General features: G+C 38.3%; 3 protein-coding genes across 3 annotated transcripts; all 3 read right to left on the reverse strand.

Annotated features, from left to right (window-relative positions):
* Positions 1-4,744: 4,744 nt before the first annotated feature.
* Positions 4,745-20,678, reverse strand: LOC106069617 (collagen alpha-6(VI) chain-like). The gene is made up of 11 exons (XM_056023680.1): positions 20,541-20,678; positions 17,103-17,318; positions 15,707-15,936; positions 13,622-13,964; positions 12,373-12,605; positions 11,003-11,165; positions 9,336-9,518; positions 8,546-8,569; positions 7,301-7,549; positions 6,259-6,507; positions 4,745-5,614 (listed from the first exon to the last, which is right to left on the reverse strand). The coding sequence occupies exons 1-11, from the start codon at positions 20,602-20,604 to the stop codon at positions 5,394-5,396; spliced, it is 2,175 nt and encodes a 724-aa protein (XP_055879655.1). The 5' UTR covers positions 20,605-20,678; the 3' UTR covers positions 4,745-5,393.
* Positions 20,679-23,025: 2,347 nt separating this feature from the next.
* On the reverse strand, positions 23,026-31,586 carry LOC106069618 (peritrophin-1-like). Its single transcript, XM_056023704.1, has 3 exons — positions 31,462-31,586; positions 28,243-28,458; positions 23,026-23,347 (listed from the first exon to the last, which is right to left on the reverse strand). Exons 1-3 carry the CDS (start codon positions 31,523-31,525, stop codon positions 23,130-23,132), a joined length of 498 nt encoding a protein of 165 aa, XP_055879679.1. The 5' UTR covers positions 31,526-31,586; the 3' UTR covers positions 23,026-23,129.
* Positions 31,587-34,693: 3,107 nt separating this feature from the next.
* LOC106050268 (collagen alpha-1(XII) chain-like) lies at positions 34,694-71,652 on the reverse strand. The gene is made up of 12 exons (XM_056023678.1): positions 71,507-71,652; positions 52,251-52,475; positions 46,480-46,686; positions 45,422-45,648; positions 42,630-42,975; positions 41,746-41,978; positions 40,355-40,517; positions 40,066-40,248; positions 39,084-39,107; positions 38,712-38,960; positions 36,620-36,859; positions 34,694-35,099 (listed from the first exon to the last, which is right to left on the reverse strand). The coding sequence occupies exons 1-12, from the start codon at positions 71,598-71,600 to the stop codon at positions 34,882-34,884; spliced, it is 2,409 nt and encodes an 802-aa protein (XP_055879653.1). The 5' UTR covers positions 71,601-71,652; the 3' UTR covers positions 34,694-34,881.
* Between the last annotated feature and the right edge of the window lie 437 nt (positions 71,653-72,089).

Raw genomic sequence — 72,089 nt, forward strand, 5'->3', positions numbered from 1 at the left:
TGTAGTGTATCCCTTCACGTCAGTAAATGGAGTGTATCCCTTCACGTCAGTAAATGGAGTGTATCCCTTCACGTCAGTAAATGTAGTGTATCTCTTCACGTCAGTAAATGGAGTGTATCCCTTCACGTCAGTAAATGGAGTGTATCCCTTCACGTCAGTAAATGTAGTGTATCCCTTCACGTCAGTAAATGTAGTGTATCCCTTCACGTCAGTAAATGTAGTGTATCCCTTCACGTCAGTAAATGTAGTGTATCCCTTTACGTCAGTAAATGTAGTGTATCCCTTCACGTCAGTAAATGTAGTGTATCCCTTCACGTCAGTAAATGTAGTGTATCCCTTCACGTCAGTAAATGTAGTGTATCTCTTCACGTCAGTAAATGTAGTGTATCCCTTCACGTCAGTAAATGTAGTGTATCCCTTCACGTCAGTAAATGTAGTGTATCTCTTCACGTCAGTAAATGTAGTGTATCTCTTCACGTCAGTAAATGTAGTGTATCTCTTCACGTCAGTAAATGTAGTGTATCTCTTCACGTCAGTAAATGTAGTGTATCCCTTCACGTCAGTAAATGTAGTGAATCCCTTCACGTCAGTAAATGGAGTGTATCCCTTCACGTCAGTAAATGGAGTGTATCCCTTCACGTCAGTAAATGGAGTGTATCCCTTCACGTCAGTAAATGTAGTGTATCTCTTCACGTCAGTAAATGTAGTGTATCCCTTCACGTCAGTAAATGTAGTGTATCCCTTCACGTCAGTAAATGTAGTGTATCCCTTCACGTCAGTAAATGTAGTGTATCCCTTCACGTCAGTAAATGGAGTGTATCCCTTCACGTCAGTAAATGGAGTGTATCCCTTCACGTCAGTAAATGTAGTGTATCTCTTCACGTCAGTAAATGGAGTGTATCCCTTCACGTCAGTAAATGGAGTGTATCCCTTCACGTCAGTAAATGTAGTGTATCCCTTCACGTAAGTAAATGTAGTGTATCCCTTCACGTCAGTAAATGTAGTGTATCCCTTCACGTCAGTAAATGTAGTGTATCCCTTTACGTCAGTAAATGTAGTGTATCCCTTCACGTCAGTAAATGTAGTGTATCCCTTCACGTCAGTAAATGTAGTGTATCCCTTCACGTCAGTAAATGTAGTGTATCTCTTCACGTCAGTAAATGTAGTGTATCCCTTCACGTCAGTAAATGTAGTGTATCCCTTCACGTCAGTAAATGTAGTGTATCTCTTCACGTCAGTAAATGTAGTGTATCTCTTCACGTCAGTAAATGTAGTGTATCTCTTCACGTCAGTAAATGTAGTGTATCTCTTCACGTCAGTAAATGTAGTGTATCTCTTCACGTCAGTAAATGTAGTGTATCCCTTCACGTCAGTAAATGTAGTGTATCCCTTCACGTCAGTAAATGTAGTGTATCCCTTCACGTCAGTAAATGTAGTGTATCCCTTCACGTCAGTAAATGTAGTGTATCCCTTCACGTCAGTAAATGTAGTGTATCCCTTCACGTCAGTAAATGTAGTGTATCCCTTCACGTCAGTAAATGTAGTGTATCCCTTCACGTCAGTAAATGTAGTGTATCCCTTCACGTCAGTGAATGTAGTGTATCCCTTCACGTCAGTAAATGTAGTGTATCCCTTCACGTCAGTAAATGTAGTGTATCTCTTCACGTCAGTAAATGTAGTGTATCCCTTCACGTCAGTAAATGTAGTGTATCCCTTCACGTCAGTAAATGGAGTGTATCCCTTCACGTCAGTAAATGTAGTGTATCCCTTCACGTCAGTAAATGTAGTGTATCCCTTCACGTCAGTAGATGTAGTGTATCCCTTCACGTCAGTAAATGTAGTGTATCCCTTCACGTCAGTAAATATAGTGTATCCCTTCACGTCAGTAAATGGAGTGTATCCCTTCACGTCAGTAAATGTAGTGTATCCCTTCACGTCAGTAAATGTAGTGTATCTCTTCACGTCAGTAAATGTAGTGTATCCCTTCACGTCAGTAAATGTAGTGTATCCCTTCACGTCAGTAAATGGAGTGTATCCCCTCACGTCAGTAAATGTAGTGTATCCCTTCACGTCAGTAAATGTAGTGTATCCCTTCACGTCAGTAAATGGAGTGTATCCCTTGAAAATCCCTTCACGTCAGTAAATGGAGTGTATCCCTTGAAAATCCCTTCACGTCAGTAAATGGAGTGTATCCCTTGAAAATCCCTTCACGTCAGTAAATGGAGTGTATCCCTTGAAAATCCCTTCACGTCAGTAAATGGAGTGTATCCCTTGAAAATCCCTTCACGTCAGTAAATGGAGTGTATCCCTTGAAAATCCCTTCACGTCAGTAAATGGAGTGTATCCCTTGAAAATCCCTTCACGTCAGTAAATGGAGTGTATCCCTTGAAAATCCCTTCACGTCAGTAAATGGAGTGTATCCCTTGAAAATCCCTTCACGTCAGTAAATGGAGTGTATCCCTTGAAAATCCCTTCACGTCAGTAAATGGAGTGTATCCCTTGAAAATCCCTTCACGTCAGTAAATGGAGTGTATCCCTTGAAAATCCCTTCACGTCAGTAAATGGAGTGTATCCCTTGAAAATCCCTTCACGTCAGTAAATGGAGTGTATCCCTTGAAAATCCCTTCACGTCAGTAAATGGAGTGTATCCCTTGAAAATCCCTTCACGTCAGTAAATGGAGTGTATCCCTTGAAAATCCCTTCACGTCAGTAAATGTAGTGTATCCCTTCACGTCAGTAAATGTAGTGTATCCCTTCACGTCTGTAGATGTAGTGTATCCCTTCACGTCAGTAAATGGAGTGTATCCCTTGAAAATCCCTTCACGTCAGTAAATGGAGTGTATCCCTTGAAAATCCCTTCACGTCAGTAAATGGAGTGTATCCCTTGAAAATCCCTTCACGTCAGTAAATGGAGTGTATCCCTTCACGTCATCACCGTCCGGCATCTGCTTCAAAGCACACTTTTCATTATTATGGTTGTCATTATATTTATATGTATGAATTTTATTAATATTTTGTATTAATTGCCTTTGATTTCTCAAAGTCGTAAAGCTAGGGGCTACTTAGTGTTTAAAAGAACTTGGTTCCAATGTAAAAGAACCTACATTCAATATATTTGGAACCCTTTTCTAAGAAAGACAACTCGGATAACATTTTTAATTTACATTTGTGTAGAGTGTAGAGTAAGAGTTATAGTCCTTTTTTCTCATTTGAAATAATTACGTGGTTATCTAAAAAATTTCATTCTGATACCATAATTAGATCTAATTAGATTTTGGTTTGACTAGAATCTCTGTCCACAAATTGATATTTGGTTTCTTTGTCTGCTTCTTCTTTCTCTGGTACTGTTCCATGAAGGAAGACCTTTGTGAGATTGAGGGCCTTGTGATATGGACACACCTTTTCGGTTTGCTTTTTTTTTTTGTTTTACATGGGTCAGGTAGTCATCAAGGGGGCCTAATTACCACTGTGAACCTGTTTCGAGTTTCCTCACTTTTGGTGCGGTCATTGCATGTGATACTTATGATCCTTCTATAACGTCTTCTACAATGGCTAGGATCCTACTCCAATTCTACAATTAGCGTCCGCAAATATGAAAAAAAAAAAGGGCGTCATGACCAAGAAGCGCATTAGTCTGACTTAAATAAAGGCTCTTTTAATTTTTTGTACCTTTAAAGGATTCTTAGTAGTACCTGACCTATTCTGTTTAATACAATGCTATTAATTTGTTCAGGTAGTCAACACTTGTCACTATATAGTATTCTCATCTACAAGTTGTACAATGTTTCGAGATTTCCTTTTCTTCTGATTGTGTACACACCTACACTTCACTCGTATTGAAACACTTGACAGTTCAAGCACTTCTGATCCAGTGCTATTACTAGAGCATGCAACTTGTAACTTTTGTGAGTTTAGACACAATTATTTCCTGAAACACTAACACACGCACAGAGAGACAGAGAGAAGAGAGAGTAGAGAGGGAGAGGGAGAGAGGAGAGAGAGAGAAAACCAGAAGGTCCTAGGGAGAGTTTCGAGAGAGCAACAGAAGACTGACAACCTGGTATGAGGTTGTGAAAGCGTTAGCATACGTGTTTAGTTCTACCGATACTTTTCTTTTCAATCTGTGAGTCATTTGGTTATATGGTAAAGCCTCTAACAGAGTCCTAAGAGATTAACATTTTATAGTTGTACTCTCATTGGTCTGTTACTTATAGACCAAGCCATGATTTAGGATACTATAACTTACTAGAGATTGGTACCCTAACCTATGTAAATATAACCTGTATATAATAAATACAAACAATTATTATAGTTCAACCTTATACAAATCCTTTTTCTGAAGATCACATTATATATATACACTAGTCGACTGGCGGCGTAGAACACTCCGCTATTTTGCTGTGCCGGATTTAGGCCACTGCAACCTATGAGTCCGCAGAGTGCCCCGCACTTTCATTGGACCCGCGCTAATTCTAGGTGTATAAATTATTAAATTTATATTTATTAAATATATAGACAGATTGGTTTTTTTTTTCCTATTGCATGTTTGAGTATGTAGAGAAGCTTTGATATCTCTTTAAAAGTGGTTTGGCCTATGAGTTTGACTATCGTCAATTTAGGAAGAAAATTTGAAGTCAGTAACATTAATGTAACGATTATGATGGAATATTCGATTTTATAACTAGAATATGATTTAAATATATTTAAATCCATAGATTACAAAGACTAGAATAACACAGCAAGGTAAACGTATGAATATTTATTGGAGCTTTTTACCTCCGTTAGTGTATTTTGTTTATGAAATTCCCATGATAACAAAGACATTGTCTGTAATGGAATAAAATAGTGAGATATTTAGTACAAATAAAATACAACATTGGTATTGGTCTGGGTATTGTGACCCATGAAAGTCAGCCATGTTTGTCTACTACTCTACATCCATTGCCAATATGAAACAGTGCTCTATGCTTCCATGTAAGTAACATAACACATTAACATAACACAGAGGCGTGGCTAGGGTTGGTGTCATCTGGTACGGTTAGCGAATAAATTTAGACACTTATTCCCATAATTACCTTCATGCATTTATCTAATGACCTAAATGCATAGAGTTAATGACAATTGGTACTCAAATGTACAATGTGCACTGATTCATTTATTAAATTCACATTGTATCTTTGGTGTCCCCAACTGATGAACTGGTGTGGTCCGCCTGTACCTCCCTAGCGATGCCAATGCACATATACAAAATTAAATGCTTAGTTACTGATCATCTTTTTTAAAGCAAAAAAAATAATTTTGGCAATGTATATAAAAAAAAAAAAATATATGTAAACAAATTGAACACATTTTATGAACATGTCGTTTTGACTGTAACCTCAGCCATCTTGGAATTAACCGGAACTGACGTGTTCGAAAGCAAAGTTGTAGTTGTCATTACAGTTGATGAGATGAACATCATCGCAGACAAGTTTCTTAGCGTTGAACTGCAGACCCTCGGGGCAAATCAGGTGGTAGGTGATTCCGGCCACACACTCCACAAAATGGTAGCAGCTTCCTGGATCAGGGTAGATGCCATCCTGGAGGTTGAACTGCAAGCAAACCATTTGCAAATCTGCGCAGAAGAAAAGTTATTGAACACATTGTGACGAGGTAGAATAGCCAACAATAGCCACTGTAAATTTGACCAAAATTATTTGGTCTTTTAAAGTACAATTTAGGCCTCGTATATATGCAGCGTAATTACCTTTTGATTGAAAAGAAATACTTAACATAGAAGAAAGGAAACTTCCTACGGAAGCTTGCATCAAACAGTGCAATGAGAGGTCGCAGATTGCCAATACTCTCTCCTTCGAAGCTGCGTGAAGACAGAACTGTGAAAACGTCCTTACCATAATCTGATCAAACGCAGACAAACATTGTATCTGTTTTATTAGATAAACATTTACTGTTGCTAGCATGACCAAAAAGCTGTTTCAAAGCTGACATATTTTCTTTGCACCTTATATAATGGTTCTGCGTTGTGACATGGTTATCAGTGGTGTCCAAAAAAAAAAATCCTTCCCCAAAGATAATAGGATCAAAGTTTATTTGCAAGGATAAAAATGATACTAAAGACCAGGTCTATACCATCAGGATGGGACTATTGAGCAACAAAAGGTTTCACAAAAAAAAAAAAAAAAACAACCAACAAGTGTCAGACGAGAGACTGACACTGTCAAAGTCCAAACAATAAATACATCAATGTTCACAACTTACTGTAATGTGGAGACGTTGTCGTGGCGACGTTGACAGGTGACGTGACTGAGGCTGAGGTCACGTGGTCATTGCATGGAGCAGCAAGGGCGGGGCTCATGCAGCTTCGGGTGATGGGATCGAAGACCGTGTGGTCTGGGCACTTGTTGGGGTGTGTGACGTAGTTGATGCATACAAGGTAGTAGGAGCAGTCAGAGGGGTGGGGATGAGTTCCGTTCAGCCAGTTGTTGTTGCGACACACGCTGGACACATCTGAAGATTTGAAGGTTTCATAATTATATTTGTCTTATTTTCACAAAACTTGGCATACATTTTCCATAGATTATGACGGAGACCGTGGTGTATGTTTAATGACCCTCACACAACCAGAGGGCCCTAAAAATAAACAAAAGGTGCCTAATTGTATATCTCTAAAAGAACGAACATTTTGAACTACTAGGGTAAACCTGTATCACAGTATTTTATATTTGATACAAGCCGGATATGACCCGCGGTCTGCGGGCCTTAGTTTGGGTAATCACTGATCTTGTGGATTGAATTTAGATATATGTCAAACATGGAGAATGTTCCCTACACATTTTTTTTTATTTTGTCACAAAAATGTAGAGTGTGAAATGGGTTTATCAAATATAAAATCTGTTAATGTAGCCGACGGTTACCAAGAATGTTAGGTAGCCAGCACATTCGCCAATTGCCCATAATGAGTAAGCTATACTCTCGGGTGTCCTAAAAATCCCGGAGTTTAAAATCTCTGTCTTCACTGGTATTCGTACACGAGACCCCTCGATTTAGAGTCCAAGCGCATTACAACTCAGCCATCACTCCCCAAACAATTAAGTATAAAACCGACTTAATGCTTTCTTGCCTCACAAGCCCACCACCACACATCGAGTTTGAACAATGACATGGCCCAATTTATAATGAAGCATTCATAAAAAACATTGGTGTGTTTTTTTCGTTAAAGGAAAAACTTAAATAGCCATGAGGAAAATACCAAGATAAACACATAAAATGATATTAGAATTTTGGCTAGTGTTGTCCTTACCTACAGTTGGTGGTTTTTGGGGCACCTGCGTGGTGAGGGTCGGGAAAGGATTGTAGTCAGAGTAGTCTTCACAAGGGATAGCATCTTCTTTGTGCAAGCAGGTCTGTTTGAGTGGGTCGTAGACCAGGGGCGGCGGGCAGGTCATAATGGCGGTGTGCAGAAATGTGCACTCGATGAACTTGGTGCAGTCAAAGGGGTGGGCGTGGATGCCGTTGACCCAGTTCTGTTCAGCGCACACGTTCCACAAGTCTGGCAATGTTACAGAGAGAACAAGAGGGAGAGAGTCAGAAACATGGAAAGAACCTGAGAGAGAGAGAGAGAGAGAGAGAGAAATTAAGAGAGGTTGAAAGAGTGAAAGAGAGAGAGAGAGAGAAAGTAAGAGTGAAAGATTGTGAGAGAGCTAGAGACACCGTAAGAGAAACATCGAGAAATTAAAATTAAAAAAAAAATAACATAATGTTTAAAAATTAATTTTAAAAGAATTAAAAGAAAAATAAATTGATGAATGAAAATGTAATGATAAACAAATGCCCATTGATTTACGCTAATCGGCTTAATTCCTTGTATGACAGAAATGAGATTCTACAGAGAGTTGCTGCAGATCAACGATTGCCAGAAAGACAACTGGGTAGATGTGGTCCCCATGGATCCCCCCCCCCCCCCATTCCAAAAAAAGAAAAAAATCTTCAAATGCGTATACAAGAGGAATTAAAAAAGCATCTGTTGTGGCCCCTGACTAGTGTCCTGTTTATCCTCCTAGCGGAGGAGCTGCAACTGAATAGAGTACTACAATGGACATTCTGGGACTCCAACAGGACTTTTTTTTGTGCTAAAACAAGTTTCTATGACATGAGATAAACTCCCCTCCCCCCGAAACATGTTTAAGACACTATGAGACTGTCTCACTCATTAAGTCCTGCCTACCATCCCCGATCGCCCGCGCTTTGGAACGACAATGTGATCTTTTCTTGTCTGCCTCCAGACTCATATTGGTGAACAAATTTCATTCGCTACATGTTCCTTGTTTACCTTTTCTTTTTTTTTATATGTAGTTGGTGAAGGTCTTGTGACCCAAACGTTATTTGCTCCTATGTTGATGCAGCTGGGATTCTTTATCTTGTATAAGTTTATCCAGAGTGAAAATATTTGAGAAAGCTTTTCGTAATTAAGGGGAAGAACTTACTGAATGTTAAGCATAGACTTTTTTTTTATGTAAATGATGTTAAGCAATGAAAAATATCTTACCACCATGAGTTACCTCGCTTGGAACTGAAAGAAACAAAACAACAAATAAACTATTTGCAAGAAAAATGTTATGCCAGACTGTTGGATATTTTTTATGCTTAAGTTTATTCACAGAAATGTTTCTATTTTTAATTGCAATAAGTGGACAAAAATGATTACAGGATAAAAAATATGTATAGCTTAACCACAAACCTTTATGCATCGAAATTCATCAATACATGTGACACAAAAAAAACTTGCTTTTTATGAATGTATGAAAATCTTAAATAATATAATACAAATATAAAAAGTATTGTTGAAACAAAAAAGAAATTATATTTCTTAATGTCTTGGTATATTTTGATATATTCAAATTAACAGGCGATCACCAGAGGAAGTATCGTTCTTTGAAAACTGTTAATACTGAGGCCTACAATAACTTTTCAACAGTACAATACACAATAGCAGTTTTTAACACTGAGGCGTAGAAAAACTGTTTTTAACACTGAGGCGTAGAAAAACTGTTTTTAACACTGAGGCTTAGAAAAACTGTTTTTAACACTGAGGCTTAGAAAAACTGTTTTTAACACTGAGGCTTAGAAAAACTGTTTTTAACACTGAGGCTTAGAAAAACTGTTTTTAACACTGAGGCTTAGAAAAACTGTTTTTAACACTGAGGCTTAGAAAAACTGTTTTTAACACTGAGGCTTAGAAAAACTGTTTTTAATACCATACTGAGGTTTGGTGTCCCAGAGTCAAAGCCAACACTTTTTAAGTCACAGTGACATGTCTGTTCAGTGAAGTGACTTACTTTCACATGTTCTGTTGGCTACTTCCTCCTGGATTCTGTGCAGTACGTCATAGCTGGTGGCTAGGAAGATGTTGGCCTGATTACTGGCTAGGATAACAAGCTCCTGCTGGTCAACGTTCGCTCCCACGCCAATGGAGATCATGTGATAGCCTCTGTCTTTAATGTGTCCAGCTTGAACCACGGCTGAAACAAAAATAGATACACCCATGTATGAACGATTTATTTCAATAAATGTGATTATAGGATCTACTAATTGTCGAGGATATCCTCTAACATAGGGCTCAGTGAAACTCACTAAGTCCTAGCGATATTGAAACACTTCGGCACTTTCATGAAACTCCATGGAGCAGGAAAAAATAAATAAAACAAGCACAACATAAAAATTACTTTTAAAAAAAAGCGTATATTGAATGAAGGGTGATAACTGTTATTGACGCTAGCAATTTTATCTCTTCCAAGGAAAATGTCCCCTTTTTAAAAAAATATTGGTTGTATTTTTATAATTGATTCATGTGTTGTCATCGACAATGGATAATGGACCTCGTTCACCAATCGTAAACAAACAACATTTAGCCACGTGGTGCTCTATCTCTTCTATATAATTTACGATCTCATGTTTAATTTATGATGGTTGTCACCTGACAGTTTGTTTCGTTGTTTTATCAATAAGATCACGTGACTAAATGTTGTTTTGTTTACGATTGTAAATGAGGTCCATTGTGCACAGTTTTGGATTTCATCCAAGACTATGAGGTAGGAGTCTACATAGGTGAACACTAAACAGGCTATACTTCCTTTACACAACTAATTAGTTGATTAGTTCTCTCTCTCTATCACTCATAATGGAACGATTTTCCCCGCAACATTACCCCCCCCCCCACCCCTAAGAAAGAATCTTGGTTAATCGAATGAATAATGCCGAATGCGGAAATACCCGGAGACCGTTCAAGTCTGTTCAAGAGGAATATTTTCTCCTTCTCTAGACAAATGTACGTTTTAATTTGAACAATTATGACGGTCAAACCAGAGTTTTCCCAGTGTGGCCAACTAACTAGTAATTCTTTTCCAACTGTCAATTTTTTTTAGGAAAATCGTTAGAGCCATTTTCAAGATCTGTGTCCAGGTTTTGCACATACAGAATGTTTCAGGTTCCAGGAAGTTTCTATGAAGTTACGAGTTAAACAGAGGTATTGTAAAACTATCACTCAGACAGATGAAGTAAGTTCATATAAGCTTTGTGAAAATGGGATAACATACAAAAAATGAGACGAATCTTTCGTTTCAGATTAGGATGATTGAAACCAGATTGTGTGGCATGCGCTCTGGACTGTCGTCTCAATGGTCACGGGTTCGAGCCCTGTCTGCCCCCCCCCCCCAATCGTTTTGCCTGAGGTTTGGGCTAGGAAGGGAATAATCTTTAATTCTGAAACATGTCAAGTTCAAGGTCGGCAACATGAAATCAAACCCTTGAACAATTTTATAATATTTCTGTGATGTGTCGTTCATTGTAATAAACTAAATTTTTAAATTCTTAATTTCAATACATCAAAATATTGTTAGACCTTTCACAGAATGTATCCTCTAATTCACAACTTTAACAAACTGTAACCACTACTTCACTACATTCACAAAATGTAACCGCTAATGACTTAATTCCTTTAACTTACTTTCCGAGGGAGAACTCGACTGGCCATCGGTCAGAACTATAACAATCTTTGTGGCACCATCTCTTCCACCTGCTGCTGCACCGAACATGTTGTAGGTGAGAATGTAGGCGAGAGCAGCTGCAGTGTTGGTGCTACTGGACAGGTACATAGCGCCCTGGATGGCCTGCAAAACACACATAATATCAATGACATGTACACAGAAGGCCATAGATACACTGATAGCTAACCAGGCAAAGAGAAAAAAAGACCTTTTTTACAAAGCTTATATCAATTCACTGTGTCTGTCTGTCTGGTACACATCTTCTACCGTTGTGTCTCCTAAAGCTCAATCTCGGAAACAGTTGAAACATTGCACAATTGTCTCTAACAAAACATGAATTAATTTAAAACAAAAACATTAATTAGTGGTAATTATTTAATTAATTTTGTTTGATATAAAAAGGAAATAAATCTTACATTAATGAGATTTAAGGCTGTAAATGTACAGTTATTTCCCTTATGTAAGTTTTCATTTATTTTTTTAGCAAGTGTTTTTTATAGTTTCAATATTATGAAAACTATTTTTTTAATCATTTATATTATACTTAATACATCTCTTACCGATATACATCAATACACAGTACTATTAGGCAATTTTTTTTTCACTTTCTATTAATGATGACCAATATGGACTATTAACAGTCACATAGGTTTGATAGGTAGGCTAACTGGCCCATCACGGAGGGCTAAAACCATCTACGGAGCAGCCTGTGAATTTCCATCATGGTCTTGCAACTAGAGTTGCAACAATCCAAACGATAGGAATCGAAATATGGTCTGACCACTGGGACAAGTTCCAAAAAGCCCATGGAGTCTAAAAGCTTTGAGAGCGCCCTGACCGTGCCTCCCTGTGAAGGAGTACTGGGACAAGTTCCAAATAGCACATGGAGTCTAAAAGCTTTGAGAGCGCCCTGACCGTGCCTCTCTGTGAAGGAGTACTGGGACAAGTTCCAAATAGCACATGGAGTCTAAAAGCTTTGAGAGCGCCCTGACCGTGCCTCCCTGTGGAGGAGACTACCTAAATCTGTACAAGGTATTACAGCAAAGTACAGGATGAAACACTGTTGGTTCATATTTGACATTGTTCAGGCCTAACATCGACTGCCTCAGACTTGCTTAACTCTCTCGGCAGGTCTGGGAAGCCAAACGTTCTTGACCTGCGTGTTGACGTAACTGCACAACGCACAACAGCAAGGGTTTCCGTCCAGGGCTTTTGCAAGAGAGGATTAAAACCTCTCTCTGAAATGGAATTTGATGATGATTACGATGATGATGAACATTGTTGATACCATGGACGACATTTTAAACATCTGGACACGATAAATACAAACCTGTTCCAGTGATCCGTGGTCGTTGTAGGTCCCGAGGTCAAACAGCTTTTGCACGCTGGTTCCAAAAGTCAGCGCCCCAAACCTGACGTCGTTGGGGCCCAGTCTAAAATTTTTGGTAAGGTTTGCAGTGAACTGAAGCTGCTTTTCAAAGTCCTGGTAGCCGATGCTGCTGGAGCCGTCCAGCACAAAGATGATGTCCGCCTGGGTGAGGTTCTTGCAAGTCGTCTGAACCACTGGGTTAAAAACAGATTGACCAGTGAATGGATTTAGAGGAAAAAGATATTGTGAAGGTGAATAGATAAGAGCATAAATGGTTAACATACCGAAATTTAAAATTCCATTATTTACCAAGATTCGAACCGAGGAGCCTTCGATTCGGAAGCCAAGCGCTTTACAACTCAGAAACCCAGAATGAACGTAATAATTACCCCAATGATACTACCATGACATTGGCTGAGAAGATGAAAAAGTGGTTAGGTCTTGTGTTTGCCATACAACATCCTCTACACTGATATCAAAACAACACGTCAGCATTTCGCTTCAAATTCTGTGTTGAGTCAGCTTGAATAGTAAGGTCGGCGAGTCCTTGACAGCTCGAGACACAACTTTTGTTTTCAAGGGAAGGATAGATAGACATTTACTGAAGTGTTCCGGTTGTTAGTTGTTGTTTTTTTTGTTTACAAAGCTTTTATCCACTCAATCTGTCTCCTGTCTGTTTGGGTGGAACTTTATACACAGTTTTCTCACTTCCCAATCTTGGATCAAGTTGAAACTTCACAAACTTATTCATAGTCGATAACAATACATGAATAAATTTCAAAAATTAATAAACTACTGTAATCAATTAGTAGTAATTAATTTATTTTGTTTTATATAGCAAAGGATTTTGAAGTTCTTTCCCTTAGATAAGCTTAGATTTGTTACAAATATTTGCTTGTTTTAAATGTGTAAATTCGTAAATCTACATTTTTACAAAATGGTTCAATATGAGTAAGAATTGTCTTCACCAGAATCTACGCAATGTCTAAATGATTCAATATAAGAACTATCATCACTAGAATCTACACAAGTATTGAATAGTTCAAAATAAAAATGACCTTTACCAGAATGTACAGAATTTCTGGATGGTTCAATATGTGTAAGTATGACCATTACCAGAATTTACACAATGTCCGAATGGTTTAATACAAGAACTGCCATTTTTTGAATGTACACAATTTTTGAATGACTTAGAATGGCTACTACCTACCTTCATTGCATGTCTTTACGGTGATGTCTTGTTCAATTGTGTTTAAAACTTCGTAGCTTCCAACTCTGAAGACATTGTTGAGGCCTGAAGCCATACCCTCCAGCTCCACGCTGTTGAAGTCGCCGACACCTACCGATAACACGTGCACCCCTGTCCCTTTCAGCAGCTCCGCCTCGTGTTTCGTTCTGTTGGTGTCGCTGGACAGTCCGTCAGTCACTACAATGGCGACGTGGGCTACGTCTGCCCGAGAGCCGTGCGAGGCTGAAAACGCAATGGTCCTGGCGAACTGCAGTGCATCGTAAGTGTTCGTTCCTGCTGCTACATACGGAATGTTTAGAATGGCCTGGTGATAAACAATACGTTCTATTATAAAACATATGTTCAGTATAAGCAGGTATAATGGAAGGAATGGTACTTTTAAAAATATAAGATAGAGAAAGCAAGAAGCAGACATCAGCATACAAACTGGAACCAAATTATAAATGTTAAACTATATGTCAACGTCTAAAAACTTTGTATGGAATAGTAGAAGTGCATTGAATATTACTTAAGGTAGTACTTTTAGAAAACTGTTCAGTATTCATAATAGTTTGTTTGTTAAGTTCTACGTTCTTCACTGATGGCTGATCTCCTTGTCTCATATCTTGAAACTTCGACACTCACGGCTTTACGCCATAGGAAGCGATCGAGAGCAAGCTTACCGCACAGTGAATGTCACTAACATACTCTTTGACTGACTTCGTAAGGGAGTTTGTTTTTGTAACGCTTGTGTTGAACCCCCCCCCCCCCTGAGATCGCTTTCCTGCACGCATCTCCCTATAAAAGAATGGTTGTGGGATAGCATTCGGACCAAATGTCCCGCCTATCGTTCCTGGGATCTTTTTTGCTGTGATACTGTTAATCTGTAACAGTTCTAGGATTTCAACGTCGGTTATGTTGTTAAGCCAATTCAACCGAGCAATGTTTTATTGCCTAGGTGGAAGGTGTTCAGCTTTTTGTTACAGTGAGAACATAAGGCCCAGAATTCTGAAGTATATCAAAGAGACGGGAGGACTGCAGCACTATTGACTTCTTATTAGAGAGCAGGGAGGACTATAGACTTTTTATCAGAGAGAAGGGAGGACTGCAGCACTATTGACTTTTTATCAAAGAGACGGGAGGACTGCAGCACTATTGACTTCTTATTAGAGAGCAGGGAGGACTATAGACTTTTTATCAGAGAGAAGGGAGGACTGCAGCACTATTGACTTTTTATCAAAGAGACGGGAGGACTGCAGCACTATTGAATTTTATTAGAGAGCAGGGAGGACTATAGACTTTTTATCAGAGAGAAGGGAGGACTGCAGCACTATTGACTTTTTATCAGAGAGAAGGGAGGACTGCAGCACTATAGACTTTTTATCAAAGAGAAGGTAAGACTGCAGCACTATAGACATTTTATCAGAGAGAAGGGAAGACTGCAGCACTATAGACATTTTATCAAAGAGAAGGGAGGACTGCAGCACTGTAGACTTTTTATCAGAGAGAAGGGAGGACTGCAGCAGCACTATAGACTTTTTAAAATAATGACATATCTGTATATAAATGATGTGTTTCCCACACAAAGACTAATTGCTTTACTGTTCTTTAAGTTAGGTAAGTATTGCAATCAGAAAAGTTTCTAGCCGTGTCTTCGTTGTGACTAGACTTGACTGTTTGGTAAGATCAAGATTGGAACACAGCAGAATGAAACTGTCAATGTTATAGGCAGGAAATACATGAAAAAAAAACATAAATATTAATTTTTTAGAATCCCCAAGTCCAATCTATATCTCAAGTTTTATTTCGAAAAAGAAAACTAATTTTTGCCTGCAAATGTTTTGCGAGGTCAAGTATTGCGAGGTCAAGTATTGCGCAGAAACTGTGAATTGTCTCTGTTTAAAATGATATATTGTAAAATAGCAGGTGTATAGTGTAATTATTACCTTACGTAAAAGAGTGTTCAAAAAAGAGTATATTTTATTTTAGAAATTATAGGAAATATCTAGGCATTAAAAAATTATACACTGTTGATAATTAATGATAAAGAAAAATGAATCCAACTACCTGTTGTAGTGCTGTCTTATTGTAGTAGCGATTAAAGGGGAAGGCACTCTCAGCGAAGGAGGCGAAGACGACTACGCTAAACTGAACTAGATCAGGCCCCAAGGAGAAGGAACTGGCCAAGCTGGCTACAAACTGAAGCAGGTACGTGTAATTACCGTAACCAATGCTGGAGGATGAGTCCAGGATAAATAGAACGTCCCCTTTGGCTTTAGTGGTACACTGGCTAGTTCCTGGTCAAAGACAAACATAATCTCATCACAAATAGTTTATGTAAGCCACTAGACGAAATGAAATTGCACTAATCTCATGGTGACAGTACGAGTATTATTTTGAATGAGAAAACATGGAAAATTAAATGTAGACATATATTGGACAGACCTGCTCAGGACTTAAACCACGGACCCTCCGCATAGCAACCGCACATGACCGCTCATATGACTGTTCACTTTTGGGTAGCAAAGTGCGGAACTGTGGTCAGCTGAGGTTTCGCGTCAGAAAGTCGGTGGTTCGTGTCCTGGTCAGGACTGCCTATTACTTCGCCATATTCTATTCAATTTATTTTCTCTCATTAAAAATACTTTACCTAACGGCTGCCAATGTAAGTGTAATACTTTATACATCATTTATTTTTTAAGACGAAAGCATATCCCAAACTCCTACTTGACATTTGAACATACTTTGTACGAGTGTACTAGCAATGTCTGCATGGTGTCTTCTTTTGTTTATCTGCTCAACACAGAGCAACTCAGAGAAGACACTCTTGACTCATTATTAGGCAATTAACAGCAACTCGGAGGCGCGTTGGCTGATCGGTAAAGCGTTTGACTTCCGAACCGGGGTCCGGAGCATTGATCTCTTAAAATAGCGTCCTTGAGTTTGGCTGGTTAAAATTATTTATTTCAAAATTGCTTCCAATCCGACTTTTAATGTATTTATTTCTTACGTTTCAAGCTGTATATACCAATCTCCAAAGGAACGTCAGTGCGATACAGTTTGGGGTTAGCGGCATCGCAGGTTCTGTGTAGCACTGGGTGCTGCAAACTGCCTTAGGGTCGCCAGCTGCGTGGATACATCAGCTGCGTGGAGAGGGGGGAACTGATGTGTGGGTGACATCGTTCCGACCACAGCTGATGCCCAGGCATTCATCTCACCAAGATGATCCATAGTCGCTTCGCGACTGAAGGAGGCCAGAGAGAGAGAGAGAGAGAGAGAGGGAGAGAGAGAGAGATACCCATCTCCATTACTCCATATCGCTTTGTCTTCTTGTTTTCCAACTTGCTATACTTTATTCCTTTAATAATTTTAACCGGATTTTTTAAAATTGAAATTTAAACCTAAACAAAGAGAGCGATTACCGTATTTAAAAGTTATTCGTTAAAATCCCCAGTAGACCTACCCGGTGTAACAGGGGCAACTGTGGAGCCGTGGTCGTTGCAAGGAGCAGCTGTGGAGGCATTCCAGCATTTGTTCCGGATGGGGTCAAAGGTCTCTCCTACCGGACACATATAAATTGTCGTAAGGAACCCATTACACTCCACGAATTGTCTGCAGTCTGTGGGGTGTGGGTGTGTCCCAACAGCCCAGTTGTTTTGTCGACAGATTTCCTGGCCACCTGACCAAAAGATACATCGTGATAGTTAACATGTACAACAAACACATTTGACTGCGTTACGTCTGTACCTTTACTTCGTGACACAAGTAGATTAATACAATAGAATTGTGTAGAACACGAGATAGTGGAGAGGACCCGAGAACATTGGACTACAGGCACAGCCAGATAAGTCTTCAGTTCAAGAGGTACAAAACTAAACAGAGAGACAAGGAGAAAAAGAAAGAGAACGAGAGAACAGAAAAATACGCCTTCAAAAGATCGTATCAGTTTGGTGCTGCGTTGCGAAGGGGAAACCACTATAGTTCATGTAGATTTCTTAGATCTAGCACTTGTTAAGGGGACACAAATCGTTTAGCCAACAATATCAAATATGGTTGGCTTCTTTTATATCATTTTGTGAAGGGTCGGTGGAGGTTACATGATTTCATGATAACTACTAGCACAAATAAATTAATTAATGTTTGGACTTCGATGTCCAGGATATCAATTGGAAACAATATCAGCGGTAGGTGTCCTCCAAACACAACTGTATGAGGCTGGAATAACCCAAAACGAGGCATAAAGCCCCAAAACGAGGCACTAAATTACTATAAGACGAGGCAAAAGCCAAAAAATATAATTTAATTATAATAAATGGTTCTATTCATAAACGTTCATGCTAATTGGTTTTATTGTTTTTATTTATATTTTTTTTATCAGAAGCTGCCAAGTTTGCAACAAAATGTTGTCCCCATTAACAAAAAAAGATTAATGATTAATATTTTCAGGAAAAATTAATTTAAAAGAAAACATTAAAAAGATTCACGCGTTTTGTTTGTTATTGTTTATTCCTAAGCTTATATTAACTCACGCTCTATTTGTCTGTCTGTCTGGTACAAATTTTGCACACGTTATTTCTCCCACTTTGCATTGTCGGATCAAGTTGAAACTTTGCACGATTATTTATTTCCCCTAACAAAACATGACTCAATCAAAAAATTAACCCGTTATTTAAATAATGTTTCGTAACTAATTAATTTAGTTTGATATTGATTAAGGGAAATAAATCTTACAATATTGATAGGTTTGCTATCAGTGTACACTTCTTTCCATTGTATACGTTTTTCCAAAATTATTGTTTACATTTTGCTTGTTTGTTGATTAACTTACAAAAAATGTTATTCTTAATTCTATTTCTCTTTGCCATTCTACCAAACATAAAACCATTGAATATAACAAATGTAAATGTTTTAAAATGACGTTATTTCAAAGAGCGGTTTCATACATGACGTCCAACGAGATACAATTTTCCCGCACAAATTCAACTCCTTGACTACTTGACTCTATCAGCGTGAGTGTCTCAGGAGAGTCATTGAAGACTTCTAGTGTTATCTTGAGAATAACTCTTCCGGTGCAGCCATGCAACCAACGAACTTTCTCGGATTGCATCTTGTTGACTGACTGGGGTTCTATCTTTTAGAGAGTCTCAACCGAATTGTGTGCTAGATAACAGCTTTTATGTCACGTGAGAAGAGCGTGAGAGGGGAGATAAAAAAGGAAAAGGTCGTTTGTTGCGCACATTAAGTCTTATTGTTTGAAACACAACTTTTGTAAAACTAATGTTATAATCTTTTCATTGGTTTATTGATCAATCAGCACACTGAGCAGGTCACCTGGGCACCATCAGAGAAAAGGACAGCTATATTATACCATACAACATGCACTTTCTCTCTCTCTCTCTCTCTCTCTCTCTCTCTCTCTCTCTCTCTCTCTCTCTATATATATATATATATATATATATATATATATATATATATATATATATATATATATATATATATATATATATATATATATATATATATACTTTCGAGGCGACAGAGAGCACGACTTATAAAAAAAAAGAGGGGGGGGGAGAGAACAAGTCATCTTTCTCTTTATACATTCTATATATTTGACTACATTTATGTGTGTATTTTTTACACACGTCAATATCTGGTGTCATAAAAAAAGTTGCATTTTTTAGCTTTGTTTTGATTTTGCCCCTCGTATTGCCTTTAATTCCTAACCATGGCCACCGCTTCACATATATTTCGTGGAGTCAACAGTTCTTTCAATGTAGTCGAAATTCCTGCATCAGGTAATTGTTGATTTCTATCAGTCGCATATTTCTGGGAAAATGTTGTCGACGAAACTGTTGCAAGATGGCTGTAAGCTTTGTTTGCGAACATTTAGATAACTATGGTGACGCCTTGTCCATTGTTCTTACTCACGGAAGCACATTCATACACTCTGATCGACACTACGCTGCCTACATGAATACTTCCGGCGTTTATGGTGGCGAGGCGGAAATGGTGGCGATGTCTCAACTACTTCCCGCTACTATCACTATTCACTTCCGAGAACGTCCCCATGACCCTCCTCGAGTTTACTGGTTCAACGTCTCTCCATATTCCTGCCATTTAACGTTTGCATTCGCGCAACGTACTGGAGTGTAAAATTATCGCAGCTGCTACCTCATAAACTCTCCTTATTCCCCGTATAATAGATCAGATTCAAATTTGCCTTTTACCTTTACGCGCAGACAATTCCCTGTTAGATTAGCTTTTGCCATGACAATTAAGGCCAAAAGTTCAAAAAGATATGTCGGTATCTTCCAAAACCTGTTTTCAGTCAAGGACATTTGTATGTTGCTCTCTCCAGAGTTTCTTCTTTTCATTCACTCACAGTCGTTTGCCCAAACCCACCCCATTTGGACAACAGTGTTTTCCAGGAAGTTTTCAGCCGTCACTAAATAGCGGCGTATGCTACGCCGTGGGACGACTAATTTTATAATAATTTAATTTACATAGCGCTGTTAACAAATCTAATTTGAGATCAGGCGCTAAGATAACATAACAAGCATACACTCGGAGTTAAAATGACAAAATAATCTAAAAACGTTTTGAATATATATATGGGTCATATTGTTCTTCTTGATTGCCGTGAAGTATGTGTTTTGTCTGAGCTCAATGGGGAGCGAGTTCCAAGCCTTTGGTCTGACAAAGCCCTTTAAATGCTTAAACCTTAACTTGTGTAAAAAAAAATACGGTGCATCACCATCATAATGGACCATGTGGATAAATATTAGAATCGAGTTTAATTTTTAAATTAATTTTATGCCATCGTTAGATCAAAACAACACACACGCTCACAGTAAAACGAGGTAAATTGTTTTTGACACTACTTTTTGGGACTACTTACATACTGCAAGCATGGACTGTGCCAGGACAGCTGTTAGAAACAAACTGAATCCTACAGAAAACATTCTCCTGCGTTGTGAGGAAACAAAAAGACAGCAATAAAAGTTTGGGCATTTATATAGGCCAGGGGAGCTATTGACTGTTATCTTTTAAGTTGATACATGTATCATGCAAACTTTTTAAATATCCTTGAATATCCAGGAAGTTTTCTTTATATCAGCACACACACACACACACACAGAGGACCCTCTATCAAGTTTCCGAACCAGTTATCAGTTACAGAAAGTTACATTTTTATAAGGTCAATAAATATTATTAACTGTAGGTACACGAAGGCTAGTCTAGTAGGCACATAGAGGCTAGTCTAGTAGGCACATAGAGGCTAGTCTAGTAGGCACACAGAGGCTAGTCTAGTAGGCACACAGAGGCTAGTCTAGTAGGCACATAGAGGCTAGTCTAGTAGGTACATAGAGGCTAGTCTAGTAGGCACATAGAGGCTAGTCTAGTAGGCCTACTTATTAAAACAAGTAAAGTTTCAGTCTATAATCAAAACAATACGCTGGAAAGGAATAAAAAGCGCACCCCTTTTTACAAAGCTTATATCAACTCTGTCAGTCTGTGTGGTACAAAGCTTGTACACGTTATTTCTCCCACACCCATTCTCTGATCAAGTTGAAACTTTAAAGTATTATTTATTTTACCTGGCAACACAAGAATCAATTAAAAAAAAAACAATTGGTAATTAATTAATTGAGTAACTAATTATTTTGTTTGGTATCTCAAGCAAGGGAAAGAAATTGTACTTGACTGAAGTGGTGGTACAAGCTGAGATAGTCCACTTAATTGGTCGACGCTCTGAATTGAAACAATATATAACTATACACTCTTCTCCTGTCTAGTCCGAGTGGTTAGCACGTCCGCCCGAGGAGGCGTGGGCCACAAGTTCGAATTTAGTTTTTTTTGTTTAAATGCTTTTAAAAACCAATTACGGTCAAATCCACCCAGATATCCCTTTCTTTCTCTCCCCCCCCCCATTTTCCCAACTGGTCCACACAAGTGATAGGACCATAGCGTATTGTAAAAGGTAAAAGCATGATATAGTGTGAAGTAAAAACAATTGGTAAAAATATTATTAATCGTCCAGATGTATTGTTGTTGGTCTAGATCTATTACAATTTCAATGACATGACTGATCCAAACTAATTGATACAAATGCACTTCGTATAAGCTTTGTTTTTTTTTTGTTTTTTTTTTAATTTATTTTTTATTTTTTTCTTGTTTCTCTCTCACTCAGTCTATGTAGTTTATATTTCTAGTATCGACTTATCTTTTGACTTAAAGCATTTCCTTGTGTATATAACAATGAGAAGCCCCTGTACCGTAGAGAACTGATTACTCCATATGTCCCCCAGAGAGCCCTGCGCTCAATGGACTCAACGCTTTTAGTGGTGCCACGTTTCTCCCTCAAAAGCTACGGTCTGTGGGCTTTTTCAGTGCACGGACCAAAGGTTTGGAACTCACTCCCCATTGATCTCAGACAGACAACATGCTATACCACTTTCAAGAAGAACGTTAAGACCTACTTGTTTAAAACTTTTTTAGATTAGTTTTTGATTTCTATTGTCGTGTTTGTGTTTGTAATGTTATTACAGCGCCTTGAGCCTACATTTTGTTTGTTAACAGCGCTTTATAAATAAAATTATTATTAATATTATTATTATTATTATTATTGACCAATTAAATGATCATCGACAGTCTTCAACTAATCAAAATTAAGCCACAAGATTTTAACCCGAAAGAGACCTGATGATTGATTATGAAGCGAGCCATTCATATTTACGATACTCGAAATATATTAAGCAAACTTTAAAGTGGAAGCAATACAACATCAGGCAAATATTCCTAGACAGGCAATAATGAACTTTCCTTAAATTACACACAGGATCAACCAAGTGGAACGTTCCTCGGCTATACCCCTGCCTACTTCAAATAAACTCAACAGTCTTCCCAGAACCTTGATCATTTTATAGCTGGTTTACAGCAAGACAATTGGACTGGTAACATTAGTGGAATTTGCCCTTGTGGAGTGTCACCAGAAACTGCATTTTTTCAACTAGAGACCCGAACACCCGTTTACAAGAAAAACTATATCGGAAGAGCTGCTGATCTAGAAACCCCAACTATTGAGTTGCAGAGTATCAATCATGTTTAAGTTATGCCACGTTTTTACGTGTAACATTACTAATTCTGTCCTAGACTTGACACGGTAACAAAAGTTAATTAATATATTGGTGCTATCTTAAAAATGTCCAAACATGTGTTACGTTTTAGAAAATATTATAATCGTTTGTAACATGTTACAACATATTATTTAGTTTAAAAAAAAACTAAAAACTATTAGATCTACACTTATTTTTTGTTTATTAATTAAAATAACACAATTCATTTTACAAATTTACACAAATGGATAACAAAAAAGACTTTCAGCAACAAAAAACAGACGTTTATTTTGTCATATTAAGAATTTTTAAAATTATTATTTTAGCTTTTAACCTGTAAACTCTGCCCACTGCAGATCTTGTGAAACACTTTAACCAAGGTGGGCCGTGAAAGAGAAGTGGTAGTTGTCCGCGCAGTTGATTCTGTTGGCTTCCCCACACAATTTGGCCTTGGAATCGAATTCTAGGCCATCCGGACACGCCAAGTGGTATGTGTTACCGAACACGCACTCCAGATAGTGAGAACAGCTACCGGGGTCTGGATAAATGCCATTTGGAAGTTGGTAGTCGTAGCAAACGCTTCTCATATCTGGAGAGAGAAAAAGAGAACTGACATGATGACTCTTTGAATTTAAAGTATGCCACTGCAAAGGATCCGCCTCGGGTACCAATGAAATGGTCACGTAGCATGTTCGTAAACACATGGAATGGTCACTTGGTATGTTTACCAACACGTGGAATGGTCACTTTATGACTAAAGTGTTACCACAGCCACACACACTAAAATGCCCTTCCCCGAAATGAAATCCACCCATGCGTTGAAGTGGTGTGGAATGTGAAGACTTATCTTGCTTAGTTGTTTTGTTGTTTTTTTTTTTGTTTGTTTTTTTGTAGGCGACATTTTGAATATAAACCAGTATTTTCAAAAAATCCTTTACGTCACACGGCCTAGTTAGACTAAAAATGTCTTTATCGATACGAGAACGTTGGCGAGGTTTAATAAACATTAGTGCACCGAGTTCTTATTAACACTTCATTTAAAGAATTCATTCCATGTGACGTCAAAGGAAAAAAATTCCATGACGTCACACGGCCTAGTTAGACTAGACTAGAAATGTCTTGATTAACACGAGAGATCTGACGAGGATTCATAGATATGTGGGAAACTGAGTTTTTATAGTATTTCATCTAAACATGTTGGACCTATATAAATACATACATACGAACACACACACAAACACACACACACACACATATATATATATATATATATATATATATATATATATATATATATATATATATATATATATATATATCAGGATAAAAGCCGCATTTTGTTTTTGCGTTTTGTCTGTCAGTTTGTCTGTCCATAATGGTAATATCGAAAAAAAAGAAGACTTAAAGCTATTGAAATCTTGTTAACCTTTAATTTTCCTTCCGAAATATCCCAAACGTGTTAAGTATCTATTATACATAGAGAGAGAAAGAGAGAATCTCAGATAATACAAATTAATTAATTTTTTGGGAAGATCTAGTATGAAAATTAGATGTACCATAGTTTTTTGGAGAGATTTTCATACTTATGTTTTAGGAAATTGTTTTCCTTAAAAATCCAGAACATAATATTAAAATAAAATTAAATTTTATAACGTTTTAGCTAGAAAATTAAATGTAGTGTAAGATAGAAGTGCGCTTTAAAAAATAGAGACAAAAATATTTTTCATAAAAAATCCGGAACAAACGATTTTCGTTAATGAGAAGAAGATTATTTGTTTTATTTATTAGAAGATGGATTTCAAACAGTTATTTGGAGTTAGTAGATTTTTCATAAACATTCATAATTATTTTGGCGACGATTTGTAAGAAAATTTAAATAATGTAGGTCGATTTCTTTTTCAAAACAAAATCCAGACCATTCTTTACCGATTAAAAAACTTTTGTTAAGTTTCAGCAAGAAAAGTTTTTCTTTCAGACCTTATGGTCTAATGGGCAGACGGTATAGCGGACATCTGTTAATGTGGCCTACGGGTAACGAGGGTGTCATGTGGCCAGCACAACGATCAACCGTCTTAACTTTCCCCTACTAACGTAAGGTACCCATTAGAGCTGGGTAGACTCAGAGGCGCCCAAAGATCCTTAAGTTAAAAATCCCAGTCTTCACCAGGATTTGAACCTGGGATCTCCGGTTCAGAAGCCAAGCGCATTACTGCTCAGCCACCGCGCCTCCTCAGCAAGAAAATTAAATGTAAAATAAGTCTAAAAAGTGTTTTCAATAATCGTTTCTAGTAAATTACTTTTTTATTTTAAAATCCTGAACAACCTGTTATCGATGTTTTGAAAAAAGAAAGTCATTTGACATAAATTTGTTTTTGAAGTTGAAAATACGGAACAATTTGATATCGATAATTAAACTATAGCGACGTATTGTTCAAGAATATAAGTGTAATATTAGTCAATTATGCGATTTTAAACAATCATTTGACATAATTTATTTTTTATAAAACAATATCCGGAACAAATTTATAGTTAATGAAATATGGGTTAGTCACTATAGAGCATTAAAATGCTATTTACATTAAAAAACCGGAACAACATATGAGTGATCATGTGTTTTTGCAACGTTTAAGCACGAAATTTAATGTAATATAAGTTAGAAGCCTATCATAGATACTTAAAACTATTGAGATGTTTCGGAAGGAACATTAAAGGTTAAATCAGATTTTCAATAGCTTTTAGAGTTGTTTTCATTTTATTATCTGAACGTGACGGACAGACCGACCAACAGAAAAAACGCACAAAATAGCGTCTTTCATCCTGATGGAGCACTAAACAAAAAATACATAAAATCTGATTATTTACAACTTTTTCAGGGAACTAGTTTAGTACAACGTCCTGCCGCTGCTTGTCACGCCACTGCTTGTCACGCCACTGCTTGTCACGCTACTGCACGACAGTCGCTGCATCAAGAGTCCATTTTAAAAAATGTGCGATATATTTACACACTAAGTGCATTCTTAGCCTTTATAAACAAACGGAAATGTTTTCTTTTAATTTTAACAGCTAGTTGACCAGAAAAAACACCTTAAACTAATATTTATATTTGTTGTGAACAATTCTTTTGCATTTTGTAAGTAGTAGTAGTACCGAAATATATTCACTATGTGGTGTTTCTTTAAACTATTGTAACTTTAGCTCCTTTACATTAATGTAATTGTTTTAGAATTGGTGTAGTTGTTATGAAAAAATCGCTTGCATAATTAATTTTATAAATAAAACGGTTTGCTTTTAGAAAAAAAAAAATTGGCCTTTGCACCTAAACTTTTCAAGCCGCATCGCATGGTGAAATAAAATTTTTCATTTCTCTTCTAGTTTCGAGATCTGAGTGTGACAGACGGACAAACGGACATTTTGCACAAACCTAATAGCGCTTTTTTCCGTACAGAGGCCACTAAAAAAACGAATGTGATATGAGATCTTGCAAACCTCCGAATTGTTATACATGAACATTTAACTACACGTTTGTCTTAGGCAGATCTAATTATGGACCATAAGGTAGAAGACAGCTCTGGGCGATAGGTCAGAGGGACATTCGAGGTACATAGAGCGCGCATCCTTCTGTAATGGGTGTGAATGATGTAAGATCATCTTTGTGTTAAGTGATATCTTTTACCTTTTCGTCACCTAAAGGACGTCAACATTACGTTGTACGACAGTCCAGAGAAATGTGTCCGCCTTCTGACACCAGAAGAATCCTGTGAACGGAGAAGATTTGAAATGTTTTCTTCAAAAGTTTTGAGTCAATGTAGTTTCACACGTCTGTCGCTAAAGCGGTAAACATTTTGAAATGTCCGTCTTTGTAGACTAAACGATTTCTCTTAGTTTATTAAAATATTTTAACTTTCAGAACATCGGTTATAATGTCAATTTACTTGGTAGATATTTAAACAAGGATTTATAGCTACAATGAAACTGCAATGTTTATTCCATTAAAATATAAATTAACTTGTCAGAGCGTCGAACCCTTCCCAGTCGTCCTGCGGGAAGTTTGGACTAGGAGGTAGATTATCTTCAACTCTAATAAAATAAGGAGCTTCCCAAACTTGTAACACATTTTACAAACATTCACAAAAACGTCACAGCATATTGTCAAAAACAAAACTGTTCATGTCAAGAAGACCGGAAATAAGAAAAACGTTTTTGAACATGATGCAGTCCATTGTGAAATCAGATTTTATATAGCGCAGTTTTTTTATCATTAAACGAGACGAACAGACGGACAGATTTTTAAAATATATTTTACAACGGGGTTTCGCGAGTTTAGCTTGCTATTAAATTTTGTTCATTTTATTATAATCGCCCAAGGCGTTGCAAGTCTTGTCTGTACATCCTATTAAGACACAATGTCAAATCTGAGTAAAGCCGACAACAAAGACGAAGGAAGACAATGTAATTAAACAGCAAAATAGGAATGTTGATAGTTTGTTAGTTAATCAACAGATCTAGATGTGTCACAGCCGCTCTATCGTGTGGGGTGCCTTAGGGGTGAAAATCTTTTATTGGCGACAAGACTTGCTTCCTTGGACTTCGCCCTTAACTTAATTATCAGTAAAATGTTTTCAAATGGTTGACATGTTTTCAAATGGTTCACATGTTTTCAAATGGTTCACATGTTTTCAAATGGTTCACATGTTTTCGGATGTTCCTTCAGAGCTGAAGACTATTTTCTTCCTAGTCCAAACCTCCCGCAGGACGACGGGGAATAGGAGCGGGTAGGGTTTGAATCAGGGACCATCGGTAGATCCAAACAAGTGTCCAGTGCGCATACCGCACGACCAGGCAGCCATCCGTTAACTTTGACTCTCTACATTATCGGCAGAGGGAGTAATAGTCACAGAACTAAGTTCTCATAAGAAAAAGTACTTCTTGACGAAATCTAAACGTAGGCCTACTTGTCTAATAGATAGTTTTAAACCTTCAAATACAAAAACAAAACCTAAGAAATACTCATAAAGACACAATGATAAAGGCACATTTCTCGTTCCATATGCTCCTTCTTGTGTAGTGCTATTAGAGCATTGAATGGGTTGCGTGAGTCAGCCAGAAAAAAATTAACAATGACTCGGCAGAATTGAGTCATTGAATAGCATGCATGACTAGATTGACCTCGGAACACGCCTAGGGGGTAATTATCTTCTTTTTTAAATTAACGTTTTTTGTATTTTACAAGATAAGAAGAAGATAAGATACCTGTATACTAGAACATGACTTACCCAATGTAACATGACTTACCCAATGTAACATGACTTACCCAATGTAACATGACTTACCCAATGTAACATGACTTACCCAATGTAACATGACTTAACCAAATGTAACATGACTTACCCAATGTAACATGACTTACCCAATGTAACATGACTTACCCAATGTAACATGACTTACCCAATGTAACATGACTTAACCAAATGTAACATTACTTACCCAATGTAACAGGTGCAACAGTGGGAACTTGATCGTTGCATGCAGGGACTTGGGCAGAATTCCGGCATATTCTTATTAAGGGGTCAAAGGACTCTCCTGCTGAGCACGTATGGATGGTCGTGACGAAATTGTTACACGTCACGTACTTGTTGCAGTCTATAGGGTGTGGGTGTGTCCCTTCAGCCCAATGGTTTTGTCCACATACGTCCTGGCCACCTGACCAAAGAGACATCATGATATCTAAACATTTACAAGGACAACAACAACTTTGAAAGAAAGAAATTGTTCATATCTTTTTACGATCTACTAAGACAGTCAGAACAGTAACATGAGTTCCTGAGATCTACTAAGACAGTCAGAACAGTAACATGAGTTCCTGAGATCTACTAAGACAGTCAGAACAGTAACATGAGTTCCTGAGATCTACTAAGACAGTCAGAACAGTAACATGAGTTCCTGAGATCTACTAAGACAGTCAGAACAGTAACATGAGTTCCTGAGATCTACTAAGACAGTCAGAACAGTAACATGAGTTCCTGAGATCTACTAAGACAGTCAGAACAGTAACATGAGTTCCTGAGATCTACTAAGACAGTCAGAACAGTAACATGAGTTCCTGAGATCTACTAAGACAGTCAGAACAGTAACATGAGTTCCTGAGATCTACTAAGACAGTCAGAACAGTAACATGAGTTCCTGAGATCTACTAAGACAGTCAGAACAGTAACATGAGTTCCTGAGATCTACTAAGACAGTCAGAACAGTAACATGAGTTCCTGAGATCTACTAAGACAGTCAGAACAGTAACATGAGTTTCTGAGATCTACTAAGACAGTCAGAACAGTAACATGAGTTCCTGAGATCTACTAAGACAGTTGATAGAGTGGGAGTGGGTCCAGTCTCTAAAACTACCATCGCACTGAGATAAGTTGATGGCTTTAGCGAAAGGGAGGGGGAGAAGTGTGGTGGCTGAATGGTTAAGCGCTTGGCCTCCCAACCTTAGGTCCAATGAAGACTGGGATTTTGAATTTAGGGATTTTAGGGGATTGTGCCGGCCGCATGACACCCTGCTCGTAAACTGTTGGCCACAGAAACGGAGGACCCAAACAGCACATGCCTTTTTTTTATCAACTACATGGCTGATATTTTAAAGAGGGTACAAACAATTATGATGTTTTGTTTTCATTTTGATAAGGAGACTATTTCTATTAAATTATATTGACTAATAGAGTGAGAGAAAGAAAGATAGAGGGAAGAGGCGGGGAGGGGGAGAGGGAGGAGAGAGAGGAGAGAGTGAGCGCGGAGAGAGAGAGAGTGAAAAGAAAAGAAAGAGAAGAGAGAGAGAGAGAGATAAGTGATTATTGGATTAAGAGACAGAAATTAAATGATTGAGGATCAAGTCAGTGTAGCAATGCAATTGAGATGCTGTAAGAGGATCCTAGCAATGCAATTGAGATGCTGTAAGAGGAGCCTAGCAATGGAATTGAGATGCTGTAAGAGGATCCTAGCAATGCAATTGAGATGCTGTAAGAGGATCCTAGCAATGCAATTGAGATGCTGTAAGAGGATCCTAGCAATGGAATTGAGATGCTGTAAGAGGATCCTAGCAATGGAATTGAGATGCTGTAAGAGGATCCTAGCAATGCAATTGAGATGTTGTAAGAGGATCCTAGCAATGGAATTGAGATGCTGTAAGAGGATCCTAGCAATGGAATTGAGATGCTGTAAGAGGATCCTAGCAATGCAATTGAGATGCTGTAAGAGGATCCTTGCAATGGAACTGAGATGTTGTAAGAGGATCCTTGCAATGGAATTGAGATGCTGTAAGAGGATCCTAGCAATGGAACTGAGATGTTGTAAGAGGATCCTAGCAACGGAATTAAGATGCTGTAAGAGGATCCTAGCAATGGAACTGAGATGTTGTAAGAGGATCCTAGCAATGGAATTGAGATGCTGTAAGAGGATCCTAGCAATGGAACTGAGATGTTGTAAGAGGATCCTAGCAATGGAATTGAGATGCTGTAAGAGGATCCTAGCAACGGAATTGAGATGCTGTAAGAGGATCCTAGCAATGGAATTGAGATGCTGTAAGAGGATCCTAGCAATGGAACTGAGATGTTGTAAGAGGATCCTAGCAATGGAATTGAGATGCTGTAAGAGGATCCTAGCAATGGAACTGAGATGTTGTAAGAGGATCCTAGCAATGGAATTGAGATGCTGTAAGAGGATCCTAGCAACAGAATTGAGATGTTGTAAGAGGATCCTAGCAATGGAATTGAGATGTTGTAAGAGGATCCTAGCAATGGAACTGAGATGTTGTAAGAGAATCCTAGCAATGGAATTGAGATGCTGTAAGAGGATCCTAGCAATGGAACTGAGATGTTGTAAGAGGATCCTAGCAATGGAATTGAGATGCTGTAAGAGGATCCTAGCAACGGAATTGAGATGCTGTAAGAGGATCCTAGCAATGGAACTGAGATGTTGTAAGAGGATCCTAGCAATGGAATTGAGATGCTGTAAGAGGATCCTAGCAATGGAACTGAGATGTTGTAAGAGGATCCTAGCAATGGAATTGAGATGCTGTAAGAGGATCCTAGCAATGGAACTGAGATGCTGTAAGAGGATCCTAGCAATGGAATGGAGATGTTGTAAGAGGATCCTAGGTATGATGTACAAAGACAGCATCACAATGAGGAGATTCGGAACAGAATCACAACGGCAAATGGGCCCCGCCCTCACCACTGTTAAAAACGCAAACTAAAACTTTATGGCCATATTACAAGGTCCTCAAGGCTCGCATAGACTTTCATTCGGGAAACAGTACCAAGAAAAAAGAAGAAAAGGCACACCCTCAAATTGTCTCTGAAAGCCTAAAATATTGACCTTGCCGCCTGGAAGACGGAAGCACAGGATATTGCATTGTGGCTCCAAGTTGTGAAACTGGTTAAAAAAAAATAAAACATCGATGACAGAAGAAAAGAGCAGAAGAAAAGGCAACTGACACAAGCTCCAGTTGGAGAAATCTGACCAATGTGCAGCCCAACATTCCGGGCTCACATAGGATAGGTCTCACAAGTCACAACATGAGGATGCATAAAAAATCAGTACAAAGCTCTCAGCTCCCTGACCAACGTAGTTATCATCGAACCATCATTGACGAAATATATATCAACGTGATCTTATTTATTCCTTAGTCACAGCTAATTGATCGCTACTTACACACCAAAAGCATGGACTGTGCCAGGACAGCTGTTAAAAGCAAACCCAATTCTAATGAAAACATTTTGCAACGTTATGTAACAACTATAGAACATTAGGAGATGTTTGATCATTTATATAGGCCAAGGAAATCGCTGTCTTATCATTAAATGTACATGTATCATGTAACCTGACCTTGACTATACAGGAAGTTTTCTTGCATTTACCGATAGGTAACAAGCTAAGGATTAGGGTCACCGAAAACATTTTGCTTTGACATATAATATGGTGACTTAAAAAGGGTCCATATCTCAAATAGCTTACATCTTTATTTAAGTCTTAGAACGGCACTAATCAACACACACACTCACACACAAGAAAAGACTCAATCCGATGTCTGTCGCCTCCATTTGCTGCAAAAACTATGGTCAATTAATAGGACTAAATTTTGTTTTAGAAATGTGTTTTAGTCTTACAGTAATACTATTCCTTCATAAAAAGTAGTGTTTCAGTTTTTTGACCCAAACGATCCACTAATTGAATGTCTAGTTCTATGTATATGTTCCTGTTCTATTGAGATAACATCCTTGACATTGTATTTAAAGGTCCCAGAATACTGACGTTATTAACGATGTGTTCTTTGTCTGATCAATGAGAACTGGTCTCTTCAATTTTCTTCATTCTCAAAAGAAACCGCCACAATAGCATTTCTGAAAGAGGGTTGAGCTGTTTTAGAAAATTGCTGAAGTAATGTTAATGTCCAGGAAGTATTGAAATTCCCGGGGCAGTGTTGCTGCTGCTGGACAGATACTGTGCACTAGTAATAACTAAATTAGAATGAGTTAGATTGTATTGACCATACAAGGCGTTAAGTCATACTTCTTAAGGCGGGCTTTTATCTTCCTTATGTTAAAATGACACAGATAGAAGTAATTGACCTTCTATCAGACCTTGCGATCTATGGGTCTGATGATGCAAACGAAGTGCCATGTGGTCAGTACAACGACCCATCAGGTACCCATTAGAGTTGGATGAACTCACGTGCGTCCTAAAAATATTAAATTTCAAATACCCAGCCTTCTCCGAGATTCGAGCCCAGGACCCCTCGGTTCCGAAGCTGAGCGCTCTACCACTCAGCCACCACGCCCCCTACTCTTCATCGAGTACTTGGAAATTTATTGCAGGAGTTTTCGGCTATATTGTTATTATGATCATCAAATGGATTTATTCTTTTGTTTTACATTCTTGAACCTTTGCTGTTTGTTAACTTTGTAGTTTTGTATTTTAGGAATATTTTTACGTTTTATAATTATATAAAACATTTTCTTTTCTGATTGAACTGGACTATGTGACGGACAGACGCTAACTTAACAAAGCTAGGAGTCTAGGACACACAACTTCAGCAAATAACGAGCTTGATTATAGAACCAGACGAGACATTGCTTACTACCCAGTGATGTCCCAGTGTTACTTAGGGAACGTGACAAAACGAGGGAAGGTAGAACTAAAAAATAATGAACTTTTTAAAAACAAAACTACAAAGACAGTTTGTGGGGAAACACAAACCCAAATTCGGCCCCCGAAGTGGTCCACCCAGGCAGGAAAAAAAGCAGGTTTCAATATTTTCAGAAAGAATATCATAATGAAATTCTATCAAAGGCAAATGACAGAGAAGATTGGATAAAGAAGGTTGACAGATCCTGTGTGGTGCCCCAAAGGTCCATCAGACCAAGGGATAGGTGAAAGTGAATGTGAAGTTAGATGTGAACCTGGCCTAACTGATGTCTTATAATGAGTATCTAATTGATCTAATTGTTTTGTAAAGGGTCAATCTCTTATTTACAGCCTCAAGAAAAAAACATTTCCGTAAAGAAAAAAAATTCCATTACTTTGTGTTCCATGGTGTTAGGGATGTTCTGCAGTTCAGGCGATAATATGAAAAACTACTTTATTATTGTTGTTTTAAATTATGTCCAACTTCTTTGCATTAGTAAATAGATTTTTTTCTCTTTAAAAAAAAGTTAACATTTTTTTTTGTAAATGTAGTATTGAACATGACAGAACTTACATACCTTAACAATAGCCATTTGCCTAGTTGGGTTAAAAAATATGGGAATAGTTATGTCTCTTACCAGTAGTGAATAGTTGTAAAAATGGTTTGTTTTTCTGAAAAAACTGCTTGCATAATTGATTTTAAGAAAAAGTAGCCGTTGCATCAGAACTTTCAATGATCTTAAATATCATGATGTCCGATTTTCACTTTCTCCTCAAGTTTCTGAGATCTAAACGGGACGGACAGACGGACAGGCCACACAAAACTAAAAGCGTCTTTTTCCCTTTCGGGGGCCGCTAAAAAAAACATCAAAATATTAGTATATAAGCTAGCTAAAGATGTTTCAGATTTTTTTTCATCATATAATAAATCAGATATTGTAAAATGTTACAGAAAAGTAAATTAATTGACTGCAGAGTGCGCAATTATACTAAATTATACAACATGTGTCTTTATTCAGTACTGAAAATCTGATGCATACCGAATACACCAAAAAAGTTAGTAATCTTATCTTATCTTATATAATACAGACGTTACTTCAATAAAGAAGATGATTAGGTCCTACACGTCATGCATTCAGTCATGCATATTAACCAATGACCTAAATTCTGCAAAGTCACTGGTTTTCCTAGCTAGTTCAGGCAACCCATTCCATGCTCTAATAGTGCTAGGGAAGAAGGAGTATTTGTACAAATTTGTCCTAGCATATGGAACGAGGAATGTATCTTTATCTTTGTGTCTTTCTGAGTATTTTATCAAATTTTGTTTGTGTATTTGAAGATTATGGTTCAGTGTTTTATGTATAATTGCTACTTTACTTTTGAGTCTTCTATCCTGAAGGCTTTCTAAATTTAGTGATTTTACTAAAGGTCAAATGTGAATATTCGTTTGTTATGATTCTCACCGCTCTATTTTGTGTCTGTTCCAGTTTTTTAATATTTTCTTGAGTTGAGGGGTCCCAAACAGAGGATGCATATGCTATTATTGGCCTAACCAAGGTTAAATAACATTTTAGTTTTATGTTCTTATTTGATTTATTGAAATTTAAATAGTAATAGAAATAGTAATGTATCGATTGCCCTCTGTATTTTGGGTATCTCCAATATTAAAAAAGTGACTTTTCTAAAACTCATGCTTAACATTTGCTTGTAAAGCTTGTTAGAAAACATTTTTTCCTCCTAAGAAAAAAATACAAGTAAATTATTCGTTCTATTTGTATGATTTATTAATCAGTAAAACACAACACACGATACACGATTACACACAAACAGAAAATGAAATTAAGTCAGAGAAAATCAAATGTTCTTGAGCCATACTTTGAAGTTTGTTTTTGATTTAGCTCCTTGGAAACTACATGCAGGTCATAACAAAACAAATCACACTTTGAGTTAGCCAATGTGGACTGTGAAAGAGAAGCCGTAGTTGTCGGCGCAGTTAATTTTGTGCACATCGTCACATACGCTGATCTTGGTGTTGAACTCTAGCCCATCAGGACACTGCATGTGGTACGTGTTACCGTTGGAGCACTCCACATAGTGGACACAGCTGCCGGGGTCTGGATAAATGCCGTCTGGAAGTCGGAAGTCGTAGCAGACGCTTCTCATATCTGGGGAGAGAGAGACAGAGAGATGGTGACTGACTCATAGTATTTCAAGTATGCTACTGTACGCTGTCTACCTCCTCAGGTACTTGGGGTGATCACATGACAAGTTCTTGCTGTGGCAATGGTGTCACTTTCAGAGCACACACTAAGATGACATCACATGTGAGAAGGGGGGGGGAGGGGCTTATAATGAAAGGAGTTGGGTATCTTGCACATTATATGGGGAAAAAAAAGGACGATTGTAGCTTTCATTTTGGCCCTGCCTAAATATTCTAAATTGTATTTCATTTGCTTTGAGTTGTTTGGTGAGATGAATAGTAAAAAAATTATTTCTTTCTATCTATCATAGCCGCCTTAGAGGATCAACGATATAACAAAGACCACACATTTTAGTCTCTATATGTAAAGATCATCCAGATTGCTTAACCAGTTGAAGAATGATTGAAATTGACATTCATTATAACAAAGATAGTTATTTTTCTTATTAAAGCATTGATACCCGTAAACATTTTCGTGGTATCAAATGCCAATTAAATATTTTATTATTGTTGTTAGAAAACAAATATATGCCTGGCCTGTATATATCTATTCTACATATCTATTGTAATATTGTCATTATCTCAAGTTGTTGTTTTCCGCGTTTTGTCGGTACATCCTGTCACAATCTCATGCCTGTCTACGACATGTGTAAATCAAATAAAGACACGTACACACTAAATATTTTATTCAAAATTTCCAAGCCATTTATGTAACTAAAAAAAAATCATGTAAGATTTAGGGTCATGCACATTGTTTATATGGGACAAAAGTCCCATTGCCACGCAGTAAAACAAAAACAGGTTTTTGTCGTATTTAAAACTTCCCTTTCTGTGATAAAATAACGCCAACACATTTATTTTTGTCTTCTTCTTTTTAAAGGATACCTCAGCTTTTTAGCTTTTGACGTCAGTTGTCGAGCTGTGTACATCCTAGGAATCCTTGGGCCTTTGCCTCTTTTCTTAGTTTTATAATTTATTTGAAAAGATTCATCTCAACAGTTATAATTTGGCATGGATTTGCATACCATATGCTGCTAATGTCTCGTTTATTTAAGGTTTTAATAAATAGAAACTTTACTTTTAACAGATTATGACGACATATTTCCCATTGTATAGGTTTCAAAATGTTTCATTATCGTAAAATTTTGGTTTAAATATCTATAGAATCGATACTTTTGTTTAACGGGAATTCCCGCTCACGTCCATATAAATAGACATGAACGTTTCTGAATTAAGTTCAGGAAATCAACCGAACGAGACTCGGTCACCTGGTACTTTCCCAATAAAGAATCTACATTTAATTTTGAAAAAAACTTTTGATATATTTTTTTCCCTTGATGATCAAGTATCTGTGTCAAATGGCAAGTTAAGTACCGAAGTGCTATTTGGATTCTATCATAACAGACACAAAAATCTCGGTTATTTCTCGACACAAGTTCTAGTGGTGTAAACTTGTAAATTGCTATCCCAAGGGAAAAATCTCACCTATTCCACTAGCCGGTGTAACTCCATTAGATGGAGGCTGATACGAATGGTGAGCGTCGTTACAAGGTAGAGCGACAGCCGCGTCTCTGCATGAGCTGGTGGATGGGTCATACACCAGTTGAGATGGGCAGGGCTGCAGTGATGTCACCCCGTTGGTGCATAGTAAGTAGAAGCTGCAGTCGTAAGGGTGAGGATGGGGGCCGTTTGGCCAGTGGTTCTCACGGCATACAGTGGACACATCTGAGGAAAAGAGAAAAAATGTATACGGAAAAAAAAAAGATCTCTTTTATTCCAAAGTATTCATACATATCTCTTTTATTCCCAAGTATTCATACATATCTCTTTTATTCCTAAGTATTCATACATATCTCTTTTATTCCTAAGTATTCATACATATCTCTTTTATTCCTAAGTATTCATACATATCTCTTTTATTCCTAAGTATTCATACATTTCTCTTTTATTCCTAAGTATTCATACATATCTCTTTTATTCCTAAGTATTCATACATATCTCTTTTATTCCCAAGTATTCATATATATCTCTTTTATTCCTAAGTATTCATACATATCTCTTTTATTCCTAAGTATTCATACATATCTCTTTTATTCCTAAGTATTCATACATATCTCTTTTATTCCCAAGTATTCATATATATCTCTTTTATTCCTAAGTATTCATACATATCTCTTTTATTCCTAAGTATTCATACATATCTCTTTTATTCCCAAGTATTCATACATATCTCTTTTATTCAAAAGTATTCATACATATCTCTTGTATTCCTAAGTATTCATACATATCTCTTTTATTCCCAAGTATTCATACATATCTCTTGTATTCCTAAGTATTCATACATATCTCTTTTATTCTTAAGTATTCATACATATCTCTTTTATTCCTAAGTATTCATACATATCTCTTTTATTCCTAAGTATTCATACATATCTCTTGTATTCCTAAGTATTCATACATATCTCTTTTATTCGAAAGTATTCATACATATCTCTTTTATTCCTAAGTATTCATACATATCTTTTGTATTCCTAAGTATTCATACATATCTCTTTTATTCCTAAGTATTCATACATATCTCTTTTATTCCTAAGTATTCATACATATCTCTTTTATTCCCAAGTATTCATATATATCTCTTTTATTCCTAAGTATTCATACATATCTCTTTTATTCCTAAGTATTCATACATATCTCTTTTATTCCTAAGTATTCATACATATCTTTTGTATTCCTAAGTATTCATACATATCTCTTTTATTCCTAAGTATTCATACATATTACAATAACAAGACATAGGCAACCAAAAAATCATGGGGCAACAACAATACATAGGTCATCATCAAAACTTTAACAACGTAATAGTATAGACTATTAAATGCCTATCAGATACCATGAACAATAAAACTAACAACCCTCCTGCCTGTAAAGTGTACATTATGTATTGTTAAAAGGTCTAACCAGTTGAGCCCAAGCTCTAGGACGCCGCGACTTCTTCCAAGTTTGGAATGAAACACACGAGTGACTTTACTCTTCTAATTGTTGTCTTCTCTATTGTGTTCAATTAAACTGAAAACTCGAGAGTTATGGGTTCGAACCCTGACCGACACCTTCAATAAAGCCCAGTAGGAAATCGGCGCGCTTACAAGGCGGCCATCATCTCGTTGACTGTAAAGAGGGATTTCAACCAAAGGCCAGGCGTCCTGTCTCAAGCTTCCAAATAGTCCAGTAGATTTCCATGCTAATATCATTTCTTCTTGTTTTCACTGGTTCCTATTAAATGTACCCTCTGTTACATTGTCGCTATCTTATTTCAGACTAGATGTATTCCGATATTAAAGGAAATTTTTCAGTTTCACTTTTGCAATTAAAATTAAATTAAAAAACAAATTTCAATGTTTTTAAACAAAGTTCTATAATTCAAAATAAAGTTCTATGCTTTAAAACAAAGTTCTATGTTTCAAAAAAAAAAAAGCTTGGGAAACAATGCGCTAGAGTCTTGGTCTCATTCGATCTAGATTTATAATCCCTGCAACAAGAACGCCATCACTGCACAAACAGAGTTACATTCACCAACCTGCTTGCACATTGATCGAGGGTCTAACTGTGACGAGACTGGGGAATGGATTGTAATCATTGTAGTCATTGCAAGAGATGGCGTCGTTTCTATGCATGCAAGTCTTTTTTAAGGGGTCAAACACCAGGCTCGGTGGACAAAACATGACTGAAGTGTGCAGGAAGGTACACTCGATAAACTTGGTGCAATCAAACGGATGGGCGTGGATTCCATTCTCCCAGTTCTGCTCACGGCAAATATTCCAAAGTTCTAAAAAAAAGCGAGAATCAAATGATAATTGTATTATTACAATGTCAGCATGCAAGCCAATATGCTATCTTATAACCTTATACTTGTGTTTTGAGTTTAAATGTGACCAGACTGTCTACTCACCACCAGCATTGGTTTGACTCGGGACTGTGAAAAAAAAAACAATTTGTTTTTTAAATTAACACAATACATAAACTTTTATGAAAATAATAATTATTATGAGTGTATGTCCACATTCAAAAAATAGACAACCTTATCAACATTGTGTAGATATGGGTGGGGAAACAAATCAGTTTGTATACAGTTAAGGGAAAAAATGAGCAAATAGGAATTGGAAGCTAGAAGAAAGAATCATGACGATAGGTTTTCTTAAGATAGAAATTTTAAAAGAATAATTCTTCAACAGCAGTTTAGAAAAATATACGATAATCAATGGTTTAGTAAGACGTAAATAGGTTAGAAAGATAAAAAAGTCTAGAAAGATTACAAATATTCTAGAAAGATGCACAATAGTCTACAGAGATGCACAATAGTCTACAGCAGTGATGCCCAAAATACGGCCCGCGGGCCAGATCCGGCCCGCGACGTGGTTCTATCCGGCCCGCCATGATAATAATGATAATAATCCTAAATATTTGCTTTGTAAAGAATATGCGGTTGTTTAGAAAAAAGTAAACCTATAAACGTCTTTATAAACAAATATGACGACATTCTTGCTTTGAGCCGCGATAAAAGATAGTTAAACTACGCTTAGAGATTGTAGGATCGATGGGAATATTTACCAAAATGAGTCAAGAAAATGAGACGGTTTAAAATAGCTAAAATGATAATTGATATTCACATCTTAAGTAGAGACGTGAAGTCGTTTTCCGACGCGTAAAAACAAAGATCAACTTCAAATATCCATTAAACAGATCCAATAAAATTGTTTCAGATCAATTTCATTTTGTTAGTTTTTTTGTACCTTTTCGGTCATGTGGCCCGCGACACGAGTGTCGGAAACTAAAATGGCCCGCCGGTCGAATTAGGTTGGGCATTACTGGTCTACAGAGATGCACACTAGTCTAGAAAGATGTATGAGTACTAAATTGTGTGGTGTTTTTACTTTCACATGTCTGGTTGTAAACTTCATCTTGAAGTCTTCCTAGACCATCAAAGGTATCCACAATGAAGATGTTGCGCATATCAGTGGACAAAGTGACCAGCTCAGCAGTGTTGAGAGAATGACCAATGCCAATGGCCATCATTTTGTAGCCTTTGTTCTTCAGGAGTGCAGCTTGCGTTCTTGCTATAAACAAACAAACAAAAGACATCGTCATGTATATCTCCCCTCATCTCCCCCCCCCCCTAACATTACAACAGAAAACATGCCAAGGTTGAGGAAGTAGACTTACTAAGTTCTGGCTTGTCAGACCCACCATCTGTTATGGTGATGATGAGTTTGGTGACGCCGTCTCGACCTCCGTTGACGGTACCGAACATATTGTTGTCCAGGATGTACTGTAGTGCCCCGGCAGTGTTGGTGCTGCTAGACAGATACTGGGCACTGGTGATAGCCTAAAATAGAATGAGAGTGTATTGACCATAGAGTGTATTGACCATACAAAGCGGTAAGCCGTGAGGCCAGCGAATATCTTCACAAGTTTCAATGACACAGAAGGAATTCTATGGAAGATCTAATTTTTTGTGTGTATATAACCAATGTTTACTGATGCGAGCCTTTTCTTTCACTATTAATGAACGCTTTTAGCCTCAAAATATATGTTAAAACGATGTTGCTGTGGTAAGCATTAATGCTAGGGATAGAATTGCTTTAAAAAATTTGAGGAGACTATTAGGCCACTAGGGAAGTAAAACAAGACCCCCTGGTGGGTGCGTTCGAACTTTGTTCATTGCACTGGAAGGGATCTAAGAGAGCCGTAATATTTTGTCACGATCTACATACTATTTTTCAAGGAGCCGTTATATGACAGACACACTTACAGCCTTAGTGGAAGGAAAATGGATTTTCCCCAATGAGATCGGCCTTCGGCCTCGACTATAGTTGTGAGAGTCTTGGGATACGAGCCATCATTAATTGGTGTGGCACAAATTTGCTTGTCTCCCAGACAAAACAATTGCTCAGACAGGCGGTGGTATGTAGCTTTCTATGGCCAAGAGTTTTAAGAGTCCTTAACTCAACACAACCATTACAAATTTGGTATCGAGACAGTTGAAGTAGAGTAAAGCCGCAGTCCTATAATATCTACATGCAGAATGGACACGACGATTTTTTAACACTACACAACAATATCCTGAAACAGGGTGTTGGTTTGTAAAGTTGTAATAAGAAGTAAAGCTTTTTTTTTCAATAACATATACTATGCATGATATAGATCTATGTTATGTTGAAACTATAGCGCCGTTCAATTTATAGATCCAGAATCTAGATATAGTTCGAGAGCGATCTTTTTAAATTTACAATCTAAAACCGTATGATGATTAAAATCAACAGACTTGAAATAATTTATTCTCATTTCCGTGGAAACTAAATGGAAATAAACTTTATATCATACATTAGCGTGAATATATAGGTCTGTGATTAAATAGCTTCTTCTATTTAAAATCCTCGAAATGGGATTGTATTATTTCTTAACTTTGAAATTTAAAGATTATTACTTTTCTGAGATTGAAGATCTCCCTTACAACTTGAAAAAGAGTTACGTACATAAAGATCTGATTGAGTCTGATAGGTCTGTGATTACAACATTAACTTTCCGCCTCCAGCAATTGAAGAGTTACCCACCTGAATTATCTGAGCTTGGTTGTTGTATGTATTCAAGTCAAACAACTTGCGCACGACAGTGCCAAACGTTAGCGCCGCGAACCTGACGTCGTTCGGTCCTATCTTGAAGTGTTGGGTCAAGTTGGCGGCAAAACGAAGCAGCTTTTGGTAGTCGTTGAAAAGAATGCCGCTGGAGGAGTCAAGAAGAAAGATGATGTCGGCCATCTTCATACTTGAACAATTGGTATTCACAGCTGAGTGGCATAGAGAAGATCACTGGTATATATCACTGTAAACCTTATAAAATTCTAACTTAATTCATACTCATAGCGTTAAACCTCAAACCACACTCTAGACACAAGAGATTAATTACACAGATTGTGTCAAAAACTGTCTCATATCACAATACACACACTGGAGATTAATTAAATAAACTTTTTCAAAAAACTGCCTCACTGGACATTAATTACATAAATTCAATCAAACACTGAAGATTATACATCATATTATGATCATATGATTATTAATCTGTGACCTTGTTGTTATATTTATAAGGTATTTAATTTCTAATAAGTCATTGTTATTTTCTGGTTGGTTAAGGAAAGGCAATCCGTTTCATGCTCTAACTTTATGGCACTGTTTTGTAGGAATACGAAACAACCATACTTCCGTATTTCTAATCAGATTTTGTTTGAATTGTTGTTAGTGTTTTGTGTATTATTCCTACTTATTGCCCGTGTGATTTTAGCATTGTATTCTTGTGTGTTGAGTGTGTGTGTTATAATTCCTTAATCAATTATACTAACTTCTAGCAAATACTTTCAAATACTTTCAAATACTTAAAAGTACTAAAATAATAGAATCTCTTTAGTACTAAACAAACTAAAGAGAAACAAAATGTCTACCGTTGCTGCAGATCAGTTTGGAGACATCTTGGCGTAGAACATCTCTCAAAGAGTCGTAGCTACCGACCTGCTTTACGTCATTGACATTGGTTGCCATGGCATCCAGCTCAGTGCGGTTAAACTGACCTATCCCAATGGGCAGCACGATTACGCCGGAGTCCTTTAACCTCTGTGCCGCGTTTTTAGTCTCCGCGAAATTGCTGGAGAGACCGTCCGTTAAGATGACCGCTATGTGCGGGACTCCACTGCGCGAGCCCTGGGCAGGACTGAATGAAGTCTCTCGGGCAAAGTCCAGTGCCAGGAATGTATTGGTCGTTGATCCAACGTAGTTTGTGGCCATGATAGCCTGCAACAGTAAAAATATGTAGAACAGTTTGTTAATCTCTGCAAAGGAAGGCATTCAACTCGTGTTATAAACTGATCTCTGAAATGGTCCAATAAAATAATGTTGAGCCGGTTTGAGCTCCACGTGAAATTAAAAGATGATGATGATGATGATGGTGATGAAGATTAGAATTTTAAAAAAATATTTTTCATATTTCATATAGATCTTGTGTAAACATAACTAGAAATGTTAACTGTTATTTGTAAAACATGATGATGCCAACTTTCTCTTTATAATAGTCAATACTCAGATTCTACAATGTTCATGCAGCAGATATTGATTAAAAGAGAACCAAAAAAAACAACCTAGTTTGTCATTACATGCCAATAATTGATTCGAAGATGGAAAGGTTTATCTGAGTCTTCTTTTCCAATTCTTATAGTTTTGTTTTATTAGTTTTAACATTACCTCTATTCAAGTCACACATTCAAGGAATCTGGATGGACACGGTTCTCGAAAACGGCTATAGCGATTTTTCTTAGAATGTTGACAATAGATGTATATTGTCGAGAAAAGAATGACAAGCTCGTTGGCCCCACTGAGAAAACTCTAGTTTGACAATTTTTCAAAGTAAAAGAGAAAAACAAATGACGAGAAAATATTTCTCTTGAACAACGGCCTATACGCCTTCGGGGATTTCCGCATGTAGGCATTATTCATTCAAATTAAAACCATGATTCTTTTGATTCTTTCTCGGATTTGGGGGGGGGGGGATATGGTGTGGTAGAATAACTAACTTCTATTAGTGATTAAGAGAAAAATAATCGCTCTATAAGTTATACAAAAGAGGAAATGTCTTTTTTAAAAAGTAGTTTATATGCTTCTCTGGTACATAACCATAATGATATAAATATTTACAATACGTATGTTAAAGACACCTTTATTGAAACTATTAGTAACATTTGAAGTTAGCAATTAAAATATTTACTTCAAAATGGTTGACAAAAAAAAAGTAGTGGAGAGACATAAGTTAACAGTATGTTGCTATTGACAAGATTAATAGATTACAATGTCAACAGAAGCGTCATCTTATCTTATCTTATCTTATATAATACAGACGTTACTTCAAAAAAGAAGATGATTACGTCCTACGCGTCATGCATTTAGTCATGCATATTAACCAATGACTTAAATTCTGCCAAGTCACTGGTTTTCCTGGCTAGCTCAGGCAACCCATTCCATGCTCTAATAGCACTAGGGAAGAAGGAGTATTTGTACAAATTTGTCCTAGCATATGGGACGAGGAATGTGCCTTTATCTTTGTGTCTTTCAGAGTATTTTATTAAATTTTGTTTTTGTATTTGAAGATTATGGTTCAGTGTTTTATGTATGATTGCTACTTTACTTTTGAGCCTTCTGTCCTGAAGGCTTTCTAAATTTAGTGATTTTACTAAAGGTGTTACTCTAGTCAAATGTGAATATTCGTTTGTTATGAATCTCACTGCTCTATTTTGTGTCTGTTCCAGTTTCTTAATGTTTTCTTGAGTTGAGGGGTCCCAAACGGAGGATGCATATTCTATTATTGGCCTAACCAAGGTTAAGTAACATTTTAGTTTTATGTTCTTATTTGATTTATAGAAATTTCTTTTAATAAATCCTAATGCTTTGTTTGATTTTTTTGTAGTTTCATCAATATGTGGATTCCATGATAGTTTTTCATTTATTATAACACCTAGGTATTTTGCGTTTTTAGTCTGTGATACTGGTTTGCCATGAATAAGATAAGTGGAATTAATTTGTTTTAGTTTTTTTGTTACTCTTAACAACTGACATTTTTCTGGGTGGAAGGACATGCTCCAATTTGATTCCCATTTCTGTAATTCATCTAATTCTCTTTGTAAAATATCTGTGTCTTGTGTTGTTTTTATTGTTCTATATATTATGCAATCATCTGCAAATAATCTGACTTTTGTTCCTGAACTAATGCAATTTGGTAAATCATTTATGTAAATTAAAAATAGTAGTGGACCCAAGACTGTACCTTGAGGTACACCTGAGTTTACTGTTATCGGTGTTGATTTAGAGCCATTTATTATTACAGTTTGTTCTCTCCCTATCAGAAAGTCTTTAATCCACTGATGCAGTGGACCATTAATGCCGAAATATTTTAATTTTTTAAGCAAACTATGGTGGTGAACTTTGTCAAAAGCCTTAGAAAAATCTAGTAAGATAGCATCTATTTGTTCACTATTATCTAAACCTTTTGAAAAATCATCAATTAGTCCTATTAGTTGTGTTTCACATGATCTATATTTCCTAAAGCCATGTTGGTATGGTGTGAGGACATTATGTTTGTCTAAGTGGTTTATGATGTTGCTACATATTATGTGTTCTAGGATTTTACATGTGATGCATCAACAGACGATTGAGGCTGCATTTAGATTGACTAAAATAATGTAACACTTACTTTGCGTAACTCATCGTGTGTCAAGTAACTGCTGAAGTTGAAGATGCTCTCAGCCACCACAGAGAAGACCAGCACGCTGAACAGGACATTGTTCTCGCCCACGGGGAAGTCAGTGGTGATGTTGGCAGCGAAGCTCAGCTGCTTTAAGTAGTCAGGGTAGCCGATGCTGGAGGAGGAGTCGAAAATAAACAGGATATCCCCCCTGGAGGTGTTCACGCACACAGGTCCTGAGGAGATGAGAAGACACATGTGGGCATTGTTAAAGGGATTATTGAATACTAGACATACTCTCTTGTGCAGAGATGTGGTTTTATAAAGTGTTATTGAATACTAGACATACTTTCTTTTGCAGAGATGTGGTTTTATAAAGTGTTATTGAATACTAGACACACTTTCTTGTGCAGATATATGCTGTTATAGAGTGTTATTGAATACTAAACATACTTTCTTGTGCAGAGATGTGGTTTTATAAAGGGTGAAAGTGTTATTGAATACTAGACATACTTTCTTGTGCAGAGATCTAGTGTTACAAAGTGTTATTGGATACTAGACATACTTTCTTGTGCAGAGATGTGGTTTTATAAAGGGTGAAAGTGTTATTGAATACTAGACATACTTTCTTGTGCACAGATGTGGCATTATTAAGGGTGAATGCGATAAAGCATGCAAACTTAGTGACAGTGACAACTTGATTTTTCAAGGTAGAAGATAGAAAACTAGTGACGTTAGTCATATGAATTTGTTTGTCTTTTTGCCAAAATTAGATTCTTATTTATATATATATATATAATATCACTATATGTAAAAACAAAACACAAAAAAACAACATTTTATAGATTAAAAAAATATATAAATCTGGAGAATGTCTGAGCGTTTTTTTTTTTTGTTTTGATTTTTATCTAGACATGCTATTATTTAGACGTAAATCTAGGGGATATCTTAAAACATTTTTTTTTTGAAAATTTAAACAATATGAATTGATGACAACTTTATGTCGATTACTAGACCGAAGAATTTCTTAGATTCTAAAATGTTTCAAATGTAATTCTACCACTGACCTGCTGTGATGCTGGGTGTTGTCGTCGTGGCGTCATTGCAAGGGGGCGCGTTCACAGCACACGCTTGATAGATGGGGTGGTATCTCTGGCCAGGTGGACAGGAGGTGATGGTTGTGACAAAGCCAAGGCATTGAATGTATTTGTCACATGAGGTCGGATGAGGATGGATGCCACCATTCCAGTGATTCTGTCCGCAATAATCTTCACCTAAGGGCATTGGGGTGGGGGGGAGGACAACTTTAGTGATTAGATTGTTTCGAGCTGAGGAGTTTAAAGTAAGGGTGCACCGGATAGTACTTTTTGATATCCGACCGGGGCCGGATATGACCGGATAGTAAAATTTGATATTCGGCCGGGGCCGGAGCCGGATACCTAAGTGTCTTGTTAATAGCTTGTGTTGCTGAACATTTTACGAAACTGTTAAATCACATACCTATATTGGTTGGTTTTATTTTTTTTCCTTTTATATACCTTATTGTTTTAAACTCTGTTACTGGTTGATTTATTCAAACTTAACATTATTTCTAAAAATCTGTATAGCATGAGTGTATCTGTGTGTATGTACGATGCCACCAACTGTAAAGGATGTGTATAGGAAGGTCAATGTTAATAATGATAGTATATATTTAACTAATTACTAATGTAAATCTCATAAGTAAAGTGCAATCTGCCTTGTATAGTGGTCGGATGTATATGTTCATGCATTTTAGAGCAACAACCTGGTCAGATATACCTAGTGAGTCTACACATGTAGTCCTAGAGTAGTGTGTATAGTTGTTTGTGTTAACCATCAAGCATTGTTTTTTCCTTGAGCATACGCACGCAATAGAGTTGGGTGTCAGTCAAAAAAGATAACACATTGGCATGGTCAGTCAAGCATATAGATAAATTATACCCGTCCACTAGTTAGAGGTCAAGGGTTGTTTTTTTACGCTCCAGCATATTGTTTCTTTGTTTGCTAGATCTAACTGCCGTACTATTATTCAATTTATTTTATGCGATTTTAAAATTTACTGTAAGGTTTTCCGTTATTTATTAAGTCAAAAGAATTAAACAATGAAATTAGCTTTCTTTGTAAAGATTTTAATACAAGGCTAAAATACACACACGCAAATATGCACATCTTTGTTTTATTTTATTGTGCAAAGAACGTACGTAAGAAACATTAAATGCAAAGAACGTATGTAGGAAACATTTTCCTTAATTAATACTTATTAATTATTTTATTCGTGGTTTCAGTAACTGTTACAAAAGGGAACGATAGTAATCCTATGAATGTCAGGTGTGTAAAAGTCGTCCTGGCCTGATACACAGTGGCTAAGTACGCATCTTAAGTAAAAAAAAAAATAACAAGGAGTTAATTGACTGTCACAAATTATTAAGAATATTGTTATCAAATCAAGACACTTAACTGCAGGAGTAATATTCAAGTTAACACGTTAGAAAAATTATTTAACCGTAATATTTATTGACAGTGTAATATCCTTTGTTAGCACGTTGCGTTTTTTCATTCTGGCTAAAAAATGGTCAATGTCTATCAATAAATTGGGTGTCAAGGACCAAAAAAAAATAAAATAAAGAGTAGGGGGTGTTTAGCTCTCCATTTAAAGATAGCCCTGGTCGTGTCTTCTACAAAATAATTAGTTACTGGCTTACTTGGCTATATAATCTCGCGGTTTGTGTTCTGTGTAGCTATAGGTCACTCGTTTAGGTGCGTGTGATCTTTAGTCCAGCTTACTAATTGAGATTTATGTTCAAGTAACTCGGCACACTTGAAAAAGTGTGGCCTCTAGCCCAACCACGTGATTAAGATTTTTCTCCAAATAAGCAAACTCTTTGTCCGGATACCCGTGTAAATGTTTGGCTTGAAGTCCAGTCCCCCCCCCCCAATTAAGATTAACTACTAAGTAAACAAACATAGTTCCCTCGTGTGACCTCTAGAGAGTGCTTACGTCCATCGTATCTGACTTGGGGTCACCTGTCAATCAATGAACTCAATGTGATGGACTAAACAAATAAAAGGGGGAGGGAGTTGTCCATCTGGAAATATACCTAGTTACCTTAGAGGTGTGGCTCTTGTAGTCCAGCCCCCCTAATAAAGATTAACTACTAAATAAACAAACTCAGTTCCCTCGAAAGGTGTGACCCCTAAAGACATTAAACCTACGTCCATCGTATTTAACTTGTGGTCACCTGCCTATAAAAAAAACTCAATATGATGGACTAAACAAATAAAAGGGGTGAGAGTTGTTCATCTCTACCTCTGGAGATATACCGGCGCCTTCGACATACACGGAGGTCACGCTTCGATATACCCGCACAGCTAGACAGACGTCTGGCCAGCATGACGTAGTCACGGAATGTAGCATTTTAACATGTTAACTAACCTACTCAAAGGTCAAGACAAATTGAAAAAAGTGTCAGCCATTGCTGCTCTGTATGTAAAGCGCATTTATGATGTAAAGTTTCATTTCTATTTATATTAAGTTATTAACACGCCTTGTCTTTATAATAAACGATGTTTGGTGCATATTCATAATGGCTCTATTTTTAAGCACATTATTTTGTTTTAATATAAACATTAATACATTCTATAACAGACAGTAATGGAACGAGGTCCACTTTATGCATATTAAATAGGTGTATTTTTTACTATCCGGTTTACTATCCGGTAGTGATATCCGACCGGAGCCGAATAGCACCGGATAGTAAAAAATGCCGGATATTCGGCAGAAGCCGGAGCCGGAGGGACTATCCGGTGCACCCCTAGTTTAAAGTACATGCCAAAAGTCTACCTCAGTGCTGTCCAAACTACGGCCAGCAGACCAGATCCAGTCCTTGAAATCATGACATCCGGTCCCTCCAAACTCCTGCCTCAAAGGCTATATTTATTTGGACTTGACTATTTTTTTTATTTTAATTTATTTATTGCACAGTCGAAAGTGTCGGAAATGTATATGGTCGACAGACAGAATTAAGTTTTGGGCATCACTGTTAAATATCCGAATGTTCACATCAATGTTTTGTACATGAAAAGCCTTTTGGATAAGAGAAGTCTTCTTGTAGACCTATACAGCAAATTATTTTTATTTCAGCACTCAAAGTATCTTCCTGCCTGTGGTAGCTGTCTGCCTGTTGTAGTTTATATTACGAGAGACTATCATTCTCATTTGCAGCTCCTAATGTGAGGTCAATGTTTGGTTTACATCCACGGTCACGTGTAAGTTAGTTATTGTTACCTGGTTCTTCCACGTTTTTAGCTTTTCTTCTGGTAAGTTCACCAGCTGCGTCTCAGTGCTTTTGTTTTCTTCTGGTAAGTTCACCAGCTGCGTCTCAGTGCTTTTGTTTTCTTCTGGTAAGTTCACCAGCTGCGTCTCAGTGCTTTTGTTTTCTTCTGGTAAGTTCACCAGCTGCGTCTCAGTGCTTTTGTTTTCTTCTGGTAAGTTCACCAGCTGCGTCTCAGTGCTTTTGTTTTCTTCTGGTAAGTTCACCAGCTGCGTCTCAGTGCTTTTGTTTTCTTCTGGTAAGTTCACCAGCTGCGTCTCAGTGCTTTTGTTTTCTCCTGGTAAGTTCAGCAGCTGCGTCTCAGTGCTTTTGTTTTCTTCTGGTAAGTTCACCAGCTGCGTCTCAGTGCTTTTGTTTTCTTCTGGTAAGTTCACCAGCTGCGTCTCAGTGCTTTTGTTTTCTTCTGGTAAGTTCACCAGTTGCGTCTCAGTGCTTTTGTTTTCTCCTGGTAAGTTCAGCAGCTGCGTCTCAGTGCTTTTGTTTTCTTCTGGTAAGTTCAGCAGCTGCGTCTCAGTGCTTTTGTTTTCTTCTGGTAAGTTCAGCAGCTGCGTCTCAGTGCTTTTGTTTTCTTCTGGTAAGTTCAGCAGTTGCGTCTCAGTGCTTTTGTTTTCTCCTGGTAAGTTCAGCAGCTGCGTCTCAGTGCTTTTGTTTTCTTCTGGTAAGTTCAGCAGCTGCGTCTCAGTGCTTTTGTTTTCTTCTGGTAAGTTCAGCAGTTGCGTCTCAGTGCTTTTGTTTTCTCCTGGTAAGTTCAGCAGCTGCGTCTCAGTGCTTTTGTTTTCTTCTGGTAAGTTCAGCAGCTGCGTCTCAGTGCTTTTGTTTTCTTCTGGTAAGTTCAGCAGCTGCGTCTCAGTGCTTTTGTTTTCTTCTGGTAAGTTCAGCAGCTGCGTCTCAGTGCTTTTGTTTTCTCCCTGCTGTCGATTTTCAAAATCTTCATGTCGTTCTAGCACACATCGGAGTAGCTTATTTTGTATACATTAGAGTGGCTTATCTTGCTTACATCAGAGAAGTTTATCTTGCATACATCTGAGAAGCCTATCTTGCATTTATACATCTGGGTAGCTTATCTTGCATACATCTGGGTAGCTTATCTCGCATACATCTGGGTAGTTTATTTTGCATACATCGGAGTAGCTTATCTTGCATACATCGGAGTAGCTTATCTTGCATACATCGGAGAAGCTTAGGGGTGAGCGACCTGCGGTTCTTCTTCCATTTACTTTTTCGCCATAGGTACATCTTGTGGAATTAGACCCTGTGGAATTTCGGGCACATTTCCAAGCTCGCTAAGATCTAATGCTGATAACAGTGGGAATGTTCTGGCACTGCCCTTTAATATGCCTATAATTTGTCGTAATTGGTATATTTTTTTTTCAAACATTTGTTCGCATTTTTTCAGCCAAAACATTAACCTTACAGTTGTCAACGTGTTCTAATATATAAATACAGGTCCGGATTTACGGCAGTGTGTCAACCAACAGGGGCTTACCCTCCACATACTCAAAACTATACAATTTTGTAACTAAAACATGCACATGAAATATTTGGAGAAGAAGTAGAATGAGATGAAATATAAAAGTAATCTGTTTCTTTCTTCTAAAATATGATTTGTTTTGAAATAGAAGTATAAGTATTAATAAAGAGATTTTTTATGAAAGCTTTCTAAAAAGTGTAACTGCCTCCACAAAAATGATGTCCCAGGGCCTTCACTTACCTAAACCTGGCCCTGTTCCTACAATAAGGTTACGTTTCACGCACAACAGCCATTTTGACTTTGCTTTAAAAGAGATACAGAAAAGAACTGGGTTGTTTTTTTCTGTTCAGCTTAAAAAGTGGAAAAGCGTTCGGTTTCCTAACTGAGGAGGTCACAATTTCGAATCCCATTAAGGAATTTGATTTATATGGATTTGTGGACGTCCCTGAAACCACACAACACAAATAGGTATCCAAACATTATTTTGGAAAGTTGGTCATTGTTTTGGTTACATTGCACCCTCGTTAACCTATGGTCATTAAATCATCTTCCTCTTTGGCCACAAGGGAACACCAATGTCCAGCATATCAACCTTTTTTTTTTTGCTTTTTAATTTATCAAAAAATATTTGGACTATATTTTTTTTTATAGATTTATTCTAATTAAACTTTAAAAGAAAAAGTAATGTAACTATTTAAAAAAATAATTCCTACTTTATTTTCAATAATATATTAAACTATGCATTCAGGACAAACTCACGACATTTACATTATCCGCGCGACGCTCTATCATTTGGACAAATGAGCTAAAGGACTGGGTGCTATATTTAAGCTTGAAATTAAGGAGTCAAATTTTACTTCCAACTTCCATCGATAAAGTGTAAGCAATGAATTGAAAAACTAATCTGCCAAATATAAATATTATAAACATTGGATAAAGATACATACGTAATGTAGATAATACTTATAGGCCTATGTGTTGATGGTCGCTTGTACATGACTTGTGCATTACTTACTTGGAGGCACTGTCACAGGTGTAGCTGTAGTGCCAGCGTCGTTGCAGTGGGTTGTGACTGAGGCTGAGTTCATGCAGGTTCTCGAAACGGCGTCAAAAAGTGTTCCGGCGGGACATGAGACGATCGTGGTTTGAAAGTTGTCACATTTGACGAACCTGTCACAATACACTGGGTGAGGATGGGCATCGTCTCTCCAGTTATTGGTTTGACAATAGTCTTGAGACGCTGCAGAGTTAAACACACATAAATAAAAGGATTGGTTTGGCAATAGTCTTGAGACGCTGCAGAGTTAAACACACACAAATAAAAGGATTGGTTTGACAATAGTCTTGTGACGCTGCAGAGTTAAACACACACAAATAAAAGGATTGATTTGATACTAGACTTGACAAAGACATGAATGAAAGGATTGATTAGACAATGGTCTGGACACAACACAAAGTAAATCACACACGTGAAATGATAAGATTTGACAAAAGTTTTGACACGCTGCAGAGTTAAACACAGACATTAATAAAAACGAAGGATTAGATACAAGTCTTGCCACGCTCAATAGTTTAACACAGACGTGAATGAAATAATTGATTAGACAATAGACTGGATACAGCAAGGGAGTTAAAGATACACACACACACTACAATGACCAACACATGTAGCTCTAGTTTTGTTGACAGTCAAATACAAGAGATGACATCCTACAGATCGTGAAAGAATGTGTGCCAGACTGCTTCATTCAAAACATTGTTAAGCTTGAACATGCTAGTGTTAAAAATAAAACTATTGTATTGGGGATGACAATTTTTAAAAGTCTTTTACCTAATGGAAATCAAAATTACATGAAAATCAGACCTTAGATTCTAGTTTCTTCCTAACAGAACATTACTGTTAATCATCGAAAAATTTTTGGAAATCATCTGTTTTGTCCGCCATTTTGTCTAGTGCTTTAGAATATAAACACTACTGTAATATTGGTACGAAGTTCTGTGCCTCTGTTTGATCATTGCAAAATAAATAGAAAATCTTTTTTAGCAACCCTTGTAATGGGAAAGCCGCTATTAGTTTTGTGTAGTCTGTATATCCGTCTATCAAGCTTTAATTAAAAAAAAAAGAAGAGCTATTGAAAATCTGATTTCCTCGCTTTTGTGGTTTGCAAAGTTAAGATGCAAAACAACTTGTTGACTTCTGAACTATTTTAAAAATTATTTAACCAAACTGTTTTTTTTTTCATAAAAAAAAACCTCTTTCTACAAATAAATATTATCTATCTTTTGTTGTAACATTAGTGCATTGATGTTTTAACACACACAAACATACTCTTCGAGTACGAAAATTAGTGAGGAATTTTACATGGCTTAGCACCCTCAGCTACCTATTTAGCCACTTCGAACACAGACATAACCATTGTCAGGTAGTGGTCTATTTAGATTTTTTTTTTGCCTTCTGCGTCTGTATACCGCGGCCTTTGCAAGAAATCTCCAGCTGTCTCGTTCGGAAAAGGCCTTGTGTTGATTTGCCCTCTTCTAAGTTGACGCTTGAGCTGGGGGAGTGGGGACTTCTGTTACGCCAACGACTTTTCAGTTCAACAAAAAAAAAAGATTGTCTTTGGCAGATGGTCGTCCCCATACAGCATAGTTGTCGAACTATAAGCAGTCTCTCTATACACCCCATACAACGTAGCTGTCGAACTATAAGCAGTGCCTCTATACACCCCATACAACGTAGCTGTCGAACTATAAGCAGTGCCTCTATACACCCCATACAACGTAGCTGTCGAACTATAAGCAGTCCCTCTATACACCCCATACAACGTAGCTGTCGAACTATAAGCAGTGCCTCTATACACCCCATACAACGTAGCTGTCGAACTATAAGCAGTCTCTCTATACACCTCATACAACGTAGCTGTCGAACTATAAGCAGTGCCTCTATACACCCCATACAACATAGCTGTCGAACTATAAGCAGTGCCTCTATACACCCCATACAACGTAGCTGTCGAACTATAAGCAGTGCCTCTATACACCCCATACAACGTAGCTGTCGAACTATAAGCAGTCCCTCTATACACCCCATACAACGTAGCTGTCGAACTATAAGCAGTCCCTCTATACACCCCATACAACGTAGCTGTCGAACTATAAGCAGTGCCTCTATACACCCCATACAACGTAGCTGTCGAACTATAAGCAGTCTCTCTATACACCCCATACAACGTAGCTGTCGAACTATAAGCAGTGCCTCTATACACCCCATACAACATAGCTGTCGAACTATAAACAGTGCCTCTATACACCTCATACAACGTAGCTGTCGAACTATAAGCAGTGCCTCTATACACCCCATACAACGTAGCTGTCGAACTATAAACAGTCCCTCTATACACCCCATACAACGTAGCTGTCGAACTATAAGCAGTGCCTCTATACACCCCATACAACATAGCTGTCAAACTATAAGCAGTCTCTCTATACACCCCATACAACGTAGCTGTCGAACTATAAGCAGTGCCTCTATACACCCCATACAACATAGCTGTCGAACTATAAGCAGTCTCTCTATACACCCCATACAACGTAGCTGTCGAACTATAAGCAGTCCCTCTATACACCCCATACAACGTAGCTGTCGAACTATAAGCAGTCTCTCTATACACCCCATACAACGTAGCTGTCGAACTATAAGCAGTCCCTCTATACGCCCCATACAACGTAGCTGTCGAACTATAAGCAGTGCCTCTATACACCCCATACAACGTAGCTGTCGAACTATAAGCAGTGCCTCTATACACCCCATACAACGTAGCTGTCGAACTATAAGCAGTGCCTCTATACACCCCATACAACGTAGCTGTCGAACTATAAGCAGTGCCTCTATACACCCCATACAACGTAGCTGTCGAACTATAAGCAGTGCCTCTATACACCCCATACAACGTAGCTGTCGAACTATAAGCAGTGCCTCTATACACCCCATACAACGTAGCTGTCGAACTATAAGCAGTGCCTCTATACACCCCATACAACGTAGCTGTCGAACTATAAGCAGTCTCTCTATACGCCCCATACAACGTAGCTGTCGAACTATAAGCAGTGCCTCTATACACCCCATACAACGTAGCTGTCGAACTATAAGCAGTGCCTCTATACACCCCATACAACGTAGCTGTCGAACTATAAGCAGTCTCTCTATACACCTCATACAACGTAGCTGTCGAACTATAAGCAGTGCCTCTATACACCCCATACAACGTAGCTGTCGAACTATAAGCAGTGCCTCTATACACCCCATACAACGTAGCTGTCGAACTATAAGCAGTGCCTCTATACACCCCATACAACGTAGCTGTCGAACTATAAGCAGTGCCTCTATACACCCCATACAACGTAGCTGTCGAACTATAAGCAGTCTCTCTATACACCCCATACAACATAGCTGTCGAACTATAAGCAGTGCCTCTATACACCCCATACAACATAGCTGTCGAACTATAAGCAGTCTCTCTATACACCACATACAACGTAGCTGTCGAACTATAAGCAGTCTCTCTATACACCTCATACAACGTAGCTGTCGAACTATAAGCAGTCCCTCTATACACCCCATACAACATAGCTGTCGAACTATAAACAGTCTCTCTATACACCCCATACAACGTAGCTGTCGAACTATAAGCAGTCTCTCTATACACACCATACAACGTAGCTGTCGAACTATAAGCAGTCTCTCTATACACCCCATACAACGTAGCTGTCGAACTATAAGCAGTGCCTCTATACACCCCATACAACATAGCTGTCGAACTATAAGCAGTGCCTCTATACACCCAATACAACATAGCTGTCGAACTATAAGCAGTGCCTCTATACACCCCATACAACGTAGCTGTCGAACTATAAGCAGTGCCTCTATACACCCCATACAACGTAGCTGTCGAACTATAAGCAGTCTCTCTATACACCCCATACAACGTAGCTGTCGAACTATAAGCAGTCCCTCTATACACCCCATACAACGTAGCTGTCGAACTATAAGCAGTCCCTCTATACACCTCATACAACATAGCTGTCGAACTATAAGCAGTGCCTCTATACACCCCATACAACATAGCTGTCGAACTATAAGCAGTCTCTCTATACACCCCATACAACGTAGCTGTCGAACTATAAGCAGTGCCTCTATACACCCCATACAACGTAGCTGTCGAACTATAAGCAGTGCCTCTATACACCCCATACAACGTAGCTGTCGAACTATAAGCAGTGCCTCTATACACCCCATACAACATAGCTGTCGAACTATAAGCAGTCTCTCTATACACCTCATACAACGTAGCTGTCGAACTATAAGCAGTCTCTCTATACACCCCATACAACATAGCTGTCGAACTATAAGCAGTCTCTCTATACACCCCATACAACGTAGCTGTCGAACTATAAGCAGTGCCTCTATACACCCCATACAACGTAGCTGTCGAACTATAAGCAGTGCCTCTATACACCCCATACAACGTAGCTGTCGAACTATAAGCAGTGCCTCTATACACCCCATACAACGTAGCTATCGAACTATAAGCAGTGCCTCTATACACCCCATACAACGTAGCTGTCGAACTATAAGCAGTGCCTCTATACACCCCATACAACGTAGCTGTCAAACTATAAGCAGTGCCTCTATACACCCCATACAACATAGCTGTCGAACTATAAGCAGTGCCTCTATACACCCCATACAACGTAGCTGTCGAACTATAAGCAGTGCCTCTATACACCCCATACAACGTAGCTGTCGAACTATAAGCAGTCTCTCTATACACCCCATACAACATAGCTGTCGAACTATAAGCAGTCTCTCTATACACCCCATACAACATAGCTGTCGAACTATAAGCAGTCTCTCTATACACCCCATACAACGTAGCTGTCGAACTATAAGCAGTCTCTCTATACACCCCATACAACGTAGCTGTCGAACTATAAGCAGTCTCTCTATACACCCCATACAACGTAGCTGTCGAACTATAAGCAGTGCCTCTATACACCCCATACAACGTAGCTGTCGAACTATAAGCAGTGCCTCTATACACCCCATACAACGTAGCTGTCGAACTATAAGCAGTCTCTCTATACACCCCATACAACGTAGCTGTCGAACTATAAGCAGTGCCTCTATACACCCCATACAACGTAGCTGTCGAACTATAAGCAGTGCCTCTATACACCCCATACAACGTAGCTGTCGAACTATAAGCAGTGCCTCTATACACCCCATACAACGTAGCTGTCGAACTATAAGCAGTCTCTCTATACACCCCATACAACATAGCTGTCGAACTATAAGCAGTCTCTCTATACACCCCATACAACATAGCTGTCGAACTATAAGCAGTCTCTCTATACACCCCATACAACGTAGCTGTCGAACTATAAGCAGTCTCTCTATACACCCCATACAACAAAGCTGTCGAACTATAAGCAGTCTCTCTATACACCCCATACAACGTAGCTGTCGAACTATAAGCAGTGCCTCTATACACCCCATACAACGTAGCTGTCAAACTATAAGCAGTGCCTCTATACACCCCATACAACGTAGCTGTCGAACTATAAGCAGTGCCTCTATACACCCCATACAACATAGCTGTCGAACTATAAGCAGTGCCTCTATACACCCCATACAACGTAGCTGTCGAACTATAAGCAGTCTCTCTATACACCCCATACAACGTAGCTGTCGAACTATAAGCAGTCCCTCTATACACCCCATACAACGTAGCTGTCGAACTATAAGCAGTGCCTCTATACACCCCATACAACGTAGCTGTCGAACTATAAGCAGTCTCTCTATACACCCCATACAACGTAGCTGTCGAACTATAAGCAGTGCCTCTATACACCTCATACAACGTAGCTGTCGAACTATAAGCAGTGCCTCTATACACCCCATACAACGTAGCTGTCGAACTATGAGCAGTGCCTCTATACACCCCATACAACGTAGCTGTCGAACTATAAGCAGTCCCTCTATACACCTCATACAACGTAGCTGTCGAACTATAACCAGTGCCTCTATACACCCCATACAACGTAGCTGTCGAACTATAAGCAGTCCCTCTATACACCCCATACAACGTAGCTGTCGAACTATAAGCAGTGCCTCTATACACCCCATACAACGTAGCTGTCGAACTATAAGCAGTGCCTCTATACACCCCATACAACGTAGCTGTCGAACTATAAGCAGTCCCTCTATACACCCCATACAACGTAGCTGTCGAACTATAAGCAGTCTCTCTATACACCCCATACAACGTAGCTGTCGAACTATAAGCAGTGCCTCTATACACCCCATACAACGTAGCTGTCGAACTATAAGCAGTGCCTCTATACACCCCATACAACGTAGCTGTCGAACTATAAGCAGTGCCTCTATACACCCCATACAACATAGCTGTCGAACTATAAGCAGTGCCTCTATACACCCCATACAACGTAGCTGTCGAACTATAAGCAGTGCCTCTATACACCCCATACAACGTAGCTGTCGAACTATAAGCAGTCTCTCTATACACCCCATACAACATAGCTGTCGAACTATAAGCAGTGCCTCTATACACCCCATACAACATAGCTGTCGAACTATAAGCAGTCTCTCTATACACCCCATACAACGTAGCTGTCGAACTATAAGCAGTCTCTCTATACACCTCATACAACGTAGCTGTCGAACTATAAGCAGTCCCTCTATACACCCCATACAACATAGCTGTCGAACTATAAGCAGTGCCTCTATACACCCCATACAACATAGCTGTCGAACTATAAGCAGTCCCTCTATACACCCCATACAACATAGCTGTCGAACTATAAGCAGTGCCTCTATACACCTCATACAACGTAGCTGTCGAACTATAAGCAGTGCCTCTATACACCCCATACAACATAGCTGTCGAACTATAAGCAGTGCCTCTATACGCCCCATACAACGTAGCTGTCGAACTATAAGCAGTCTCTCTATACACCCCATACAACGTAGCTGTCGAACTATAAGCAGTCTCTCTATACACCTCATACAACGTAGCTGTCGAACTATAAGCAGTCTCTCTATACACCCCATACAACGTAGCTGTCGAACTATAAGCAGTCCCTCTTTACACCCCATACAACGTAGCTGTCGAACTATAAGCAGTGCCTCTATACACCTCATACAACGTAGCTGCCGAACTATAAGCAGTGCCTCTATACACCCCATACAACGTAGCTGTCGAACTATAACCAGTGCCTCTATACACCCCATACAACGTAGCTGTCGAACTATAAGCAGTGCCTCTATACACCCCATACAACGTAGCTGTCGAACTATAAGCAGTGCCTCTATACACCTCATACAACGTAGCTGTCGAACTATAAGCAGTGCCTCTATACACCCCATACAACATAGCTGTCGAACTATAAGCAGTGCCTCTATACGCCCCATACAACGTAGCTGTCGAACTATAAGCAGTCTCTCTATACACCTCATACAACGTAGCTGTCGAACTATAAGCAGTGCCTCTATACACCCCATACAACGTAGCTGTCGAACTATAAGCAGTCTCTCTATACACCTCATACAACGTAGCTGTCGAACTATAAGCAGTGCCTCTATACACCTCATACAACGTAGCTGTCGAACTATAAGCAGTGCCTCTATACACCTCATACAACGTAGCTGTCGAACTATAAGCAGTCCCTCTATACACCCCATACAACGTAGCTGTCGAACTATAAGCAGTGCCTCTATACACCCCATACAACGTAGCTGTCGAACTATAAGCAGTGCCTCTATACACCCCATACAACGTAGCTGTCGAACTATAAGCAGTGCCTCTATACTCCCCATACAACGTAGCTGTCGAACTATAAGCAGTGCCTCTATACACCCCATACAACATAGCTGTCGAACTATAAGCAGTCCCTCTATACGCCCCATACAACATAGCTGTCGAACTATAAGCAGTGCCTCTATACACCCCATACAACGTAGCTGTCGAACTATAAGCAGTCTCTCTATACACCCCATACAACGTAGCTGTCGAACTATAAGCAGTCTCTCTATACACCCCATACAACATAGCTGTCAAACTATAAGCAGTGCCTCTATACACCCCATACAACGTAGCTGTCGAACTATAAGCAGTGCCTCTATACACCCCATACAACGTAGCTGTCGAACTATAAGCAGTCTCTCTATACACCCCATACAACGTAGCTGTCGAACTATAAGCAGTGCCTCTATACACCCCATACAACGTAGCTGTCGAACTATAAGCAGTCTCTCTATACACCCCATACAACGTAGCTGTCGAACTATAAGCAGTCTCTCTATACACCCCATACAACATAGCTGTCGAACTATAAGCAGTCTCTCTATACACCCCATACAACGTAGCTGTCGAACTATAAGCAGTCTCTCTATACGCCCCATACAACGTAGCTGTCGAACTATAAGCAGTGCCTCTATACACCCCATACAACGTAGCTGTCGAACTATAAGCAGTCTCTCTATACACCCCATACAACGTAGCTGTCGAACTATAAGCAGTCTCTCTATACGCCCCATACAACGTAGCTGTCGAACTATAAGCAGTGCCTCTATACACCCCATACAACGTAGCTGTCGAACTATAAGCAGTGCCTCTATACACCCCATACAACGTAGCTGTCGAACTATAAGCAGTCTCTCTATACACCTCATACAACGTAGCTGTCGAACTATAAGCAGTGCCTCTATACACCCCATACAACGTAGCTGTCGAACTATAAGCAGTGCCTCTATACACCCCATACAACGTAGCTGTCGAACTATAAGCAGTGCCTCTATACACCCCATACAACGTAGCTGTCGAACTATAAGCAGTGCCTCTATACACCCCATACAACGTAGCTGTCGAACTATAAGCAGTCTCTCTATACACCCCATACAACATAGCTGTCGAACTATAAGCAGTGCCTCTATACACCCCATACAACATAGCTGTCGAACTATAAGCAGTCTCTCTATACACCACATACAACGTAGCTGTCGAACTATAAGCAGTCTCTCTATACACCTCATACAACGTAGCTGTCGAACTATAAGCAGTCCCTCTATACACCCCATACAACATAGCTGTCGAACTATAAACAGTCTCTCTATACACCCCATACAACGTAGCTGTCGAACTATAAGCAGTCTCTCTATACACACCATACAACGTAGCTGTCGAACTATAAGCAGTCTCTCTATACACCCCATACAACGTAGCTGTCGAACTATAAGCAGTGCCTCTATACACCCCATACAACATAGCTGTCGAACTATAAGCAGTGCCTCTATACACCCAATACAACATAGCTGTCGAACTATAAGCAGTGCCTCTATACACCCCATACAACGTAGCTGTCGAACTATAAGCAGTGCCTCTATACACCCCATACAACGTAGCTGTCGAACTATAAGCAGTCTCTCTATACACCCCATACAACGTAGCTGTCGAACTATAAGCAGTCCCTCTATACACCCCATACAACGTAGCTGTCGAACTATAAGCAGTCCCTCTATACACCTCATACAACATAGCTGTCGAACTATAAGCAGTGCCTCTATACACCCCATACAACATAGCTGTCGAACTATAAGCAGTGCCTCTATACACCCCATACAACGTAGCTGTCGAACTATAAGCAGTCTCTCTATACACCCCATACAACGTAGCTGTCGAACTATAAGCAGTGCCTCTATACACCCCATACAACGTAGCTGTCGAACTATAAGCAGTCTCTCTATACACCCCATACAACGTAGCTGTCGAACTATAAGCAGTCTCTCTATACACCCCATACAACATAGCTGTCGAACTATAAGCAGTCTCTCTATACACCCCATACAACGTAGCTGTCGAACTATAAGCAGTCTCTCTATACACCCCATACAACGTAGCTGTCGAACTATAAGCAGTCTCTCTATACACCCCATACAACGTAGCTGTCGAACTATAAGCAGTCTCTCTATACACCCCATACAACGTAGCTGTCGAACTATAAGCAGTCTCTCTATACGCCCCATACAACGTAGCTGTCGAACTATAAGCAGTGCCTCTATACACCCCATACAACGTAGCTGTCGAACTATAAGCAGTGCCTCTATACACCCCATACAACGTAGCTGTCGAACTATAAGCAGTCTCTCTATACACCTCATACAACGTAGCTGTCGAACTATAAGCAGTGCCTCTATACACCCCATACAACGTAGCTGTCGAACTATAAGCAGTGCCTCTATACACCCCATACAACGTAGCTGTCGAACTATAAGCAGTCCCTCTATACACCTCATACAACGTAGCTGTCGAACTATAAGCAGTCTCTCTATACACCTCATACAACGTAGCTGTCGAACTATAAGCAGTGCCTCTATACACCTCATACAACATAGCTGTCGAACTATAAGCAGTGCCTCTATACACCCCATACAACGTAGCTGTCGAACTATAAGCAGTCTCTCTATACACCCCATACAACGTAGCTGTCGAACTATGAGCAGTGCCTCTATACACCCCATACAACATAGCTGTCGAACTATAAGCAGTCTCTCTATACACCCCATACAACGTAGCTGTCGAACTATAAGCAGTGCCTCTATACACCCCATACAACGTAGCTGTCGAACTATAAGCAGTGCCTCTATACACCCCATACAACGTAGCTGTCGAACTATAACCAGTCCCTCTATACACCCCATACAACATAGCTGTCGAACTATAAGCAGTGCCTCTATACACCCCATACAACGTAGCTGTCGAACTATAAGCAGTCTCTCTATACACCTCATACAACGTAGCTGTCGAACTATAAGCAGTCTCTCTATACACCCCATACAACGTAGCTGTCGAACTATAAGCAGTCCCTCTTTACACCCCATACAACGTAGCTGTCGAACTATAAGCAGTGCCTCTATACACCTCATACAACGTAGCTGTCGAACTATAACCAGTCCCTCTATACACCCCATACAACATAGCTGTCGAACTATAAGCAGTGCCTCTATACACCCCATACAACGTAGCTGTCGAACTATAAGCAGTCTCTCTATACACCTCATACAACGTAGCTGTCGAACTATAAGCAGTGTCTCTATACACCCCATACAACGTAGCTGTCGAACTATAAGCAGTCCCTCTTTACACCCCATACAACGTAGCTGTCGAACTATAAGCAGTGCCTCTATACACCTCATACAACGTAGCTGTCGAACTATAAGCAGTCCCTCTATACACCTCATACAACGTAGCTGTCGAACTATAAGCAGTCTCTCTATACACCTCATACAACGTAGCTGTCGAACTATAAGCAGTGCCTCTATACACCTCATACAACGTAGCTGTCGAACTATAAGCAGTCTCTCTATACACCTCATACAACGTAGCTGTCGAACTATAAGCAGTGCCTCTATACACCCCATACAACATAGCTGTCGAACTATAAGCAGTGCCTCTATACACCCCATACAACGTAGCTGTCGAACTATAAGCAGTGCCTCTATACACCCCATACAACGTAGCTGTCGAACTATAAGCAGTGCCTCTATACACCCCATACAACGTAGCTGTCGAACTATAAGCAGTGCCTCTATACACCCCATACAACGTAGCTGTCGAACTATAAGCAGTGCCTCTATACACCTCATACAACGTAGCTGTCGAACTATAAGCAGTCTCTCTATACACCTCATACAACGTAGCTGTCGAACTATAAGCAGTGCCTCTATACACCCCATACAACGTAGCTGTCGAACTATAACCAGTGCCTCTATACACCCCATACAACGTAGCTGTCGAACTATAAGCAGTGCCTCTATACACCCCATACAACGTAGCTGTCGAACTATAAGCAGTGCCTCTATACACCTCATACAACGTAGCTGTCGAACTATAAGCAGTGCCTCTATACACCCCATACAACATAGCTGTCGAACTATAAGCAGTGCCTCTATACGCCCCATACAACGTAGCTGTCGAACTATAAGCAGTCTCTCTATACACCTCATACAACGTAGCTGTCGAACTATAAGCAGTGCCTCTATACACCCCATACAACGTAGCTGTCGAACTATAAGCAGTCTCTCTATACACCTCATACAACGTAGCTGTCGAACTATAAGCAGTGCCTCTATACACCTCATACAACGTAGCTGTCGAACTATAAGCAGTCTCTCTATACACCTCATACAACGTAGCTGTCGAACTATAAGCAGTGCCTCTATACACCCCATACAACGTAGCTGTCGAACTATAACCAGTGCCTCTATACACCCCATACAACGTAGCTGTCGAACTATAAGCAGTGCCTCTATACACCCCATACAACGTAGCTGTCGAACTATAAGCAGTGCCTCTATACACCTCATACAACGTAGCTGTCGAACTATAAGCAGTCTCTCTATACACCTCATACAACGTAGCTGTCGAACTATAAGCAGTGCCTCTATACACCTCATACAACGTAGCTGTCGAACTATAAGCAGTGCCTCTATACACCCCATACAACGTAGCTGTCGAACTATAAGCAGTGCCTCTATACACCCCATACAACGTAGCTGTCGAACTATAAGCAGTGCCTCTATACACCCCATACAACGTAGCTGTCGAACTATAAGCAGTGCCTCTATACACCCCATACAACGTAGCTGTCGAACTATAAGCAGTGCCTCTATACACCCCATACAACGTAGCTGTCGAACTATAAGCAGTGCCTCTATACACCCCATACAACGTAGCTGTCGAACTATAAGCAGTGCCTCTATACACCCCATACAACATAGCTGTCGAACTATAAGCAGTCTCTCTATACACCTCATACAACGTAGCTGTCGAACTATAACCAGTGCCTCTATACACCCCATACAACGTAGCTGTCGAACTATAAGCAGTGCCTCTATACACCCCATACAACGTAGCTGTCGAACTATAAGCAGTGCCTCTATACACCCCATACAACGTAGCTGTCGAACTATAAGCAGTCCCTCTATACACCCCATACAACATAGCTGTCGAACTATAAGCAGTCCCTCTATACACCCCATACAATATAGCTGTCGAACTATAAGCAGTGCCTCTATACACCCCATACAACGTAGCTGTCGAACTATAAGCAGTGCCTCTATACACCCCATACAACGTAGCTGTCGAACTATAAGCAGTGCCTCTATACACCCCATACAACGTAGCTGTCGAACTATAAGCAGTGCCTCTATACACCCCATACAACGTAGCTGTCGAACTATAAGCAGTGCCTCTATACACCCCATACAACGTAGCTGTCGAACTATAAGCAGTGCCTCTATACACCCCATACAACGTAGCTGTCGAACTATAAGCAGTGCCTCTATACACCCCATACAACGTAGCTGTCGAACTATAAGCAGTGCCTCTATACACCTCATACAACGTAGCTGTCGAACTATAAGCAGTGCCTCTATACACCCCATACAACGTAGCTGTCGAACTATAAGCAGTCTCTCTATACACCCCATACAACGTAGCTGTCGAACTATAAGCAGTGCCTCTATACACCCCATACAACGTAGCTGTCGAACTATAAGCAGTGCCTCTATACACCCCATACAACGTAGCTGTCGAACTATAAGCAGTGCCTCTATACACCCCATACAACATAGCTGTCGAACTATAAGCTGTCCCTCTATACACCCCATACAACGTAGCTGTCGAACTATAAGCAGTCCCTCTATACACCCCATACAATCTTTCGCAAAAACATTGCTATCAGTAGCTTAGCCTTGTCAATGTATGTCATGATGGAGTGCAGACATCTTTGGTTAAAGCATTCAGGTGGTCTTAGATGCTTTCTGTATAGTATTCATGTCTCAGATTCATATGGAAGAGTTGGGAGAGACACTGCTTGTTTGCCACTAAATTTTGTAGGCGCGCGGAGCGATTTATTCCGCCGTACTTTCGCTTGGAGGCGTCCAAAAACTACTGACCATACGTTTATCAACCTCCCTTTAAAGTGATCCCTCATTAGTTACGTTGGTATTTTAACACCTAATTTCTCCCTCACTCATCCTATGGTGATGTCAAAACTTGAAACAATTATTTCTTGTAACTAACAAAACATTAATCAATTTTAAGAAATAACTAATTAGTTTATTGATTATTGATAATTTACTAATTTGTTTAATGCCGAATTAGGGAAATAACTTCAACATTATTAGGATATATAGTTTTAAGTGCGGGGTTCTTTTCCTTATATAAACATATTTATGTTTTCAAAGGATTTTTTTTTTACATATTTGCTTGTCACTTCAATTGTAATAACTAAGAATTTAGATCTAGACTTCCCTATAAGCAAGCTCATTAATGGCCTATTAGGTCTTTCAGCCGCCAGTGGAGACACTGGTAAGGACTTTCAATGTTACTATAAATCTATTTGTCTACAATCTACAGCAAAAAGAAAATAATCTTCCCACTAGCCATGTTCAGACAGGCTACAAACAGGTCCTCGAGTTTTGAGTGTGTGTGATCCCAGGAAAACATGTTTTAATATTAAAATTTTGTATGAGTCTCCCAGATTTAGCAGCACTGTCTGCATTTTGCACCAAGTACCCTCTGATGTAAAGTTAATTGTAGAGTTGCATCTTTGAAGCTGAACATAATCTTTGATCATTTTAGTTTTCATGTGACTAGGGAACAAGTACAGCCGTGGCAACATTAAATGTTTTTATCACCCATGGCGCCTCTAGAATTGTACTAGAGATCTTAAAACACGCACAAATGTCATCGCAACCTAAGTAACATTCCTGATCCTTGAGAAGCACTGACCTAGATAAGCATGTGTCATGTTGAAAGAACATTCTAAGATTTTCAGATAAGAACGAAGTAGTCGAAAAACAAATGTGGGCCATAAAAACTTGAGACAATTTTTTTGTTTTAACTCAATCAAGTATTAGTCTTCATTTCTAGCTCTGAAATAGTCTCAACTATTTACTTGTTAATTAGGCGACTTGGGCGCATTCAAACATTCTCGGATGTTTCCAATGTTGATAGTATGGATGTCTACAAAAATTCAAAACCATTTTGAGACTATTTCATGAGGGCATGAAGGTTCGTGTTCAGAAGAGTGGAGAACCATCAGAGCACTTCAAAGTATCAATCGGGGTAAAACAAGGCTGTGTCCTAACACCTACGCTGTTCAGTATCATGATCTCTGCTCTGCTGACAGATGCGTTCACAAATAGAGATAATAAAGTAATAAGTATGACGTATAGATTTGATGGTCGCCAATTCAACCCGAGGCGGCTCAAAGCAAAACCAAAAACTAAATCAGCAGTAATATCACGACGACTTTGCTCTAAATGCCTCCTCTGAAAATGATCTGCAGAGCATCGTCAGTTACTTTTCATGTGACGAACTAGGCGCCGCCTTCGATTGGTGGGGACCTCGCACAAAACTAAAAAAAAAATCTGGACAAACAATTGTGAAACATGGATCAAATCTCAAATATAGCGCAGACCTCAGTGGCTCTTTATAGACTAGCTCAGATCAAATATAGCAGACCTCAGTGGCTCTTTATATACTAGCCTAGCTCAGATCAAATATAGCAGACCTCAGTGGCTCTTTATATACTAGCCTAGCTCAGAGTTCTAAGTCTGTACCTCCTACCTATGATTCAAGGTTTAATCGCAAATGTTTAGATCTACTTGTTAGACGGTATATGTTAGAAGACTCTAAGAAGACCAATGTTTAGATCTACTTGTTAGACGGCATATGTTAGAAGACTCTAAGAAGACCAATGTTTAGATCTACTTGTTAGACGGCATATGTTAGAAGACTCTAAGAAGACCAATGTTTAGATCTACTTGTTAGACGGCATATGTTAGAAGACTCTAAGAAGACCAATGTTTAGATCTACTTGTTAGACTGTATATGTTAGAAGACTCTAAGAAGACCAATGTTTAGATCTACTTGTTAGACTGTATATGTTAGAAGACTCTAAGAAGACCAATGTTTAGATCTACTTGTTAGACTGTATATGTTAGAAGACTCTAAGAAGACCAATGTTTAGATCTACTTGTTAGACTGTATATGTTAGAAGACTCTAAGAAGACCAATGTTTAGATCTACTTGTTAGACGGCATATGTTAGAAGACTCTAAGAAGACCAATGTTTAGATCTACTTGTTAGACGGTATATGTTAGAAGACTCTAAGAAGACCAATGTTTAGATCTACTTGTTAGACTGTATATGTTAGAAGACTCTAAGAAGACCAATGTTTAGATCTACTTGTTAGACTGTATATGTTAGAAGACTCTAAGAAGACCAATGTTTAGATCTACTTGTTAGACGGTATATGTTAGAAGACTCTAAGAAGACCAATGTTTAGATCTACTTGTTAGACTGTATATGTTAGAAGACTCTAAGAAGACCAATGTTTAGATCTACTTGTTAGACGGTATATGTTAGAAGACTCTAAAAAGACCAATGTTTAGATCTACTTGTTAGACGGCATATGTTAGAAGACTCTAAGAAGACCAATGTTTAGATCTACTTGTTAGACTGTATATGTTAGAAGACTCTAAGAAGACCAATGTTTAGATCTACTTGTTAGACGGCATATGTTAGAAGACTCTAAGAAGACCAATGTTTAGATCTACTTGTTAGACTGTATATGTTAGAAGACTCTAAGAAGACCAATGTTTAGATCTACTTGTTAGACGGTATATGTTAGAAGACTCTAAAAAGACCAATGTTTAGATCTACTTGTTAGACGGCATATGTTAGAAGACTCTAAGAAGACCAATGTTTAGATCTACTTGTTAGACTGTATATGTTAGAAGACTCTAAGAAGACCAATGTTTAGATCTACTTGTTAGACGGCATATGTTAGAAGACTCTAAGAAGACCAATGTTTAGATCTACTTGTTAGACTGTATATGTTAGAAGACTCTAAGAAGACCAATGTTTAGATCTACTTGTTAGACTGTATATGTTAGAAGACTCTAAGAAGACCAATGTTTAGATCTACTTGTTAGACGGCATATGTTAGAAGACTCTAAGAAGACCAATGTTTAGATCTACTTGTTAGACTGTATATGTTAGAAGACTCTAAGAAGACCAATGTTTAGATCTACTTGTTAGACTGTATATGTTAGAAGACTCTAAGAAGACCAATGTTTAGATCTACTTGTTAGACTGTATATGTTAGAAGACTCTAAGAAGACCAATGTTTAGATCTACTTGTTAGACGGCATATGTTAGAAGACTCTAAGAAGACCAATGTTTAGATCTACTAGTTAGACTGTATATGTTAGAAGACTCTAAGAAGACCAATGTTTAGATCTACTTGTTAGACTGTATATGTTAGAAGACTCTAAGAAGACCAATGTTTAGATCTACTTGTTAGACGGTATATGTTAGAAGACTCTAAGAAGACCAATGTTTAGATCTACTTGTTAGACTGTATATGTTAGAAGACTCTAAGAAGACCAATGTTTAGATCTACTTGTTAGACTGTATATGTTAGAAGACTCTAAGAAGACCAATGTTTAGATCTACTTGTTAGACTGTATATGTTAGAAGACTCTAAGAAGACCAATGTTGAGATCTACTTGTTAGACTGTATATGTTAGAAGACTCTAAGAAGACCAATGTTTAGATCTACTTGTTAGACGGCATATGTTAGAAGACTCTAAGAAGACCAATGTTTAGATCTACTTGTTAGACGGCATATGTTAGAAGACTCTAAGAAGACCAATGTTTAGATCTACTTGTTAGACTGTATATGTTAGAAGACTCTAAGAAGACCAATGTTTAGATCTACTTGTTAGACTGTATATGTTAGAAGACTCTAAGAAGACCAATGTTTAGATCTACTTGTTAGACGGTATATGTTAGAAGACTCTAAGAAGACCAATGTTTAGATCTACTTGTTAGACGGCATATGTTAGAAGACTCTAAGAAGACCAATGTTTAGATATACTAGTTAGACTGTATATGTTAGAAGACTCTAAGAAGACCAATGTTTAGATCTACTTGTTAGACTGTATATGTTAGAAGACTCTAAGAAGACCAATGTTTAGATCTACTTGTTAGACTGTATATGTTAGAAGACTCTAAGAAGACCAATGTTTAGATCTACCTGTTAGACGGCATATGTTAGAAGACTCTAAGAAGACCAATGTTTAGATCTACTTGTTAGACGGCATATGTTAGAAGACTCTAAGAAGACCAATGTTTAGATCTACTTGTTAGACGGCATATGTTAGAAGACTCTAAGAAGACCAATGTTTAGATCTACTTGTTAGACGGCATATGTTAGAAGACTCTAAGAAGACCAATGTTTAGATCTACTTGTTAGACGGCATATGTTAGAAGACTCTAAGAAGACCAATGTTTAGATCTACTTGTTAGACGGCATATGTTAGAAGACTCTAAGAAGACCAATGTTTAGATCTACTTGTTAGACTGTATATGTTAGAAGACTCTAAGAAGACCAATGTTTAGATCTACTTGTTAGACTTTATATGTTAGAAGACTCTAAGAAGACCAATGTTTAGATCTACTTGTTAGACTGTATATGTCCAATGTTTCTTCCTTTTAGTGAAATTCAGAAACGTTATATCTTGTCTGGCGATCATGAATCATCCATAAATCACATTTATGTTTTCGGCACTCTATGAATTTAACTTATTTGTTGATTTAGATACAGGAACGATTTTAATTAATTGCGTATTTTTTGGCCTTATTTTTTTTTTCACATCGTCTAGGCCCTAGGACCTACAATTAACTAAGGCGGCCCTACCAACACATTTAATAGAACAAATACATTTGATTTTTTGAAGCTGCTATTTTTCAATATTTTTCATCTGTCCAGATAAAGTCAAATGATTTTTTTTTTATATCACAAGCTGCCTCTATAATAACTCACGAAATATTTACAATATATCTTATAAAATACAGACGTTACGGGAAAAAAAGAAATGGCTATATCCATGAAGTGTACACTTTAAGACCAAAGACTAGCAGCTTAATTAAAACAATTAGGCTCTCGTAGGGCAGTTAGAAGAGTCCGGCACTTTTCATGGAGTAATTTACTGCCTTACGCTTCACGTGAATATGCTCAAGTTAAAATCACAATCTGACAGTCAAAACCTATCTCTCAGAAAGTAACCATTAAATTCTTCATTCTGCGATAGACAATCATAGTAAACGATTGTAAAGTTACCTGCAAAGTTGACCAGCACAGCGCTGAGGAGTAAAAAGAATACAGCTTGATGTTGAAACGACCTAGCCATCTTGTCTCGCTGTTCTAACGTCATTGGAAGAAGTCTCGGAGATAAACAACATTTATAGACATTTCTTTTTCGCAAAAATTCCTTATCAATAGATCGCGTTGACAGCAGAAGAAAATAGTACAGGTCAGACCTACATCTAAAAACATCTTGTCTGAGCAGTGTGTTGGTTAGTTGATAAGGAGTAGCAGCTCCTTGTATATGAGTATGAATCTATTAGAGTGTGTGTGTGTGAATCAGTTCAACAGGCCTTACACTAGTAGATGTGTAGCATCATCAGAATACTTAGCAATTAGATCTATGTTTATAAATGCGTGGACATTGATAAAGTTAATTCTGAATGTCATTGTGTAAATTGAGAACCGTCATATTGGCCTTGAATAATAATTTAAATGTGTCTGAGATTGAAAAAAAAGTTTGGAAAAGATGACATAATAAGATTTGCTTTTAAATTTCATCTCAGTTTTTCAACTTACATTTAAATGTTCTTATTCGATTCTTAATTATACTCAAAAA

The sequence above is a fragment of the Biomphalaria glabrata genome, chromosome 3 (genome assembly GCF_947242115.1).
Source record: "Biomphalaria glabrata chromosome 3, xgBioGlab47.1, whole genome shotgun sequence".
In the NCBI taxonomy this organism is placed as follows: domain Eukaryota; kingdom Metazoa; phylum Mollusca; class Gastropoda; family Planorbidae; genus Biomphalaria; species Biomphalaria glabrata.

Coding starts and splice junctions, on each gene's coding strand:
- LOC106069617 (XM_056023680.1), bottom strand. CDS start 20,604: ATGTTTTCTGTAGGATTCAGTTTGTTTCTAACAGCTGTCCTGGCACAG. Junction 17,319..20,540: donor ACAGTCCATGCTTGCAGTAT/GTAAGTAGTCCC, acceptor TCTTTTGGTCAG/GTGGCCAGGAAATCTGTCGA. Junction 7,550..8,545: donor AAGCGAGGTAACTCATGGTG/GTAAGATATTTT, acceptor TAACATTGCCAG/ACTTGTGGAACGTGTGCGCT.
- LOC106069618 (XM_056023704.1), bottom strand. CDS start 31,525: ATGTTTTCATTAGAATTGGGTTTGCTTTTAACAGCTGTCCTGGCACAG. Junction 28,459..31,461: donor ACAGTCCATGCTTTTGGTGT/GTAAGTAGCGAT, acceptor CTCTTTGGTCAG/GTGGCCAGGACGTATGTGGA. Junction 23,348..28,242: donor TGTTGCACCTGTTACATTGG/GTAAGTAATGTT, acceptor TTCTCTCTCCAG/ATATGAGAAGCGTTTGCTAC.
- LOC106050268 (XM_056023678.1), bottom strand. CDS start 71,600: ATGACGTTAGAACAGCGAGACAAGATGGCTAGGTCGTTTCAACATCAA. Junction 45,649..46,479: donor AACACCCAGCATCACAGCAG/GTCAGTGGTAGA, acceptor TCATCTCCTCAG/GACCTGTGTGCGTGAACACC. Junction 42,976..45,421: donor CACACGATGAGTTACGCAAA/GTAAGTGTTACA, acceptor TTACTGTTGCAG/GCTATCATGGCCACAAACTA.